The 56,672-nt window shown below is 39.3% G+C and overlaps 2 protein-coding genes and 1 long non-coding RNA gene across 11 annotated transcripts; all 3 read left to right on the forward strand.

The window, feature by feature from the left end:
• The first annotated feature begins 1,677 nt into the window (after nt 1-1,677).
• On the forward strand, nt 1,678-22,971 carry LOC130929108 (oocyte zinc finger protein XlCOF6.1-like). Its single transcript, XM_057856057.1, has 3 exons — nt 1,678-2,203; nt 6,314-6,421; nt 20,550-22,971. The coding sequence occupies exons 1-3, from the start codon at nt 2,158-2,160 to the stop codon at nt 21,695-21,697; spliced, it is 1,302 nt and encodes a 433-aa protein (XP_057712040.1). The 5' UTR covers nt 1,678-2,157; the 3' UTR covers nt 21,698-22,971.
• A 51-nt stretch (nt 22,972-23,022) lies between these two features.
• Nucleotides 23,023-50,734, forward strand: zmat5 (zinc finger, matrin-type 5). 3 transcript variants are annotated; one of them, XM_057856058.1, is made up of 6 exons: nt 23,023-23,334; nt 49,626-49,754; nt 49,828-49,890; nt 49,968-50,048; nt 50,117-50,225; nt 50,281-50,734. In XM_057856058.1, exons 1-6 carry the CDS (start codon nt 23,172-23,174, stop codon nt 50,417-50,419), a joined length of 684 nt encoding a protein of 227 aa, XP_057712041.1. In that variant the 5' UTR covers nt 23,023-23,171; the 3' UTR covers nt 50,420-50,734. The 3 variants fall into 3 exon arrangements, with proteins under 3 accessions (XP_057712041.1, XP_057712042.1, XP_057712043.1); XM_057856059.1 differs by lacking the exon at nt 23,023-23,334 and adding an exon at nt 45,191-45,495 and having other exon boundaries at nt 50,281-50,733; XM_057856060.1 differs by lacking the exon at nt 23,023-23,334 and adding an exon at nt 45,453-45,583.
• Nucleotides 32,493-43,969, forward strand: LOC130929113 (uncharacterized). Of its 7 annotated transcripts, none has more exons than XR_009066810.1 (10): nt 41,312-41,370; nt 41,446-41,544; nt 41,608-41,714; nt 42,061-42,108; nt 42,943-43,003; nt 43,076-43,126; nt 43,327-43,395; nt 43,505-43,618; nt 43,702-43,772; nt 43,907-43,969. It is a non-coding gene; the product is annotated as an uncharacterized LOC130929113 (long non-coding RNA). The 7 variants fall into 7 exon arrangements; XR_009066811.1 differs by having other exon boundaries at nt 41,319-41,370; nt 41,638-41,714; XR_009066808.1 differs by lacking the exon at nt 42,061-42,108 and having other exon boundaries at nt 41,313-41,370.
• Nucleotides 50,735-56,672: the final 5,938 nt, after the last annotated feature.

Genomic DNA, 56,672 nt, shown 5'->3' on the forward strand with positions numbered 1-56,672 from the left:
GTCCCACACTTTTTCCATATGGCGTGGCTCCTGGGGTGTGGCCTCCCTTCTGCCTGGGCTGCCGGCCGCGAGAGCGGGTTGGGGGGTCGGGGCTCCGATCTTTGCTGGACTGCGGGACGAGGGATGGGCTGCGCTTGGCCCCCCGCCCGCTGGCTGGGTGGGGGCCGTGGCCATGGGTTGGCGCCCGTGCGGCTTCTCCGCCCGTCTGCGTGGCTGTCGCGCGCCCGGTGGGGCTTGCGTGCTGCTGGATGTGGTAGGGCATGCTCGGGTTGGGGGTCCCGGTGCCGGGATTGGCGATGCGGCGGCGTAGGGTTGTCCCCAACGGGCTTACACTCATAAGAGATTCACACGATTACTGGGTTCTAGATCACAGAACTGATTTGTGTACACTCTACCCCTTTCAATCACTTGGCTTATAGGCTTATAGACACCCCACCCCCATCCCCCTCTTTCACTGGCCAATAGGCCCCCACATGGTGTAAACCGGAAATACATCTCGCTGACGATAGCACCAGCATATTAGTGACTAGTCTAGTTGTTCAATGTATTTCTTGTTTTGTTTGTGTATGTGTTTCTTTTCTTGCTTCTTCTGTATTTCTTTTCTTCTGTCCCCCCATAATCCCTTCCTGTTCGCTGTTTTGTCATAATAAAAAGGTATTTTGAATGATCACAATGGGAGTATGTCAGACTCTCAATGTGAAACATTAAAACTGTTCAGACTATCCGGGGCACTTAGGCTTCCATTCTCTGTGTCAAACAGCTGAACAGGACAGGTTTAAAAAAAATAATAAAATTAAAAAAAAAATAAAAAAAGTGCAGCATGCCATACGAATAACCAAGTTTTCTTTTTAAAAAATGCCACTAACATACAAACTCACCTTATACCATGCTCTGACATTCAACGGTGGATATTCTGTCACCTTATACCATGTAGGTCGGCTAAATCGCTAACTGTAAAGTCACGTCTTTGGTGGCAGGCATGGCTAGTAGATTTCAGAATGTCGATCAACCAATAAGCGAATAGTTCAACCCATTGCACCTGTAGGAACGCCTCCTCATTTGAATAGTATTTCCACTTGCACGGTCGTGCTGACAATTAAATAAGTAAATATAAGGCAAAGCGTTTTTATTTATTGATTGACATTTATTTCAGTAAATATATTTATTTTTGTATTTATTTCCACATTTATTTTTGTATTTATTCTTACATTTTTAATGTAATTTCTTATTTTTGTATATATATTCATTTTTATTTATACTTTTATTTAAGTTGCTATTTATTTCCATATATTTTTTTGTATTTATTTTTAATTTTTGTATCCTATTTTTTATTTTGTATTTATAGTTGTTTATATTTTGCCTTTTATTGATTTATTTTTAATTACTTTTATTTTTAATTTTGGCAGCTTTGGTCCTCCATAGATATCTACAACTATCTTGTCCACAGAAACTCAGCCTATTCTCACCAAACTTTGAAAAACTTAAAGATCAGCACTCTATACATGTCATTTTGATGTTTAATAATGCATAAATGGATCGTCATATGTTGATCATTGTATTTCTTGAAATTAAACCACAATACTGCAAAACAATCGTTCTACTTCATCCCTGCTGACCGCCAGAGGGCGTTGCTAAACGCACTGAATGATTCTTGAGAAGAACTACATCTCCCATGGTCCTTATAGAGGAAATAATAATGCTATGATACCACTGTTGATCCCCCCCCAACATGTCAAAATATAGATTGAGTTTGTATTAGAGAAACATTTTTATCTTGAAAAGGAAGTTGTAATTTGGGCTGTTTTTTTTTTTTTTTAATTTAAATTATTATTATTACTGAACTAAGCGGGTTTTAAGGTGTGATTGGGCTGGAGCACTGTATTTCCCATCATCCTGGCCGGAGAAGCAAAAGATAAAAGACAGGCCAAGGTGGAACATTTTTTTCTTGGTGCGCGTCTTGTTTTCCTCGATTTCAGTCACTTAACTAAACCGAAGCCTTGACGACGTGTCCGGCATTAGCCACATTACGGACTTAAACATCATTCATCAAGTCTCAGCACTCGTTGAAGTTTTGCGACCTACTTTAGCCTAGCCTAGACTAGCCTAGCTGGCCAACCACTAACAAAGCTGCAAAGCACGTCGTCAAGCGTTCAGGAAATGTCCGGGAGAACGGCAGCGGCTGCAGTAAAGTTCCAGGAGGAAGGTTGGTCGACTCCACGTTCGATGATACATTTACTGTGCATGATTCCTGTGATGAGAATTCATTTTTAATGTTAAAAGTAGTGCTGTCATGGGAGTCGAATTTTTAATCGCAGTTAATCGCATGTTTCATAGTTAACTGGTAGTGAACGCGTACCCATTTTGTAAAACAATATATATGGCGGAAAACACAGACAAGACTGAAAAAGCAGTTTCTGCTCTTGCACTCTTCTGTAAAAGAAACTGCTGTATTTTAAGTGAAAAGAACTGTTGTGTTTATCCAACAATATGCTGCCATAGCAGATTCATGGCGCATTAAGCCCCCAAATTATTTTTATTTTGTCCGTTTTACCCTGGAAACCCCTGTTTACAGACATCGAGCAACCGCTTTTGTTTTAACCTAGCCATAAAAAGAAGGTAAGTAATCGTATTTACCCTTACCCTTATCCTTAAAATTCCCCCAAACATCCGGCTGTGGCCATTCACAGCTGTGTCCTGACACTAGGTGATACATGCTACATGGAGTTTTTGGGTCGAAAAGAGGTAGGTGCACGATAATATCTCGTTAAAATCATGGCGTCTTTAATTATGTCTTTGCATGCTCCCACCTGGGTTGGTTAACCGTAAACCTGAACCGGGTTTTGCTGTTTAAAAAAAAAAAAAAAAAAAATTAAATGCCCTCCTGTTCAAATTTTTTTCTTCCCCCAGAAAAATGAGATTGTAAGCTTTCCAATGATGTAACACACATGCATATGGAACAATTTTGAAATTTGGCCAAACTGGGGGTGTCAGAGCAGAACTTCAAGTCATCTGAGTGTTTTCCGCCATATATATATTGCCGTATAGTATATATTACATACTATATATTTTTTTACTCAGCAGGTTACTCAACAGGCTTTATTCTTCGTAAAAAATAATCAAACAATAAAAATGGGAGAGAAAAAAAACGCAGCAGGTTACTCAACAGGCTTTATTCTTCGTAAAAAATAATCAACAATAAAAATGCAAAAAAAAAATTTAAAAAAACAGCAGGTGACTCAACAGGCTTTATTCTTCGTAAAAAATAATCAAACAATAAAAAAGCCAAAAAAAACAACAACAAAAAACCGAATCAAGTAATGATAAAAAATAATTATATCATGCAGACCCATGGAAATTTATATATGTATGTATACAGTTGACGTTAATGCGTCGACGGGTAAAACATACCGTCAACGGGTAATGACGGGTTGGGGAAAAAATTACATGCGGATGGCGGGCGCTCGCGATGCAAGTGGTTGTTACTGGCACCCCCAAGGGGGCCGCTGTTATTTCAATGTGACCGGCATTGTCAGATTGAGCAAAGAGGAAGAAAGTGGGCGAGCGAGAGAGAGGGAGCGAAATCGGTGAGTTGGGAAAGTGCGCGGGTACCGCGGAGTTCAGTGGCTGCACCCCCCACGTTTTTGTTTTGGTCAATAAAAGTAGCCAAAAAGAGCCATCCGACGACTCACGGTGTTTTTATGCACGCCGCCGCCTTCCTGAGGAAGAAATCGGACGAACCGACGACAACGAGCCAAGTGAATCGCCGGATCACTCTTCACCACGGCGAGGAGTTGAAAACACCGCCAATTACCAAAAAGGGCAGAATTGGTGACACGTGAAAGTAGCATAAAGCCAAAAAAAGCGGACCAGAATAGCCAGAGCCTGGAATTATTTCAAGGAAAATATGGAGGGTGCCACTGTGTGTACTCTTTGCTATGCTGAGCTCGCATACCACAGTAGCACATCGGCTATGAACGAACACTTGAAGCGCCGTCACCCAAGTATAATTTTCGAACACATCAAGCAACAACAAGCTAGCGGATTGTAAGTCCATACATCTTTCTAACGATTTTTTAAAAATGGAAGTTACCTTTATGTGCATCGTATCAACGTGCATTTTTAGTTAATAAAATAATCAATATAGATATTATATAATTATACAATATTTTTTTTATCATTATTAAATCTATTAGGATCATGGAAGCTCCCACATTGTATATATACACATAGTAGTATACTATATTTAAATAAATAAATTAATGCTATATATTTAATTTTTGTTACCGTGAGTATGTGTGCCTCTCATTCAGTGTGCCCTCTACTTTATCTATTTTCAGGTTAAAACAAACAAAAGTTGAACAGTTTTTCCCCTCCCCCAAAAATGCAGAATGCACACCAGAAAAAGCATCTGAACTCACACAAAGTACTCTAAAAATGGTTGTCTGGGACATTGCAATTCATTTTAACATTTAGAACAATATAGACATACCACAAAAAGAGTAAGAATTGTTTTGACTCCTGTTAAAGAGGTGAAGTCTTAGTGTTTCTGTTTACATTTTTTTCGCACTAGTTAATGCCGGCAGCATTTGACCTCGTTGTTTGTGATTTATTATTGATATTTATGTTATGTATTTGTACGTTAATAAAGAATTTAGGTGTTCCAAAATGTTTTTTGTGAATTAATAAGCTTCAACAAAAATTTCATTACTAAAGTAGTAAAATATATGTATGTATGTATTTATATATATATATTACGGCTGTCAAACGATTAAAATTTTTAATCGAGTTAATTACCGCTTAAAAATGAATTAATCGCAATTCAAACCATCTATAAAATATGCCATATTTTTCTGTAAATTATATATATATTCTGTAAAATAAATTGTTGGAATGGAAAGATAAGACACAAGATGGATATATACATTCAACATACAGTACATAAGGACTGTAGTGGGCATTTCACTCTACTGTCATTTAAATCTGTCTATGCTGTCCTCACTCCGAAGCGTCTACTTTTTCCAAAGCTAGACAGCTAGTGAACGACGCCTTAATAATCAGACTTCTTCCTTTTTCATCTGATTTATTAATAAAATGGCCTCAAACCATTGTCCTCTTTAGACCGCCGTAAAACTACAAAAAAAATACACAAACATTGCATTAGCAACAACGTTAGCTTAGCACGCTATACAGGTTCACTAAACATAAACAAAAAGCGTCTCATACAAAAAATATAACATTTCACTTACTAAAATAATATGTACATTCTTTACAACAGTCATACTTACAGACAAATCTTGTCCAAGTATCATATAAGCACAACATTACAACGTAGACGTCAGCCCGAGACGTCGTGCAGCCATATTGAACTGGCAAGAAAACAATTAACCATGTCGCAAAGCGACCACAAGAGTTCGCTGTTAGACCGCACAAAAAGCCTTGCTGTAAAACTTAGCAAAAGGCAGAATACTGTCTGAGCGGAACATGTGCGTTAATTGCGTCAAATATTTTAACGTGATTAATTTAAAAAATTAATTACCGCCCATTAACGCGATAATTTTGACAGCCCTAATATATATATATATATATATATATATATATATATATATATATATATATATATATATATATATATATATATATATATATATTAGATTAGTCGACTAATCGTAAAAATAGTCGGCTGACTAATCGGGAGGAAATTGGTCGTTTGGGACAGCCCCAATACAGTCTGTGGCTGCACACGCATGCACAAATTTGTATCCAAAGTACACGAAAGGTATTTTCGACTTACTCTTTTGGGTGCTTGAGCATTTGATTATATACGTATTGATAATAAAAAACTGGGCAGGCTCTCTGGGAACATGTCACAGGCAGCACAGTATCGTAATATTCTGTGCAAAGTGTCAATCAATTTCAACACGCTAATTGTGAAGAAATACCCCCCCGTGTCAATTTGGAATTTCCTTTTATTAACATAGATGACGGAACCCTGAGGCATAAGAAACGCAGCTACTTAGAATATAATACTAACATTCAACCTAATACACGAACGCAGAACAATTACTACAACGTTACAACATGAAACACATTAATTTTAAAAATTATTTTAACTTTCAATTAACTATGAATTTCTCTCAGGACTATTTTTAACTTGTATATGAATATCAGTCTACGGGAAGCTGTGGCGCAATGGCTGTTGGTGGTGTGTATGGTGAAGTCAATGTAAAGGCGTTTTGACTTTGCAGTTTGCCTGACAAGTTTGCAAATAAAGAAATAAGACTTGGCCCATGTGTTTGTGGTCTTGGTCTTGCAGATGTCAGCCAAGCTCATCTTCCTGTGCACCAGGAGTCTGCCTGTATCAAGGAGGAGGAAGAGTCGCCATGTATCAAGGTGGAAGAGGAGGAGTTCATACACCTTCAAGGTCATCCCAAGCGTTTTTTTTCCAGATGAGGCGGAAATAAATATGAAAGCTTCTCATAAGTACAGAAATGTCATTCGGTCTAATATAGCGTTTTTCATTTCTTTTCCATATAGTGGCTTTGCTTACATAGTAGCCGTGAAATGGACTCGTTAACCGACGCAAAGTTTGCGCCACAACATTGACGTATTTACATGATACATCTATATGCTATACGCAATTACCTCTGTACGACACACACACACACACTGAGTAAACAAGAGCGTAACGTAATACATAATACACCTTTGTATACTGACACAAATCTGTTGCTGGTTCGATTGCCAACTCCGCAAAGTTCATTAAAAAACTGCCACCAAGTATAATGAGCAGACCACAATTAGGGTTGCCACCTTTCAGGAATGGAAACGAGGGAGGCCCCCCCCCCCCCCCCCCCCCTCGCGCCCAAAGCCTAAAATGCATAGAAATGTATCTATTTGTAAATGAGAAAACTGTATTGTGCACGATATGGGCATGGCAGTTTCCTGGCAGCAGATTGTTTTGTTTTTTTCTGCAAGTTAGTGAAAACGAAGTTGTGAATATCGTAATTAACATTTGTGTTGTCGGCACTGAAATCGGTCAGGTGATCCATTGACAAGCCAAATTTCATAAGGGAATGTTTTAGGAGAGCTACAATTCCAGCAGCTGACTCGTCTGCATTCTCTATGAAGTCCAGCATTTTCTTGGTGAGCCCAGACTCTGGACTGAAGTACTGGACAGCAAGGGGAAACATCTTCCTGCTCAATTTATGCGAGGCATCGGTCTGTATGGAGAATGGGATGGGTGACGTTAAGATCTTGAGCACATCACCCACTGCCTTTGGACCCAGGACTTGTTTCAACAGTGCCTCTTACTTTGTTCTCCCCAAAGTCATTTTCTTCACCATTTTGGAATCGCATAAAAATCTTCTGATTGAGCCTGCGTTCACAGTCAGCACTGTTGTAGCTCTGGCCACGTTTTACTGTGTGGTATACCTGTGTCACCTCAGCTGCAGTAATTTAGAGGGTAGGGGTGGCATGATGTCAAATGCACTATTAATCAATCAATAGATAGTATATATTCGCAGTCGGACTATTTATTCAGTGTTTATTTGCTGTTAATCTGTTAGGAATAATTCCAAATGAGGAGCATTAGTTAGCGTAACAAAATAAGATGTTCTTTATGGGTACATGAATTCATTCCATATTGATTGATAATAAATGCATGTTACAAAAAAAAAAAAAATCAACATTCCTGAAAATGATCAACCATAGTAGCAACTGAAATAGCCAAGCTATGCCCCTATCAATGCAAGATGTATGAAGGTAAATATAAATATAGCCCATACGTTATCCATATACAAGGGAATAATAACATACCAAATCAAGCTCAGGGGATGTTTCAGGTACAAAGAATTGTGACGAAGGATCTTCTGGGATCTTATTTTCCATTTGTGGAGGTCCCCTGCATCATGCTGTTTTACACCTCAGTGAGACACTGCAAAAACTTTCCTGCCTGCCTTGCAGTTGGCTTTATAATCATCATCAGTGACCCTATCGAGCCACGGGTTATCATATTCCCACTCCAGTCTATTTTTTGGAGACATTTCCCCTTTTGAGGATGAGGTGGGGTGTCCTGAGCTTCTGCTGTTCAAGAAGACATCTTTGTTTTGAAAACGCGAGGGGCGGTGCACTGAGCAGAGCGAGTGAGGTAACTAGGCAACGAACCCGGAAGTGGAGCGCAGTGCAGGGCAGACAGCTGTGGGCAGGCTAATTGTGCAAGTTTTCCCACTTGAAAATATTACAGAGGCCTGTAATTGTCAACATGGTTAAACCTCAACCATGAGAGACAGAATGTTGAAAAAAAAAAAACCACAGAAAATCACATTGTTTGATTTTTAAAGAATTTATTTGCAAATCATGGTGGAAAATAAGTATTTGGTCAACACCAAAAGTTCATCTCAATACTTTGTTATGTACCCTTTGTTGGCAATAATGGAGGCCAAACGTTTTCTGTAACTCTTCACAAGCTTTTCACACACTGTTGCTGGTATTTTGGCCCATTCCTCCATGCAGATCTCCTCTAGAGCAGTGATGTTTTGGGGCTGTTGTTGGGCAACACAGACTTTCAACTCCCTCCGTACATTTTCTATGGGGTTGAGACCTGGAGACTGGCTAGGCCACTCCAGGACCTTAAAATGCTTCTTACGAAGCCACTCCTTTGTTGCCCTGGCTGTGTGTTTGGGATTATTGTCATGCTGAAAGACCCAGCCATGTCTCATCTTTAATGCCCTTGCTGATGGAAGGAGATTTTCACTCAAAATCTCTCGATACATGGCCCCATTCATTCTTTCCTTTACACAGATCAGTCATCCTGGTCCCTTTGCAGAAAAACAGCCTCAAAGCATGATGCTTCCATCCCCATGCTTCACAGTGGGTATGGTGCAATTCAGTATTCTTTTTTCTCCAAACAAAAGAACCTGTGCTTCTACCAAAAAGTTCTATTTTGGTTTCATCTGACCATAACACATTCTCCCAGTCCTCTTGTGGATCATCCAAATGCTCTCTAGTGAGCCGCAGACTGGCCTGGACGTGTACTGGCTTCAGCAGGGGGACACGTCTGGAGGTGCAGGATTTGAGTCCCTGGCAGCGCATTGTGTTACTGATTGTAGCCTTTGTTACTGTGCTCGCAGCTCTCTGTAGGTCATTCACTAGGTCCCCCGTGTGGTTCTGGGATTTTTGCTCACCGTTCTTGTTATCATTTTGACGCCACAGGGTGAGATCTTGCATGGCGCCCCAGATCGAGGGAGATTATCAGTGGTCTTGTATGTCTTCCATTTTCTAATAATTGCTCCCACAGTTGATTTCTTTACACCAAGTGTTTTACCTATTGCAGATTCAGTCTTCCCAGCCTGGTGCAGGTCGACAATTTTGTCTCTGGTGTCCTTCGACAGCTCTTAGTTCTTGGCCATAGTGGAGTTTGGAGTGTAACTGACTGACAGGTTGTGGACAGGTGTCTTTTATACCGATAATGAGTTAAAACAGGTGCCATTAATAAAGGTAACGAGTGGAGCCTCGTTAGACCTCGTTAGAAGAAGTTAGACCTCTTTGACAGCCAGAAATATTGCTGTTTGTAGGTGACCAAATAAATATTTTCCACTCTAATTTGGAAATAAATTCTTTAAAAATCAAACAATGTGATTTTCTGTGTCTGTTTTCCAGGCATGAAAATCTCTCACCTTTCGGCGAAATTCGCCGTTTTGAAGTCAAAAAGGATGACCTACGTGAATCGTGTAGATCCGAGGAGAAACATTTTTTAGGGGGGGGGGGGGGGTCGTTTGTAGGCATGTGCCAGTTACCTTCACGGATTACCATGCTATGAAAACGTCGCGGTTACAAAACAACTAAAATTTTCCGTCATACAGTAGTACGTATTCGTTATTTTTCATGTGTCGAAAATGCAGCCAGAAGTAGCTTGGCGCGGCAGCTCTTACCCCTTCCCCTGTTTGATGCTGCGTGTGTCAGTGACGCTATTCCAGCAAACCCAAAAACAAGCACTCCAATCGCAAGGCGTAAATTCTTCAATTTATTGATCTCTCAAATCGTGGTAACTGAAATATACCAAATGAATACATTTAAAACGTTGTACACTCGTATTTTTCCACATGTGAGTAGCTTCAACAGTTTAGCTTCATGAAAAAGTTCGTCAAAAACAAAACACACATTTTCCTTTCAAATTCAATACACAAAGTTACTAAAAACTTACAAAGACGAATGATAGGCAAGGCTTAGCTAGGACAGCAACTTCATTGAGGTTAATCACAGCCGCTGAGAGAGAAACAAGTTTGTATGCGGGGAGGAAAAAAAAAAAAAAAGAGCGTCAAAGATCGCTAATTGCGACAGATGATCTTGTACTAAGCACAAATTCACATTCGCTGGAGGAGGTAAAGTATCACTCCCAATTGTTTTTAGATGAATGCATTTGCCAGCATATTGAATTTAGTGAGTAATGGTTTTCATTTTCATATTTTGTGGTATGACAAAGTTACTGCCGTTCGTTGCAGCTTGCGTTGAACACTGCCGGAGCGTCCGGTGAAAAAATAGCTCCCGTTAAGGTAGCGTCAAGCTTGTGTATTTAACGGTAATATAAAAGCAGTGTTGTCAATAACGCGGTATCGTAATGCGTAACTAATCTGATTACTTTCTTTCAGTAAAGAACAATCTAACGCGTTCATTTTTCTAAATCAGTAATCTGAGTAAAATTACTTTCCTTGATGCCTGTGCGTTACTATTTTGTTATTGCCCCATAATGTGTGTAGAATGAAGAATACTGTAGTCATGGGAGTGACATCACATGTCACATTTTTTAATCGGGGATGGAACAAAAAGGGTCACGTGTATTACCATGATGCGTGAGCGCTGGGAGTTTGCGGCCAAAACAACATAGCCTTGCTACCTCACCGGGATGCAATGAAATAGGCAGGAGATATACTACAAACGGCTGCATTTGCACACTGGAAACACAGCCATTACTTCACATTTTTGTCCAGTAAAGATAACAAAAATATCTCCGTGCGCTGCAAACTTTGCGCTGGCTCAAAAAGACTGTCCACCGCTATAAGCATCCAATTCAAGCACCACTTGGAATTACAGCACAACAGGTAACACGACAGCCAGGACTTTTTGATACTGCTCGTGCTCAATCCTCGGTTCAAGCTCAGTTGTTGTTGAGGGTTTTGAAAGCTTAGGTTTAAAGAAATTCTAAATATCCATCTTGCCTCCTCAGCTGTAGTTTTGGCTAAGCAATGCAAACGGCTGTCTCTAAGGTTCTATAGTCACATGATCTGTTCGAAAAATAATTTGGACCCATTATGAAATACTTTGAAGGATTCCTGTTCATTTTATTCATTTGTGTTGTTTGTTTTATTGCTCTAAAACTTTTATAGACAACATTTTAAGGGCCATATTCAATGGTCTTTATTTTAAAGGGGAAGTTCAGAATTTTTTACATTAGGCTTAATCTTTGAGTTAGCCGGGGTTTAATTAGTCGTTGGAAATGATTTGAACAAATTCTGTGCAGTTTGACAGTTATTTGTTAGTTTCAGGGCTCCGGAGTGGCTAAGCTAGCGCGAGTCAATGGTGGTTGAAATCAACTCCTTCAACTAATTAAACCCCCGTTAACTCGAATATTAAGCCTTATGTGAAAAATTAAAATGGTCAAATTCGCCACATGTAGGACGTTTTGCCGACGGCGAACATTTTGGCAGAACGCCGGAACATATTTCCTCCACACCTTTCTCACCTTTTTAACCCCTGACCCATTTTCATGCCTGGTTTTCTGTTTGACAATTACAGGCCTCTAATCGTTTCAAGTAGGAGAACTTGCACAACTGGTGGTTGACTAAATACTTCTTTGCCCCACTGTAGATATTAATGGCTATATTTTGAGGGGAAAATAAATTAATTCTATTATATAAGCTGCACACAGACTACTTTTCATTGCGTCAAATTGTCATTTTGTCAGTGTTGTCCCATGAAAAGATTAAATATCTGCAGAAATGCGAGGGGTGTGCTCACTTTTACACTGTATATAGGTGCTTCCAGGAATTTACACAACCAAGCACGGCACAAAAGGTCCCCGAGTCCCTTCTATGTAGTGCTAAATCAATTCTTGGATATTCCGCGGGTTCCTCTGGTTTGAATTGGCAGTTTAAAACTTTGTCTACTTCAACCGCAATTCTGTCTAAACCCGAAGTCCGGAGCAGAAAATGTCAAAGATGTTACATCTACAAGGACAATGCCCACTTGGTGATGATAATGCATACTCAACAGGAAAAGTCCATTATTTTCAATTACTTATTATTATTAATTATTCAACGCCACGAACAGTATGTAAAAAAAAAAAAATAAAAATTTTAAAAATTAAATAAAAAAGAAAAGTTGCCCGGGAATTTAAGATGACACTCGCCACGCTAAATGCTAATGGTAGCGAGAAGGCGAATGCTATGTTAACGCTCCGAGGTCCGAGCCACCTAGCATCGCGTTTGCAACCCTTCCTGCCTCCTGCTCTGCTCTCTCCGTGTCGCTCCGACATTTCTCGCGTCATTCAACCAACAAAGTAATGCGTAGTTACGTACGCCTTTACATCCTCAGTAGTGCTGTCCCAAACGATTATTTTTTGTCCCGATTAGTCAGGGGACTATTTTTACGATTAGTCAACTAATCTGATAATTTTTTAATTTTATTTTTGACTAATTAAGCAATGAAAATTTTGCTGACGCTTATTCACAAAAACATTTTGGAACACTTACATTCTTTATTAAAGTACAAATAAACGCGTAAATAACAATAATAAATCACATATAAACGATGAAGTCAAATGCTGATGGCATTAACTAGTGCAAAAGAATGGAATGTAAACAGATTCAGAACACTGACTTCGCCTTTCCAATATGATTTAAAACAATTCTTTAAAAAAATATCTAGCATTATTATAGTATACCACTATATAGAATAGTTTTATAATAGTTATAATCATTAACCCAATTATTAATTGCCAATCAGATTTTTCATAAATGGTGTCATTTTAAAGCTATTCTTAGTGTAGAATCTGAATTTTGAAGTATGTGGGATTAACTCCAGAAATCATTATTTATATGACGAACATGACGTGCTTTGATTTTGAAATGTTCACAAGTATGTTCACTAAACTGCTAAACATAAGATTTACACTCCGCAACAACAACAACAACAAACACTTTTCGTCATTGCATGTGGTGTCAGTAATATATTTTTTTTTTCTTTCATTTTTTCGTTTGCAAATGCTGTTAACCAGCAATTTTTCATGTTTGAAGTGTCACCTTTTAACCGCAAGTTTGCGTTTTGGAGAAGACTGCCATTGTTTTATAGCAGGCTAAAGCGGGTTGTCTTTTTTCCCTATTAGCCTCAATGTATCAATGCTAACATTTACAGTGTTTAAAATATATGTGTTTCCTTATATGCTATGTCAGAACTTTAATTCTATGGCGTGTTGATGACCAATAAAATTTGTGAAAGGAACCGGAGTCTCCCCTTATGCTATCAACAAGCACGCACAAATCTAAGCACGCACGCACACGGCGATAAAACGCAGCCGTGAAAATCACTGCCCTCATTTTTATTTACAATACTTGCGATAAATGGACTCATTGCATATCGTGACAGGCTTAGCAACTTCAAAAAAACATGTCATTAGTTACTTAGATGGATTTACAATCTGCTAGTTTGTTGTCTCCTGTCGTCTTCCAAAATTACAACTGGGTGATGGCGCTTTAGGTGTTCATTCACAGCCGACATGCAGCCAAGCTTGGCATTGAAGAGACAGGACACAACAGTTTACCCACCTTTGTTTCTTTGAATTTAGTCAGTTTCGGCCACTCTGGTGCGCTTTTTTGGCTTTCTGCCGCTTTTCCATGCTTGCATACCGAGCGTCCGACATTCTCAGCTTTCCACGCATATATTTTTTTAACCCTTCATTAACTGTTGCTCACCGTGGTCTGCAGTGTGCTCAGGGAGGTTGTGTGTTGCTCAGACACATGAAAAATTAGAGGGAACGTTGGTTGGCAGCCATTTTTTTTCTTTTTTGGATTAATAGACAAAAGAAGAGACCATAGGCTCGAGCACTAACAACCATCAAGACTTTTCCTGCCAGCCACACGTTGAAGAAAAAAGAACAATTCAAGCAGACTAGCCGATTGCGGTTAGGCTTGCCACCCGTCCCTTGAAATACGGAATCGTTCCGTAATTGGGAATTAAAAGTTGCATTCCGTATTGAACCAATATGGAACGCAGTTTATTCCGTATTTCACAATTGTCCCGTGCGACCCTTGGCTTCGGGGCGGGGAGTGGCAGGCGGCGGTGCGCCCAGCCCATGCACGTCTGTCACACACGAACACACATCTGCGCTCATTAGTGACCACTGAGCCAACAATAATGAACAAAAAGGGCACGAGATATCAAAGACAGCAAGATAGTTACAGTGGGGCCAATAAGTATTTTGTCAACCACTAATTGTGTAAGTTCTCCCACTTGAAAATATTAGAGAGGCCTGTAATTGTCAACATGGGTAAACCTCAACCATGAGAGACAGAATGTGGGAAGAAAAAAAAAACAGAAAATCACATTGTTTGATTTTTAAAGAATTTGTTTGCAAATCATGGTGGAAAATAAGTATTTGGTCGATACCAAAAGTTCATCTCAATACTTTGTTATGTACACTTTGTTGGATACATAACCTGAAGCCTGTTCTGAGTGGACCCTGCTCTTTTAAAACGCTGGATAATCTTAGCCACTGTGCTGCAGGTCAGTTTCAGGGTGTTGGCAATCTTCTCGTAGCCTTGGCCATCTTCATGTGGCGCAACAATACGTCTTTTAAGATCCTTAGAGAGTTCTTTGCCATGTGGTGCCATGTTGGAACTTTCAGTGATCAGTATGAGAGAGTGTGAGAGCTGCACTACAAATTTGAACACACCTGCTCCCTGTGCACACCTGGACCTAGTACCACTAACGAGTCACATGACATTTTGGAGGGAAAATGACAAGCAGTGCTCAATTTGGACATTTAGGGATGTAGTTTCTAAGGGGTGTACTCACTTTTGTTGCCAGGGGTTTAGATACTAATGGCTATATTTTGAGCTATTTTGAGGGGGCAATAACTGTAATATATAAGCAGTGTTGTCCCATGAAAAGATAAACTTAAATATCTGCAGAAATGCAAGGGGTTTGCTCACTTTTGTGATACACTGTATATAGGCGCTTCCATGAGTTCACACAACCAAGCATGGCACAAAAGGTCCCCGAGTCCATCTATGTCTTGCTGAATCAATTTTTGGAGATTCCGCGGGTTCCTCTGGTTTGATTGGAAGTGGAATGTTTTTAACAGCGTCCAGCTTCAAAGCAGCAGTGTGGATCTACCTCGCCATACTGTAGGCCTTAAATCGAGCAGACAATAAGTTAAGGATGTGCTTTAAAGCTAAAGGATCCACCTAAAAAATTGCATGTTTGTTCTTATCACTTCGTTGATCATTCGTGGACAAAATTCTTATAATTTGTGCAGCCTGTGTTAACATGGGGTGTAGACTGATACGCCGACTTTTGGTCAAAATTACAAACAATTTTAGTTGCCGTATAGAGAACCGGTTCCGCGTGTATCAATTCCATGGAATCGTTTGGCAGATTATCTATTGATTCTCCTATAGATGCCTAAGAGTACAATCAATTTCACGGAATTGACGCATGATACTCACCGACAAGCAAGCAAGTATCACAACATGAGTGCTCACAGTAGAACCATATACCAAAGGTACCAGGAGGTGTCGCCGCCGAGTAATAAATCAGTGGTATTCACAGGCCAAGTCATTATTCATGAGACTTCTTAAAGAAATGGTGATTTTTCCCAAAAAGTCTATTAACGGGTCTATCATATTCTCTTCGAATACTCTATAAGAAAAATATAACATTAATGCATCTAAAATAATCCTTAACGATTTTATTAGCAATTTTAATACTCTTGTTGGAAACATTTCATGGGTATGCGTTCGTTCCAAGAGCAGCCAATTAGTTGCCTGTTTTTGTCCTACGTCATATACGTCGTATTCTGGGACCGAGAATAGGCGTAAGGTGCGCATTTCGAGCAGACGGCCACCTGTTGGTGGAATTATTACTTTTTGTGCGTCCATGAACGAATACGTATTTCCTCTTCATGCCATAAAGTTGTTATGATAAATTAGAGCTGTTATCAGCGTGACCGTTTCGTGTTTTTACTGTCGGCTGGTCGCTCTGCTCGTCCTTGCTGCGTCGAGGAGAGCGTTGTTTACATTACATTCGCGTTGCACATTCGTTCGCACGAGCCCCCCTCGTTTGTGTTCATTACACTGCGAGTCATGTACAGTGCCTTGCAAAAGTATTCGGCCCCCTTGAATCTTGCAACCTTTCGCCACATTTCAGGCTTCAAACGTAAAGATTTGAAATTTAATTTTTTTGTCAAGAATCAACAACAAGTGGGACACAATCGTGAAGTGGAACAACATTTATAGAGCCTACCCACGTACCACGTGCTCGCTGTATGGTTCCCCCCACTTGTCCGTCATTTTGACTCTGTATTAGCATTGTTTTCAATTGATGGCGGAATTTAAAATGCATTTCATGGAAGACCCGGTGCATTCTGATGCCGCAAACTCACTGGATCTGTTGCATAAAAGGCGTTATGAGGAAAAGCTTCGTTCTATACAGTCGCCAGATCCATATTTGATGCCCAAATCGATGTTTTTCGACCCACTGTCTTCGCCCTGTCTGCCTGACATCTGCTACGCAGATATTTACAATTATCTTGTCCACACTAAATCAGCCTGTTCTCACGAAAATATGAAAAACTTCAAGAGCTTGGAGGCTTATAAATACTTCGTTGCTGGTTGGGTGAAACAGGTCCTCGTCCACGAAAATTCGGCAGGAATCTATCTTGTGCTTGGAAAGGTGAGTTACGAAATTTTCAATTCAAAATCTTTTGTTATTGCTAACATCCACTGTCAAGTCTAATGTATTTCATGTCGTTTGTCAATGGAGTTAAGGCTTTTAATGTTTATGTGGTTTAGCGATAGCACTCTCACTACATACATACGTGTATGTTGTCGGCGATTAGTCTAGCAATGATCTTAATTGTGGTTATTTGTCAGCCCCGTAGACGAGGCCAGTTTCTTTCACTTGGTACCAGCTAAATATTATTCAAAAAATAACGATGGTGGAAGAAAGGGAAGTCACAAACATCTTGAATTTGAAACTATGTCGTACTACGTCGTATGTTGTCGGCGATTAGCCTCGCAATGATCTTAATTGTGGTTATTTGTCAGCCCCGTAGACGAGGCCAGTTTCTTTCACTTGGTACCAGCTAAATATTATTCAAAAAATAACGATGGTGGAAGAAAGGGAAGTCACAAACATCTTGAATTTGAAACGATGTCGTACTACGTCGTATGTTGTCGGCGATTAGCCTAGCAATGATCTTAATTGTGGTTGTCAGGCCAAAACCCTCTAAATATATATTAAATGCATCTTACCGGATATAAAATGACTACTACATAGTCTGTGGTGATTTTTTTGGTGTCCAGTTTTCACGTCGAATTGCAGCCGTCCATTTCGCTCTCCTCTTTGGATCCCTCGGAATACGGTAAAACTTCAAGTCTCTCCTTCCATCTTCTCTGTTAGTGCAACCAACAGCCACACACGCCTTCACCATTTTGATTATTAATGTTAAGGAGCAGAAAAACACGCCGTAAATAGGAGAAATGTACGTAGCCGTAACAGGTTAACACTATGTTTTGACGGACAAGTGGGCGGAACCATACAGCGAGCACGTGGTACGTGGGTAGGCTCTATTGGATAATTTAAACTTTTTTAACAAATAAAAAACTGAAAAGTGGGGCGCGCAATATTATTCGGCCCCTTTACTTTCAGTGCAGCAAACTCACTCCAGAAGTTCAGTGAGGATCTCTGAATGATCCAATGTTGTCCTAAATGACCGATGAGGATAAATAGAATCCACCTGTGTGTAATCAAGTCTCCGTATAAATGCACCTGCTCTGTGATAGTCTCAGGGTTCTGTTTAAAGTGAAGAGAGCATTATGAAAACCAAGGAACACACCAGGCAGGTCCGAGATACTGTTGTGGAGAAGTTTAAAGCCGGATTTGGATACAAAAAGATTTTCCAAGCTTTAAACATCTCAAAGAGCACTGTGCAAGCCATCATATTGAAATGGAAGGAGCATCAGACCACTGCAAATCTACCAAGAACCGGCCATCCTTCCAAACTTTCTTCTCAAACAAGGAGAAAACTGATCAGAGATGCAGCCAAGAGGCCCATGATCACTCTGGATGAACTGCAGAGATCTACAGCTGAGGTGGGAGAGTCTGTCCATAGGACAACAATCAGTCGTACACTGCACAAATCTGGCCTTTATGGAAGAGTGGCAAGAAAGCCATTTCTCAAAGATATCCATAAAAAGTCTCGTTTAAAGTTTGCCACAAGCCACCTGGGAGACACACCAAACATGTGGAAGAAGGTGCTCTGGTCAGATGAAACCAAAATTAAACTTTTTGGCCACAATGCAAAACGATATGTTTGGCGTAAAAGCAACACAGCTCATCACCCTGAACACACCATCCCCACTGTCAAACATGGTGGTGGCAGCATCATGGTTTGGGCCTGCTTTTCTTCAGCAGGGACAGGGAAGATGGTTAAAATTGACGGGAAGATGGATGCAGCCAAATACAGGAACATTCTGGAAGAAAACCTGTTGGTATCTGCACAAGACCTGATACTGGGAGGGAGATTTATCTTCCAACAGGACAATGATCCAAAACATAAAGCCAAATCTACAATGGAATGGTTCAAAAATAAACGTATCCAGGTGTTAGAATGGCCAAGTCAAAGTCCAGACCTGAATCCAATCAAGAATCTGTGGAAAGAGCTGAAGACTGCTGTTCAAAAACACTCTCCATCCAACCTCACTGAGCTCGAGCTGTTTTGCAAGGAAGAATGGGCAAGAATGTCAGTCTCTCGATGTGCAAAACTGATAGAAACATACCCCAAGCGACTTGCAGCTGTAATTGGAGCAAAAGGTGGCGCTACAAAGTATTCACGCAAGGGGGCCGAATAATATTGCACGCCCCACTTTTCAGTTTTTTATTTGTTAAAAAAGTTTAAATTATCCAATAAATTTTGTTCCACTTCACGATTGTGTCCCACTTGTTGTTGATTCTTGACAAAAAATTAAAAATTTTTATCTTTATGTTTGAAGCCTGAAATGTGGCGAAAGGTTGCTAGGTTCAAGGGGGCCGAATACTTTTGCAAGGCACTGTATGTGTGTTATTAAATGCTTTACAGTCAATTTGCATTGTTTATTGCATCAGCACTAATTTTCTTTCCTTTCAGAATCACACATACTAGTACAGTGATGAGTGAACCCTCGCTACTTCGTGCTTCAAACTTCGCGCCTTCAGTCTGTTGCGGATCCGTGTCACTGTCGCTCCCTCGCTCTCTCTTTGCGCTCTGATTCCCCAGGCAAGCACTGCGTGCATTGGAGTTGCTGATTGAAGTTAACAATGGTGACATATTTATTACAAGACAGTATATATAAATACAGTGCCCTCCATAATTATTGGCACCCCTGGTTAAGATGTGTTTTTTTAGCTTCTAATATTTTTTTATTCAAATAATATGGGACCTTAATGGAAAAAAAGAGAAAAATCCAACCTTCAATTATTAGCACCCTTGGTGTTAATACTTTGTACAACCCCCTTTTGCCAACAAAACAGCACCTAATCTTCTCCTATAATGTTTCACAAGCTTGATTTTGTGTCTGTGAACCATTTCTGTGTAGATTTGGCCATATGTTTAGGGTCATTGTCTTGCTGAAAGACCCAGTGACGACCCATCTTCAGCTTTCGGGCTGAGGACAACAGATTTTGATTTAAAATGTCCTGGTATTTCAAAGCATTCATGATGCCATGCACCCTAACAAGGTTCCCAGGGCCTTTGGAAGCGAAACAGCCCCACAGCATCACTGATCCACCCCCATACTTCACAGTGGGTATGAGGTGCTTTTCAGCATGCACATCTTTCGTGGCACGCCAGACCCACTTAGAGTTTTTGTTGCCAAAAAGCTCAATCTTGGTCTCATCTGACCAAGGAACGGCCACGGTCCCAGTTGAGGCCTGGGACCGTGTGCTTTGGTCAGATGAGTGAACCAGCCTGGGAGTTTTTAAAAACTCAGGAATCTTTCGCAGGGGTTTTGTGTTAATTCGTTGATTCAGATGATTAGGTTAGTAGCTTCTTTAGAGTACCCTTTCATGATATGCTAATTTTTTTAGATAGGGATTTTTGTTTTTTCTTGACTTTTTTGCCAGAATCATCAATATTAAAGCAAAAAAATGGCTTGAACTACTTCAGTTGTGTGTAATTAATCTGAAATATATGAAAGACTAATGTTTATCAGTACATTACAGAAAATAATGAACTTTATCACAATATGCTAATTTTTTGAGAAGGACTAGTATTTCAATGATTTTCTTGTGTCTTGCAGGTTTCCGAAAATATCTTGTTGCTGAGCGGCAGGACCCAGAATCTCCTGGCGTTGAAGAGGATGTCGAGCTCTTCCAAATCAAAGAGGAGGAGCCAGAGCCCTGTCAACAGACGGAGAGAGAAGAGCAACTTCCATTCAAGGAGGAGGAAGATCTGCTATACGTTAATGAGGAGGAAGGTATCACCTGGTCGATTGTTGAGCCCTTGAAGAGGAAAGATGGTCCGAGTGAGGCCAGCAGAGGGGCGGAGCCTTCAAGCGGCAGCAGCAGCTCTACAGAAGGATTGCAAGCAGACCTTTTCTTCGCTGCATCAGACACAAATGGTGCCACGTCACACTCGCCTTACAATGATGATGGTCATAAGAAATCTCACCCTGACGACAAACTCTGCAAATGCTCTCATTGTGGGAAAACCTTTGCTAAAAACTATACTTTTCGTATGCATATGAGGGGGCACACTGGCGAAAAACCTTTTGTCTGCTCAGTTTGTGGTAAAGAATTCGCTCTAAAAGAAACCTTAAAAAGACACACAAGAACTCACACTGGCGAAAAACCTTTTTCCTGCTCAGTATGTGGAAAAAGATTCACTCAGAAGAGTGCCTTAAACACACACACAAGAACCCACACTGGTGAAAAACCTTTTATCTGCTCAGTTTGTGGTCAAGGGTTCACTCAAAAGCCAACCTTAAAAACACACGAACGAAACCACACCGGAGAAAAACTTTTTTCCTGCTCAATTTGTGGTCAAAGATTCAGTCGCCAGAGCAACTTAAATATACACACAAGAACCCACACTGGCGAAAAACCCTTTCCCTGCTCAGTTTGTGGTCAAGGATTCAGTTGCAAGAGCTCCTTAAAAATACACGAAAGAACCCATACTGGTGAAAAACCTTTTTTCTGCTCAGTTTGTGGTCAAGGATTCAGTTGCAAGAACTTCTTAAAATTACATAGAAGAACCCATACTGGTGAAAAACCTTTTTCCTGCTCACTTTGTGGTAAAAGATTCACTCAGAAGAGCGCCTTAAACACACACACAAGAACCCACACAGGCGAAAAACCTTTTTCCTGCCCAGTTTGTGGTCAAGGATTCACTCGGAAGGATTTCATTAAGAGACACGTGTGTGTTGGTATGAGAAGCAGTGGCCAATGACTGATTTACCTCTCATCCATGCTAGCTTCATCAGATTTTGCCCACAGGAAGATTGTATTTTGTTGAGCAGTGTTGTTTTTGGCAATTTTGGTCTTAGTCTTTCGGACGAAAATACTGGTTAGCCCTAGTCATATTTTAGTCATTTCACTATGTTTTCGTTTTCGTCTAGTTGTAGTCGAGGAAATCTCATAAAAAAATTCATTTAGTTTTAGTCGACAGCTACTCAAAATGTTTTCATCTGAAAATTTTTCAACTTTTGATCCAGAATTAAAGTGCATATGACAGCAAAAAGCTTTTTTATTTCATATTTCATGTGGTATTTTATGCTCCTGAACAAAACGTACCGCTTGGATGTGTGTGGAAGCCATCGAAATATTTATTCGCCATGAAAATGAATGAATTCCGGCCAGAGGCTGGATTGAAGAAGAAGCCGAATGTGACATCAGCGGACTAATCATTTTATAATTATATGTAGAGCTGCAGCTATTGAATATTTTAGTAATCGACTGAAAATTCTATCGATTAATCGAGTAATCGGATAAAACTTTTTTTTTTTTTTTTTTAGGTAAAGACCAATTATAAATATATATGAGAAAACAAGACATTTTAACTTATTTTGAACCATTTTTATACAATGTCTTTATTTTAGATGTACATTAACAGCCAAAAATTGCAACTCAGATGACACTAGAAAGAAAAAAAAAAGATAAATATAAAATTACATGAGATTCAACTTCGTGTATTTCTGTAAGTACCAAAACATTTGGCCTGAATAAAAAGGGAAAAATAAAAATACTTTGGTTACGGGTAATAGAATTTACAGGCTTAACAGTCTTCTACTTTACAATTCCAAAAACATTTGAACCTAGAACAAGTCAGTGCAAGCAGTCTCTCATGGCATGTGTGTACAAACCTCTAGAGGATCTCTTTATTGCAGTGCAGGAATGTAAGCATATCAACATGCTCAGGGCTGAGGCTTGTCCTCTTCTTTGATACAATTTTACCTGCAGCCGAAAACAGACGCTCTGATGGTGTTGATGTAGCTGGAATAGAAAGCAGGGACCTTGCCAGCTCTGCCCCTGTTGGATAGCGTGCTGCATTCTTCTCCCATTAAGTCAGTGGATTCTCCTTCTTGGAAAGGGGATGTTCTCCAAAATACATGAGGACCTGTGTGTGACAACAATAATATTTAACATATGTTATTTATACAATATTTTGCACTAGTTCCAGGGCGGTTTCATTACAGTCATTATCTGTATCAAATTTTCTATTGTTTTTGTGAAAATTGTTTAAGAGACAAAATTTAAAAAAATATATATTCCTTTCACCTCCTTATGTACAGATTGGAGTAACTGCTGCTCCTCATCTTGTTCTTCGTCACTGGTGGTGGAGTCTGAGTCAAAGAATGATGTAGTCCGTCCATGTGCTGCTGGTGAGACTGGGGAGTCCTGTGCTGTGCTGTGCTGTCTGCTCCATGTTTACTTGCAGTGAGCTGTCTCACTTGCTGTTTGGCTGCAAGTGCCATGGTTTGTACTGCGCTTTGGACTTTGACTACTTCCTCAGCAGCCAAGAACTTCAGTTTTCGAAACCTGGGATCCAAAGCAGCAGCAAGGAGGGTGATGTTTGGAGATCCAGAAGTAATCTCGAGTACTCCTTGCCATTATTCTGTGATCTGTTCTGTTGCATGAGTCTGGAATGAACTCGCAGGTGCAGTCTCAAGTTCTGGACTCTGTATGTTCTTTTTAAGCTTGTGCACAAGATGTGGAAGTGCAGAGAGTGTGACATATTGTTGTCCACTCAGAAACACTGTGGCTGATTCAAAAGGCTCAAGAATCTGGTGCAGCTCCTCAATCAGATTCCACTGGTCAGGTTTGAGATCCAGATAGTGTTTCCCTCTCTGGGTCACTGCTGGGTCAGAGAGTGTGGCAGTCACTGGCCATCTCTGTTCTTGTAGCCTGGACAACATGGCATATGTGCTGTTCCAGCGTGTGGCGACATCTTGCACAAGCATGTTGCCCTTGAAACCCATTTGTTTTTGCTTGTCTTTCAACTTGGTGCATGACAGCTCACTCTTTTTAAAGTGTTCAACGAGGCTTCTCGCAGCAGCAATACACTTGGAGATAGCCTGGTGGAATTTCAGTGAGCTTTGCACAACCAAGTTGAGGGTGTGCCCTGCGCATCTCACTGATGCCCAACCATTCCTGTCTTCCAGAATCTTTGCTGCTGCTATAACGTTGGCAGCGTTGTCATGTACGACAGCCTTATATTTTTTTGCTGGAATGTCAAATTTGGCAATCACCTCCTCAATCCACTCTGCAATATTTTAAGCTGTGTGTCTCTCTTCAAGGGGCATCGTCGTCAGAGAGTGGGACACCATGTTCGAGTTCTTCCCAATGTAGTGGCATGTCACCCCGATATAAGCCTCTGTTGAGATGCTTGTCCAAATATCAGTAGTGAGTGCAAGGCTGTCTGTCTCTTTTATAGCCTGCGTAATCTTGGCTTTGATGAATTCATACTTTTTCTCCATCTGTTTTGTGATGAAAGTCCTTGTTGGAAGCTCGTACTTGGGATTGAAGGTTGAAACCATAGCTTTAAAACCCTCATCCTCCACTATGCTTAGTGGACGCATGTCCGCGATTATCATGTTTAAAATACTGTTTGTAAACTGAGCTGCTAGCTCAGGGCTACATAATGGCGCTTTGTAGATGAATTTGTCCATGCGAGACTGTGAGGATTTACTGAAAAAGATGAGAAATAATATTTTGTTAATTGATATTACTAAGAACAAGTGATATAATACAATAGGTTCATGGCTGTGCATTTTAAAACTCAAAAAAACTTTTCCCCCATATTTCTTACCGAAAAATGTCTTTACGCTTGACACACACATCAATTAAAAGGTAGGTGTTTTTCCCGCATGTTTCAATTTAATTGTCATTTGTGTCGAACAAAATTAATTTATAGGTATATTTTAAGTTAGTCTAAATTGTATGTACTGATAAGTTTTTGCAGTGTTCAAAATACATTGATACCTGTTGTATACCTGCACATTATGCACCAGTGCTACTTGTTTTATCAATCAATGACTGCTGAGCTAAAAATGACAACATATCAGTTATCTTTAATATTATTTTACATCCTCACCACTCTACAGTGCGGTGTTGCCCCACCCCCCCCACCCCCCCCAGATTAAATGAGGCTGGTATGAAAGGCACGTTAGCCACACATCGACAATTGTCATAATATTAGAAACCTGGGCTAGCCCTCCGCAGTACTAACTTTATATTAGCAAGGTTCAGTAACGTTAATCTTATACTGTATATTAGCGCTACGTTTGTTTAACTTGCGCTACGTTTTTTTTTTTGCCTTGTCTCGGGTATCGGTCCTCCGCTCTCGCAGTAAACAGGATGTCTCCGGTGGAGATGCTGTAGCATTGAAGACGTGCTGTAATGATAAGCAAGCACCGTCTTACAGTGAATACATACAACAGTATTCGCCTTGGTGTCCAACTTAAAATGCTCCCACACTTTTGACATTTTCTGCCTTTTCTTTGAGCGTTTCTCTTGGCTTTCGTCGGCTTCTTCATCGCTAGCTCTACATCCGTGCATGGCTGAAATCAAATAAATGCACGGCCACTGTTTTCTTCCGGAACGTACGCGACGTCAGTCCGTTGTCCCGCATTAAAAGTAGTCCGGGCAAAACGTGATACTTAGAGCCGGCAAAATTAAACGATTCCTCGAGGCCAATAAATACTCGGATCAAATTTTAAACTCGAGTTACCCGAGTATTCGTTTCAGCTCTAGTTATATGTTGTAAACAGATATTTTGTTTACGCTGTTTCCTTTGTCTTCAAGGCCACAGCAGGGAAACTACAAGAGCAGTAGTAGTCCGCTGAAATTCCAGTGGCATAAAATACCGTTTGGGAGGTGCAAGAAGTCGGCAGTTTTGGCCATTGTTTAGTAATTTAGCCCTGTCATACTGTATAAATGCATTTTTAATATTTCATGCTCCATTTGGTATAAGACTTATTTGTCATAACATTACAAGTTATATAGTAGTCGGGGAATCAATACTTATACAAAGAATATCCTGTAATAATATTGGAGTACAGAGATAAAAACAATGATGACATTTTGTGTTACCTATGCAGTCTGCTCTAGTAATCGGCCTTGTATTTATTGTTTCTGTCACCTTTTTTTCGTTCTGAATCTTCCTCCTCCAAATACGACTCAAACACATATGGTTGTGTGTTACATACTTCCTCTGGATCGACAATGCTGTTCGAAAAAACCACAATTGAAGCAGAATCGCTGAAAAGTGCTTCCAACTCCATTGTGCTCAATTGAACTGAGTCGACACAGCCAAGACGCAGCAAGCTGTATTTCAAAGGAAGCACGTCTGTCAATGCGATGGTTATTTCCTCGTTGTCTTCATGCTGTGGAAATGGACCAAACACAGGGAAAACACACTTGACATCTTCCATTCAAAATATAATTAATTTTAAGGTAGCTCTTTGTTTATTTGTGTAACGGGTACACGTGGGTCCGTTGTGTGCGGTGCGGGGAAACCTCCCTTTCACTCCCTTCAAGAGTGTCCGTAGGCATTTAAGCTGCTACTTCAGTGGTCAGAGCACTCATCTATCACACTGAACATGTTGTGCGTGCTGGTAGGAGTCCTGACCTGAACATGTGGAACGTTGCACGGCGTGGCTCTATGCAACACCGGTTACTTTATTCACATTATTTTTTTAGTCGCATTTGTACTTTCAACCTGTCATACAGAAACAGTAGTCACCTCCTCAATGCTGCGGCATTTTTGGGCCAAGCATGAGAATGAAGTTTCTGATACACCCAGGATAAACACAGGTATATAGCCATTCCTTTACTTTCCCACAGTAGCTTTAGGGCTGTCCCGATCCAGGTTTTTGCACTTCCGATCCGATAACAATACTGGCCGATACCGATACCGGCCTATCTGAGCATGTGTTAAAGTTTAAAGTTATTTAGCCTCCTTACTTAGTTGTCAGACTCATGTTGAAAAGAGTTTTAGTACTCTTGATAACAACTAGCCAGCTGAATTAGGTGAGTTTGAATAACACACAACGGTTGGTAACAAGAAACTGACCTGTTTATTCAGTGACAAACACAAAACATTATAAATAACGAACAGAAATGGCATAGTCAGTAAAACGTGCAAATAATATTGTAAACTGTCTTAAAAAAGCAAAACACACAAAGAACCTCAGTGGAAAATCCCACAACTCCCCCCAAGCTATTAGATGCTTTTAATGTTTCGTGCATTAGTTACGATAATTGTATAAAAAACCTCTCAGGTTTAAATAAACGACTATTTCAGTATCAAGTTAACATTTTAAAACAGTAAATAAAATACTCAAGTCCCCATTCTGTATCAGCAGTTTTAAACTACATTCAATTCATTTAGTTTTCCGAATCAACTGTTAAAGTTGTTAAAATTGCTCCCGTTATTCCATGATTTCCCTTCTGTCTACTTTCGACACGTGAAAGTTTTAAAACTGTTTTGAAGATAGATTCAAGTCAAGATTTTGCCGATTTAAGTGTATTTTAGATAAAAAGTTAATTAAGTTCGCTTGGAAGGTTCACAACAGCCTACTAGGGAAGTCTGCTTTAAGATGGCAGCCGTTACTAACGCATCTAGTTTTCCATACTTCGATGTTGCTAACGCCGTCAAGTCTGTCATTTTGCATCTAGTTCTATATACATATGATATCTACTATCTACAGTTAAACGATGTTGACGTAGTTTGTAGCGGCTGTCAGCAGCAGTCAGGTATTCTTGTGTTTTTTATCCAGTGGCATGAGTTGAGCTAAAGCCGTGAAATGAGCATTGGCATTAACCAGGTCTATGACAAGCATGATGTTTACTCCCGGGAAGCAATGCGGTCCGTTTCTCATTGCGTCCCGAAGACCGCGCTGTGTTTTAGTTCCGCTTTACTCGACATATTTCAATAATCGGAATTTGGACGTTTGTGAATCGTTCTCGAATCTTCCACGGCCGAATCGCTCAAGGATGTAATGACGGCTGGGCATGTTGTACCTTGGTTCTAAGTGTTGGATGGTGCGTCTTTACTCACGAGAGATAATGGCTCGTCATCCAGAATGAATTCTTCGGCAATGACTCTTGTTATTCCCTGGGCTTTGGGACTGTCGAGTGCCAGTTTGTCACGCATAGCAAAAGTTTCTGCCAGTGTTAGTTGCGTAGGACCTTTCTTTTTGTCTTCGGTTTTCTTAACAAACTCCTTATATTGTTTGTGGTGGTATTTCGCTAAATGCTTGATTATGTTGGTTGTATTAAACCTTCTTACAGCTTTACCACCACACTTGACTTTATTGTGGCATATGTTGCGCTCTGCCTCTTCGTCTTTGTCGTCCTTTAAGGTGAAATGATCCCACACAGCTGACATTTTTACCGATAAAGTCTCTCGGTAAATTGGGACATGGTAATGTAGTGTGTTGAAGGTGTGCCGTAAAATGCGGACCGGATTTTAGGGAAACCGAAGCAAAAACTGGAATGGCTTATGTAAATCGGATCGGAAGTCTGGAGCGGAATTTTTCCGTGTCGGCCGATCCGATACCGATGTGAATTTTTTTGCCCATATCGGTGTCCGATCCGATCCAAATATCGGATCGGGACATCTCTAAGTAGCTTTGTTGGTAATTTATTAGAAATTGGTAAGTCAGCCATAATTTATTTATTGTCCACTTCAATTTTTTTCTGATTGCCTACGGTAGTATTTAGATGCTGAGTGGGAAGTCAAGGAGGGAATGCAACTGTAGATGAAATTGCAAAAGTGCAGATCTTCAATACTGGAGGAGCCAATGAACAGCTTTTCCAAATCTCTTTCAACTGGCTAAGGAATTCTAGTGCATGCTGGCATCATTGGTTCCATGCGAGTGTGTGTTGTCCACAGCAGGTGAAATTGCTTGTAAAAAGTAAAAATAAAAGGAACCAACTACATTTTCAACATTGAAAAAACGTTTTTGAATAAAAATGTTATCAGATCAAAAAGACCACAAGCATCCTCATTCACTCATTCATTATTAGATTTTCACATTATAATATATGTTTAGATAATTTATAGATATGTAATAATGCAATATGAATGCAAAGACTTGATGAATGATTTTATTTTACATGCTAGGTCATCAATTCATTGTCAGTCTGTCAAGTGGGTTGCCTGTAGGGATTTTTTTATGTCCAGCAGGTGTCAGTATTCAATGACTGTGTCAGCACAGTGTGTCACTGTCGACACGCTTCATGAGGACTTATGGACCCATCACTACTAAATACTTCACCTAGTGACGTCATCACCAAGATGGAGGCGCCGGAGCGATGACAGGATGAGCTAGACCGCAGCTTTAGAGACTCATTTCTTGTCATCTGCACTTTGCCAGATTGTTGTACATACAACCCCTAGCAAAAAGTATGGAATCACCAGTCTCGGACGAGCACTCACTCAGACATTTTATCATGTAGAACAAACTCAGATTAAAAAGCTTGAATAAATAATGACTTAGTTCAAAAGTGCAACTGTTTAGCATTCAGAAACACTAAAGAAATGAAAAAAAAAAAAAAAAAAAAAAAAACATTGTGGTCAGTAAAAGTTGCTTTTATAGAGCAAGTGCAGGGAAATATATATGGAATCACTCCATTCTGAGGGAAAAAAATATGGAATCATGAGAAACAAACAAAAAAATAACAATCAAGACACATCTATAGTATTTAGTAGCACCACCTGTGGCTTTTATGATAGCTTGCAGTCTGAGGCATTTACTTGATGAGTATTCTTCGTCAATTTGGTGCCGACTCTCTTTGATTGCAGGTGCCAGATTATCATCCTTGCAGGTCTGAGCCTTGCTGTGGACCATTTTTTCCCCCAATTTTCACCACAGGTTTTCAATAGGGTTGAGATCTGGGCTATTTGCAGCCCATGACATTGCCTGGATGAGTCTTTCTCCAAGGAATGCTTTAACAGTTTTAGCTCTGTGGCATGATGCTTTGTCATCTTGGAAATGACATATTTTCAATTGAAGGGATTAGACAGCTTTTTAAAATTTCAATGTAAACTTGTGCATTTATTAAGGGTGTAACGGTACATGTAGTCGTATTGAACCGTTTCGGTACTTGCCGTTCGGTTCGGAACGAGGGCGTACCGAACGAGTTTCTGACGTAATGTAACCCTTACTTTTCGAGGCTGTGAGTCGGTCGGGTTGCAGTTTCTTTGTGTAGATTATATTTACTCCGTCTTCCCTACTATAATGAGGACCAACACAGTAGGACAGTAAGAAACGTCAACGGCGCAACAACATGGCCGCCGCGAGAACGCAGTGAAACGCGGCCATTAAAGTTAATAAGCGAATGCACACCAGTCGCAGTGCGGCCGCGTGTTGCGTCCCAGAAGCGGCTAAACGCGATGCACGCAAAAACAACGGCAGAGTTTATTATTTGACGCGAGACACGGCCCTCCTGCGTCAATACTACTAGCTAGCAGACCGGAAGTCACTCGTGTAAAAATACGGTGGATCCGGTTGATTTTCAAACTAATATGCAATCGTAACCCACTTTTTGAGTCCATCAGATCTCTTGAGTGGTAGATCGGGGCACAGTTGACTTGTCTTTGTTGATTTACAGTTGTCTTCGCTGCTATAATAATAACCAACACGGCCCCATATTCAATACAAAACCCTCCTACCGCAACAAAACAAGTAGGGACTAATATTCACATAGGAACATAAGTTATACAACATAAAATATACAATATAAATGAATACTACATCACATTTGTAAACTACAAGCACATAGTAAAATCAATGCCCATTTAAATTAAATTGAAATGAGCTAAAACACCTGTATTTAAATAATAAGAATAATATACAGATCCTACTTACACAATTAAATTTATTAATTTCTGTGTGGCGCTTTAACTTGAGAAAATCCACCAATAAAGCTTCTGAAAACCGTTCATAAGAAAAAAAAATTTTGATTATTAACGTTAAGGAGCAGAAAAACACGCCGTAAATAGGAGGAATGTACGTAGCCGTAACAGGTTAACACTATGTTTTGACGGACAATTGGGCGGTACCATTCAGGAGAGCGGAGTTGTGACGTCACGTGGGTAGGGTCTATAGGCTACTGTTCCTATTGTTGAAAGCACAAAAGTGTGTGATAAACAACTAGCACATTTATATTTTGCATTTTGTTTTCTTACTGTACCGAAAATGAACTGAACCGTGACCTCAAAACCGAGGTACGTACCGAACCGAGATTTTTGTGTACCGTTACACGCCTCACATTTATTGAATATTTAATCACAGCCATCTCCCCAGTGCCTTTGCCTGACATGCAGCCCCATATCATCAAGGACTGAGGGAATTTTGATATTTTCTTCAGGCAGTCATCTTTGTAAATCTCACTGGAACAACACCAAACAAAATTTCCAGCATCATCACCTTGTCCAATGCAGATTCTTGACTCTTGACAGTATATAATTTTAATTCCAATAATAATGCCATTTAAGATTTCATTTGTCACATCATTTACCCTTTCAGTATCAAACCCTAAACTCAACCAAGTTTTTATGCTATATTGCTTAAGAGAAGATTTTTAATGTGTCCTGTCCACAGTAAAACCTCCCTGTTTAAGGCGTACAGCACACCCTTTTACACTGCTCACCTGCGGACCAGGTACATAGCCAAATCCATGCAGAGGCCAAATGTACTGTATCTTATAATGATGCCTTGAGAATGTTCCTGTGTGTGTGCCTATATGGAACAGCGCCAGCCAATTATTTGTTAGTTCTGGGTTAGCCATCTTTAAGGCACTTTTGAGAAATTTGATGTACAGGTTCATGTGTCAATTAAATGAGTTGGAAAATAATATTCAATTGAAATAATCAGACCCAACAAAGAGCTGTTCAAGGGCGCAAAAGCCTGTTTACTGCGTACTGATAGCTTATGCCTTCTTGATGTTTTTCTTCCTTTCTTGTACCTTTGTTACTATGTCTCCTTATGTACAGTTTTTCTATTTCTTTTTTTCTTTTTTGTGTGTGCTATGGTCCCACTATAAGTTTCCTGAACAAAGATCATCTATTTGTATGTATTTAGTGACCAGAAATGACACAACAACATAAAAATCTAATACATGCAGGCTTGTTCCAATTAAACTGAACAGGAGGCAAGGACTGGATAAAAGCAAAGTATTTATTTTGAATAAAAGAAATAAAAGACAAGAACTGGAAAGCGCATGTGCAGGAAATCCTGATGAGTGAGGCTGGTATAATAAAAACAAACAATTTTAATAATCAGTGGCCAATTTAAGAGAACACTAAAAAACACAGCACGGCTAAAAGCCACCCTGGATAAACCACACAGCAAACACCAGCCCCACAAACCCTGTATATTGCACAATCCCGATGACTTAATAAATAACTAAATAAAAACTATAAACCCTTAAAATACTTGGGGGGGGGGCAGTGACACACGGCAAGGGAAATGTCCTCAGTGAACGGAAGGACTTAAGACACACGGTCTGTTGCTGATGCCGTACAGGTGCCTGGATGCATCCACTGTGTATAGCGATTATTTCAACCGACCGCCACACGCATCACCAGACTCTGACGTTCTCCACTGCGGCACCTGTCCTGAATTTCGAGAGGAGTCTGGCTGCAGCCCGCCTCTCTCAGTACCCTGCGCCGCTCTTCTCAGTACCCATCCCGCAGACAGGAAATGACGCAACACCGCAGCTCTCAGTCCCCTCAGACCGGAAATGTCGTCAACCCTTGCGACGAAAACAAGTTACGTTATTTCACCTCTCGCGAAAAAAACACGGTAAGTGGCCGCACTGAAAAAAAGTTTTTAAAAGCGTATTGAAGGGGAAACGATATCGTCATCGCACACACCATATAACTGTTTGCATTAGTCCAACACATATATAGTCTAACACATACATATGGTACAGGTTTTCGTAGGCACCGTCTAACTGTTTGCATTAGGCTAACACACGTAATATAATTAATCAGGAAATGTGTATCATTTTCATATTTACGGTAGGACTACACTACTAATATAAAATAAATAGCACACCATAGTTTAATGGGAAGAAATAGAGATACACAATGCCGTCTTATCACAAGAGTGACGCACATACTCGGGGAATCTGCTCTCAGCAAACTCCAAGGACAAAGCGCTTTGTCCTAAAACAAGCACCACCAGCCCGGACAGCAAAGTTGATAGCGGGCGTCCCAATCCGCGCACGAACCTAAACCGCCCAAAACCGGCCACAGCGGGGGCGGCCCCAAAGCAACGCCCAGAAACGCCTTCGACGAGACCCGCGTCAGCAAAGACTTCAAAAAGACTGGACACTGAGATAAGACAGATTTTCTTCTGCTCGGAAACATGTAGCCTTGTTTTGGATCCAGAATTGTCCCTCCGTCGTCTGTTTTTGCCTTGTCTTTGACCATTGTCGACGAATAAATTGTCAACCTGTTTTCGGCGAGTGTTCTTCAAGCTTTTGAAACATGGCATAGATAACATAGCACTAGAGGGGTAGATTCAGAAAGAGTGCAACATATACGCCATGCGTCGCGTAGTTTAGGCTGGGCGAAGGAAAAAAAAAAAAAAAAAAAAAAAAAAAAAAAAACAGGACAAGCTTAGGTTATTAGGAAGCGGTGTCCCCGGAGCCTCATTAAATTGCGAGAAACTTAACAACACAAAAGAGGTTGTGAGCCGCTGCCTGCGCCTGTCGCGCGCACTTGCGCGCGCACGTCTATGTGCGCTCGCAACCGCGCGACCCTCTCCATTCCTTTCCTACATACTAAAATACTATAATTATATCAAAAATACTAAATAAAATGCTAAAATAAATATGTAAGAGGATCCTGCTAAAATAAAAAATAAAAGAACAATAATTTAGAAAATACTAAAAAAAAAAAAAAAAAAAAAAAAAAACACTCTAAGACTAAAAACTAAAAAACCATTAGCCAGTTACTGGCTACTCATTCCTAAATATTAAATAAAAGAACAATAATTTAGAAAATACTTAAACACCAATCTTCCGTGAACACCAGACCCCCACCCCTTTATCAACTTCACCCTCCCCACTCGCGCTTCCCAACCACAGGTTGGGACACAGCGTTTCCCTCCTGCTCAGGCTGGTTGGCTCCTAGACAACAGGTTGTTGTTTCCCGATTTGATGTGGTGGGACATACGTAATATATACATGCGCATGTATGCATATACATACAAAGATATGTGTATGGGATAGATATGGGCATGTATATTTGAGTATAGAGTAGATGCGACGACCCACTTTTTAAGTTAGATGAGGGGTCTGTTACGCGCAATATGTGTATGCATTTATATGTATATTTAGAGGTATACATATAAATTTGGATAGACATATACTTGTCCTGAAGGTTGTGGTGGTTTGGCTGGCGGGCAGCGTCAGGCCGGGCCAAAGCCACCGGGACTGGAACGTAGCGGTTCCGCACCTCAGGGCTGACGAGTCGGAGGTTTGAGAGCTGGGTTGTGGAGGCCCTAGGAAGTGGTCCCCCCTTAAAAAAGAATAAAGGTATTAAGCCCGCTGTTGGAAGTGACGCCCAACAGCAAAGAGGGCCTCGCTGCTTGCGGTAAGCAGAACAATAAACATGGCCATGAACACATTCGCCCAGCGGAGATTTAGGTCAGGGACCCATGACAAATGGCTATATGAATGCGCTAAGGAGGGCTGTGAGGGTACAGGGAAGAAATTAGACGAGTTGTTGTGTCGTGTAGTCTCTTGTTAAAGTAAGTGGACGTTTTGTTTTGCTTAGTGTTGTTCGAAATGAAGCCGAAAAAATAGGAAGCGCCCCTGTTAACGTTCTGGGAGACAGCCGTTGGCATGGCGCCTGGAGTTGGGCTATCTGATTAGAAAAGAACACTGTGTTCAAAATAAGGAGGGCGGGCCGTCGGTGGCCCCTATTTGCAACATGGGGTCCTCGACGGCATCCGCTGGGTTGTTTGCCAAAATTGATTATAAGGGGAGGCTAGAATTGAAGCTGGGAATTTTCCAGTCCTTGTTTAACATTTTAAGATAAAATTGAGAGCCAAAAAAGGGACAATATGTAAAAAATTCTAAAAAATCAGTAGATCTGATTAGAAAAGGAACACAGTGTTCAAAATGAGGTGCGCGGGCCGATGGGCGGGAGGCCCCTCTTGCTCTTGTTCAGGCCAAGCAGAGCAAGGAGGGCTGAAGTCCCTGGATGTTTGGTAAAGTTATAGATTTAAAAAAAAAAAAAAAAAAAAAAAAAAAGCTTTTTCTAACAAGAAGATTTTTACTCACAAAAGAATGTAGAGAAACAAAAGAATATTAAAGTGATGCGTTCAACCACGAACTTACAATTATTAGAATAACAAACATGCAAACCGAACCAGCAAAGAACACCTTAAAATTAGTAACGGGGAATTGATATCATGGCTCGCTTCTAGTATGACGAATAGTTTGAAATGTAATTTTTAGGGGATTCAAGCATGATGAATATGGGGAAAGTGTCACTTTTGGATCACATGTTGATAGAATTGGCTGTCGTGAATTCAGCTGGGATCCAAAGAACAACAGGATAACTTTATTGATTTTAGTTTTGATATAAGAAGACAATTAAAATTGAACTAATTTTTGCTGTTATGAAAATAGAGTAGGAAATAAGTGGCCAACTTTGTCGAGACAGGCCATGACCAAAGTTAATTGACAAATTATCAAATAGGGGGCCACAATAAAACATGTAACAATGCAATATAAGAATTGTAAATATTTGAGCTAATTGACATTCATAACACCCCTTAAAGTAACTAGAACATCTTTGAAAAAAAAAAAAAAAAAAAGCAAATGGTTCTTTCATAACACTTATCACGATTCCAAATTTACATCGGAGATAACGTTCCCAGAATGAGATAAATAGTAAGTCTTATTAGTTTTTATTTTTATCTTAACTTGGATATTTTCTTTTCATTGTTGACACTTGAAGGAAATAATTTCATTTAGTATATTTTCTTTTCCTTTTGCACTTTCGTAAAACTGATTTTGGAGTTATTTTGTAGTTCCGTTTAATTTGGAGTCTATAGAAGCTAATTTAAGTTTGAGATGCCTTGCCTAAAGGGTTAAAGTTTAGGAAAGAGCAAAGTTTTAAAGTGGGTCATCTCAAGCTCAAGTCTCTGGTTGTTTTGGTAAAACAATAGATAAGACAGTCCTTCCCTAGCCACTATTGACTCCCGGAAGAATGCAGAGGGAGAATCTCCTATATGTGTTAATTTTGATATACGGGACAATGTAAAAGTGGATTTAGGTTTTTAAAAAGACTTGAAAATGCCAGATTTCACTAAAATATAATCTTTTGGGTCACCTGCGGATAGAATTGGGCTATCCTTGCAAAAAAGAAATCAAGAAATGAATAAAATAAAATAAAAAAGGGGAATAAGACATTTTCACCAATTTCATGATCTGGGATGAAAAGACAAGACCAATGTAGGTAAATTTTGTGCTTTGAAATTATAGGGGAAATTAGCAACCAATTTTTTAAGAGAAAGACCACAGTAGGAATCGAATTAACAAATTACATAAGAGGGGAGGAATTAAATTTGAGAACGTAAACAAACACGGGCATCGTGCCAAATGCAATTTATTATGCTGGGGAAGTTGCTTATGTTAAAAGTTAAGAATAATACTCGAACGATACAACGATAATGAGACAGAATCTAGAGATGAGTTAATTTAATTTCAGAATACCTTTCCAAGTCTACTGCCTATAAATACAATTTCCCCAGTATAAGACAATTTTTATGTTTTCATTTTGGATTTTTGTTCTTGATCTTTTGATGAATTACTCTCATGTGATATTTTTCCATTCCTTTGGACACCTTTATGGAACAGATTTTTATTTTTAAGGACTTGAATAATATTTAAAAAAAACAAACAAAAAAAGGAGGAGTGGAGAAAGTGTTGTTTAGTTCCATGTCTGTGCTAACTGTATTTTTCATATTTTTTTAGAATTTTTTCTAAAAATTCTATTCATCTATTTCTATTCTTTTCCATTTTTTATAAAAAGTCAAACTGGTTGACTTGCATTTATTCTACTGATCCTATTCACTGGTTTGTTATTTTGCAATTATTTTCGGGGGACCTAATTGTTTCACAAAAGGGGAGAAAGATACATATTTTGAATGACATAAGGAACAAAGGAAAAGGCATCACTTTCCAAGACATAAATATTTTAATTATTGCTGAGTGGCTTTGTTTGGGATCTGAATTGGACATGAGGGGTTTGTAAACTGGAAATAATAAGACATATAAATGTTTTTGTGTTGATTGTTGCAATGGTAACCATTGAACAGTTTAAACGTGTAGTAGACAACCACACACCGTAGAAATGAATGTACAACTCCCATCCTTTGACAAAATGATTCCTTGTGACTAGGGTTGTTGACGATCAATATTATTAAGCTTATTGGTAAAAAAAAAAAAAAAAAAAAAAAAAAAAAAAAAAGGAGTTAGAATCTCAAATGATGGCATTTAGACCACCATAGGGGATAGTTTTTGATTTGGTCTAGATAATTGGGGTATCACACAAGCTGATGTAACTTGGGAATGATAACATGTACTGGGTATTCATAATGCACTTTGAGTAGTAGCTATGAGTGATATAGCCATGCTTACAATTGCAATTGTGGGCATGGCTAGAGGGGGTTAAGTGGGCCAAGATAAAACCAACATTATTACTGAAAGTTAATATGGATGCGGACAACTGTAAATTTTTATTGACCTGTACAGTCTGTTCAACTCTAAACATAGAGTTCTTAGGCCCAACAAACAGTAAATTATTATAAACATAATACTATTCATAATCTCACTTAGCTTTAATAGCACGACATATTTTAGGAGCACGCAGAGGCCATTACAACGATCTAAAGTTTTCCCTGACCACATTGTTTCCCAAAAGATTTCAAGGTTTAAGGATAATAATCTGCCACATCACATGTTGGAGTTTTGAGACTGGTGCGGTTGGGACGTTTCAGGTGGTAAGGTTACAAATAGGCCCAGTTATGATAAGTAAGTATGACAAATTGTCTATTCTTAAGTTTATCCTTATTTCTGTTTATCGATCCCCTGAAACACCAGATGTGTATGTTGACAGGATGGGAGGACATTCGCCCTGAACGCTAGCAGGGCTGGAACTGGGTGTGACAAGCGGAGCCATCGCACCGGCACACGGACCACCGGTTGCGCGGGTGGGAGAAGGGATCGCCAATGGTTGGAGGATCAAAGGTTTGATTCCAGACCCCACCTATTCCCTCAGGGCTGTGACCGCGGTACCGCACGAGCCGTGAGCTGGTGGCTGTGTGAGAACAGGTGCTCACAAAATAATGGTTCATCGCCAAGGGACAGCCGTCACGACTGTCCCCACGGTTTTATACTCACCCCAGCTGACGATGCTGTGTTTCGTCGGGGTGAATGTTTTCCGGTCTTTTTGAATTTGAGAAAGTATTTAAATGTTAGAGAGATTACCGTGCCTCAGACGTCTCGACAAGCATTAGGAAAAAAACTAAAACATGTGAGTACGTGGCATATTTTAAGTACACCACATAGTCCCAGATGTATTTGATTAAGATTCTTTACTTTTATTATTTTATTTTCACTTTCTAATGATTAACTTTCCTGTAGGTACCGCATTATATTTTAGACACCTTAAGCTCATTGTTTGTGTTCTACACAAAGGCAAAGTCGTTCTATGCTTTAATTAGGGAGTGTTTTAAAATATGTTGGAGGCTCTGTATTCTTTTGAGTTGAACAGATTACAGCTACACTAGGATCCACTAGGGTGGGGGGCAACCATGACGGATCCGGACTGGGAGAAAATAAACAAATTCCCATACGACCCATGTCCTAGGAAGCGACAATTGATTATGGAAATAAATAGGTTTAGCGTCATGGTCCCTGTCGCTATAGTGCTCTCGTTTATTTGTTCTTTGTAATATTATTTTTCGCTAAAAGGTTTGGATTTTCTTTCCTTTTTCCCTTTTATTGATTTCACATGCGGATGTTGCTGTTAGAAATGTGGTGTGGAAAGGTGCCCCTGGCGTTGTTGGTAAGTGGTGGGAATACACATTGTTTATGTAGTGGGGTTTATTTTTTCCGTCACATTTTTTCGATCTTTTGCAGTCACATTTGGGTTTTGTAATTCCTCGACACATGTCATATCACTGGATTGTTTTACATCTCCACAATCACCATAGATTCATTTTCGTTCTTGGGATTTTTGTTCAAAGACTACTATTTTTTCGTTAGGTTCTAAATCATAGTACTCGGTAGATTTGTGCCATTTTTAAGTCCCAGTTTTATTCTTTAGCCTTTAGCCATATTTGTCATTTGGGGTGGAGAATATAACTTTTATTATTTTTATATACTTTTGATTAGGATATTTATTCATTTTTTGGTCAATGGGGCGGAATAAAGTTTTTCTTTAATTGGGGTGGAATAAAGTTTGCCTACAGGCGTCTGTGTCCATCATTTTCAACAACTGGTAAGGGGTGAAGACGTTTATTTCGAGTTTCGAGTTCATGGTGTCCAAGTTTTTCTGTATGGCAACATTCCGCTTTTGTACAGTACCGCTTTTTCACCATTCTCTAGTCAATGGGGGAATGTTTTTGCTGTGTTATGTTTTTAGATGTAGTAGTTTGTCAGTGCTGTTCTTTTTCTTCATTTAAAAGCTGTTCTGAGATGTTTGACACACTGTTGCATTCCTTTTTCTTCAGGGCTGCGCACAGTTCCCTCTTACTACAGGTGGTGGTTGACCCTAACGTTACGGAAGTGAAAAAAGGGGCACTTAAATTTTCATTTACTGGACCAAAATTTAACTCAGTACGGTTCTCACTTTTCCTGATTTAAAGGTTGTTATTCAATGGACCAAATTTAGCTTAGTGTGTCTCTCATTTTTCTTAACTAAAGATTAACTTTATTTTTATTTATTTTAATTTAATTTAATTTAATTTAACTGAATGTATATCTCATTTTTCCTAGCGACAGGAATAACTTGATGGGTAGCCCGTCTATTTGATCATGAAAAATCGGTCTCAATGCACCTGTACAAAGAGGGCACTGTGAGCTGATGCCTATAGCCACGGGACCGAAGACAACCAAGGATTAACCCTTTGAGGCGGTATCATATTGTTTTAAAGAGTACTTAACAGGAGTCCTGAGGGGGACAAATTTCGCACATCCCTGTTTAAACTGTTCATCAATTGCTACATTTCTTCCACCACTTGACAAAGCTAAGTTCTAAGGCCACATCCATGTTTTTTCGATCCCCTGTCGGGGCTCGAGAGGGGGAATGAAGGGGAAACGATATCGTCATCGCACACACCATATAACTGTTTGCATTAGTCCAACACATATATAGTCTAACACATACATATGGTACAGGTTTTCGTAGGCACCGTCTAACTGTTTGCATTAGGCTAACACACGTAATATAATTAATCAGGAAATGTGTATCATTTTCATATTTACGGTAGGACTACACTACTAATATAAAATAAATAGCACACCATAGTTTAATGGGAAGAAATAGAGATACACAATGCCGTCTTATCACAAGAGTGACGCACATACTCGGGGAATCTGCTCTCAGCAAACTCCAAGGACAAAGCGCTTTGTCCTAAAACAAGCACCACCAGCCCGGACAGCAAAGTTGATAGCGGGCGTCCCAATCCGCGCACGAACCTAAACCGCCCAAAACCGGCCACAGCGGGGGCGGCCCCAAAGCAACGCCCAGAAACGCCTTCGACGAGACCCGCGTCAGCAAAGACTTCAAAAAGACTGGACACTGAGATAAGACAGATTTTCTTCTGCTCGGAAACATGTAGCCTTGTTTTGGATCCAGAATTGTCCCTCCGTCGTCTGTTTTTGCCTTGTCTTTGACCATTGTCGACGAATAAATTGTCAACCTGTTTTCGGCGAGTGTTCTTCAAGCTTTTGAAACATGGAGTCAGTGTGCAAAGGGTTAACACAGGAACGCGCGGAGTTTAGCTTCCTCCTTAGCCTGGCTCCTCGGGGGAGTCAGCGACGGAGCACATTTCCGTTCTGTTGCCGGCCTCCCCGTGCAGTTTGGGCTGGGAGGACTAAATTCCTTCATTTAACACACGTAATATAATTAATCAGGAAATGTGTATCATTTTCATTCCTTCATTTTCATTTTCCTCCTTATGCATGTTTAAAAATGTTAAATAGTTAAACAACACTTGCGGTGAAAATATGAAGTGTTTATTCTGAGTTGAAAAGACCGTACTTATATCTAGTATTCTTAATGCAATTTAAATAATGTCTTCCTTTACTAACTGCATGCGACTTTGCTCTACTTATATAGTTTAATACGTACTGATGAATTCAGCAGCGAATTAGCTAATGCTGCTAATGCTTTTTACATTTTTTTTCACAATGAACAGTCTTCTTTGTGTAGTTTTCATTATATTGCACTCTTATTTTTCATTATGTACATGCCTGCAATTCGCAGCTCGCTGTTTTTGTTGTATGGTATTGTTGTTTTGCCTTCATTTGTTTTGTCTGGTCCTTTGTAGTTTGAATGTTGTCACATGATCCAAATAGGACAAGGTTGTCATTTTTTCTTGATATTGTTACTCTGCTTAGCTATATATTTTTCATTTTTTTTTTTTTTTTTTTTACTAGCTGCAAGATCACCACCCCATTGGGAAGAAACTAAATCACGACCCCCAAATGGTAGTCTTCCCATGCAGATACAGGGATGTCACACAGATCCAAATGGAAGTAAGTAGCATAAATAGTAATGTACTTTAGATTTTGGACTGTGCTGAACATTTTTTTCGATAGACATCGAACACTGTAAAACCCACTGTGCAGACAGGACCAATGGTGACAATATAAGACCATGTCGAGTTTCATGGACGGTTCAAACTCATCCTGCCCAGGAACGGCTGGTATGTTTTTATGTCTGAGACAAATGTTGTGCTCAGTGGAAATCTGGATAGGCTTATTATTCCTTATATTAGTTAACAATTGGACATAATTGATTATTTACTCTTTGTTTATTTAACCAATCAACATTCTCATTAGCTTATGCAAATCTTGAATATAAAGAGGCCAGAAATGGTGTTGATTGTCTAAAAAAAGAAAGTTTGATTGACACGTGCTGACTTTTGGAACGTTGGCCTGAACAATGAAATGGAATCAACTGTGAATTTTGAGGATTTAGTTTCTCTAAAGAACATAATGTCACTTGTACAATTAAGTAAAATGTAACTTTTTGTGTTTGTTTTTTTGCAGATATGAAATGCATATTTATAACTTGTCTAACAAGTAGCTCATTCAAAGGTATAAAAAAGTATTTTTTGGCGTGTGTAGGGTATTATTTTAACTATGTAGCCTACAGAATGCTTGTATGGGCTCATGTAGGTGTCTGCGTACGTTTGTATTTATGTAACATATGTCCGTGTGTATAGATTATGTATTTTTCAGGGAAGGACCATATTTGTGGCTGACCCCTATGTTGTTGCAACATAGTGAAAGCCTACAGGATGTGACCCACACATGCATTTGCCTGTAAGGCTGATTAGTAACAACTACAACTTGGAGCATTGGTTCATTTTCAAAGAACAGTCAAATCATAACAAATTAAATGATCCAAATTCCAATTATTTGTGGGAAGAAAAACAGATCCAATCTTGAGATCAGAGAACTATTGTTATCTCTAATGAAATTCAGTAACCATTCATATTGGAATGGCGTTTCCATGATGATCCAGAATAGCCTTGTTTGGTTTTGAAGGTATGTTCCAGTCGATCCTTTTATGTTGCCCCTTCAATTAAAGCAGAATTGCACTCCAGATGATTCATCCAATCATTTGAAGCAAAATTCTAAAATGTCACTCTAAAATTGCGAATGTTTTGTTTCAAGGGCGTTGGCCCGGTCTCAACATTGGTAGGGACGAATATAATGCAAATAAGGTTGCTCAAAAGTTGGTGGGGACAACTTTAGCATCCTGAAAAGTTGGTCGTGTTATGTCCCTACCGTCCCTATGCAAACCTACGCCCTTGTTTTGTTTGCATGAATCATTTAAACCTGACTGGTTGGTGTTCTTATGCATGGAAACACGTTTGTAATTGTTTAACTACTGTATTTAATATAAACCTATATTTTCAATTGCAGAAAACGTTGACAGTCAATCAACAGGGGGACATGGAAAGAGAGGATTGGAAGTGAAATAGAGGTATTTGTAAAAGTGTGTATATTCATTGATTCAAAACTTGAAGGAAGTGACTCGGTTAAATTCTTACGTTAGGGTTTTTCGGGACAGCCATAGGGGAAGGACTGTGGCATCTTCATGTTGATGGTAGGTGAGTTTAACTGTCCAATTTTGTCCTCTGTTATATTTGTATTCATTTATCCATTTGTAGTATGCTCTTTGCACTGTTCTGGATGCTCTCTTTGAGTTTAACCATTGTAAAATGAAGTTCACCGAATCATTCAAATTGGGCTACAAAATATCCTTGTCGTTATTCTTTATTTACACTTGTTTTTAATTTTTGTTAGACTGATATGCCAACTCTGAGGAAGTGGTGGTGTATATTGCTAGCGGACAATTTCAAACTTGGGTGCATGGTAAGTCTTTGAAACTGTTGATATGGCATTCATAGGAAAGTAGGTGCACAGTACCTTAATTCTTTGTTGGAAAATGTGGAATACTTATTTTTGTATTTTTTCAACTTAGGTGAGCCACAGGAAAGAGTTTGCCCATTGGACAGATAAGGCAAAAGCATTACTGCAGGGTGAAGTGCCACCAGTCTATCAGCTACAGAAGTGAAATTTGAATATAATTGCTGAGGTCAGCTTTTAAAGACTTTTTAGTGTCCATTACTCTGACGCACTTTTGAACATGTCCCCCTTTAGTCACTGATTTATTTTTAGGAAGAGGTGCAACCACAGCTCCTTCAAGTTAGTGGTGGCCCACTCCAAAAAGATATGACGGGAAAAAAATGGTAAGATTGTTTATATACCTAGTTTAATGCAATGCCTGAAAAGAAAAATCAAGTATAAAATTAACAAAGCATCATTTTTATTTTACTTATGTAATATTCAAATAGCTCTTTTCTTTCTCTTTTCCAATGAACAGTTTTGGTAAAAGGACTGTGCAAGACTGCACAAAAGCCTCAGACAGGGCGGGGGGGGGGGGGGGGGGGGGGGTTAATGCAGTAGGAGTTCCCAAGCATCCTGCAGATGGAAGAGGATGAGCACGAACTACAATGTCTTGGAGCCATTCAAGTTCTGTTTCAACCATCTGGAAGATGGATTTACCTTTTTTGAGGAGATTGTTGACCAAAGAAAATATCTGGTATTCTCTCAATAATAATAAAAAAATAATAAAACTAAAAAAATAAAGTTTACCACATTAGAACTGGTTGTATTGAGTTCATTTTTCTACACTTATAAATTAGTTGTTTTTTTTCTTTTATCCCAGATGTTAGTTGTAGGTAGTTTTAATTACCTGTGATGAAGGCGGGAGTGCTTGCCGAAAAATGTCAGGTAATTAAAACAACCTACAACTATTGTCTGGGATAAAAGAAAAAAACAACTAACACATGACAACTATTTTGTCATTTCTGTTTGAAATAAAGGTGCCTTTCCTGGAGCAGAAAGTTTAATATAGTTTCTGAATTAGTTAATTAGGATCTTCACTCACATGAATGAATTTAAGTAGCAAAATGAAAGACAAAATTGGTTTGGTTGCAACATGGAGAGAATATTACGTTTTTGATACATTAAATTGTAATGAAGCTATATTAATGTGTCCGTTCATAAAAATGTAAGGATGACAGCAATTTCTAATAATTCTCAATTGGAGTATATTTTACAATTGACAAACTAAAGTACACACTGTGATAGGTCACATGCGATCTTTCAGTCACCAATTAAACCTTTATTCCAGTAGTGTGTATTTTAATTTTGATGTACTGTAACCATGTTTTTCATTTTGGTAAAATCACCAGGCTTTAACAAACTGACCGCGCTTAAAGAGTTAATCTCCCGATTTCACCAAATCAATTTAAGGAGCATGGAAATAAATTATTATTTAAATAATAATGAGTGATGCTGAAACCGAAAATAAAAGACGTGCGAAAAGAAAAGTAAACTAGTATTTACGTTCGAATGGACGCTAACTATTACGATAAAACCGGAAGCTCGGAGCTCGAGCGCTGTTTCATGTTGTCATTTCCGGTCTGAGCTGCGATATTGCGTCACTTCCTGTCTGCGGGATGGGTACTGAGACGAGCGGCGCAGGGTACTGAGAGAGGCGGGCTGCAGCCAGACTCTCTCCCGAGAGAGAGAGAATTTCGCCTCCTCACTGAGTTGCCAAAGGAAAGTGTGAGCGCCCCTTACTGGTTACTCCTTTAACGTTTCGCCTGTGGCCCTTTCGCCCGCAAGGTTTTCCCCACGGTCCTAGCGCTCATCCAATTTACATGTATTTACTTTTTTTTTTTTTGTTTAACCTTATTTCTCATTTTTGCTGTTGTATTCATTTTATTTGTAATTCTTAAAAGGCAAGACAGGAAAACACGCTAAAATTATTTCGATGAAAAGGTCAAATATGACTTTAAAAAACAAAACATACTCGCCCCTTTAAATCGATGTGCGCATGCGCGCACTGGGCATTAGTAGGAAGTCGTCACTGCACATGTGCAAAGGGACTTTCTGCTTTCGAAGGTAATGTTTGTTTCCTTCACATTTTAACGCATTTATCTACTCAAACAGTGGTAAAAGTGCTGCCGGAAGAGGTATGCGATACTCAGAGGTGGGTAGTAACGCGTTAAATTTACTCCGTTGCATTTACTTGAGTAACTTGTTGAGAAAAATGTACTTCTAAGAGTAGTGTTGCTAAGCTATACTTTTTACTTGAGTAGATTTTTCAAAGAAAAAAAGCTACTCTTACTCGGCTACTTTGGGCTACACAAGAGTCGTTACATTTTTCCTCTTTATTCTACATTTTAGATTTTTTTTGCCATCGATGCCAAGAGTACCTGGTGTATTTCCGGGGTAGTGCTACCGATTTCACCAATGAGACGTCGCAACCATAATCACATGACTCCATTATACCAATCAGACGCAAGCTTGCCGTTATATCTTCACGCCAGCCTGTTCAATATGCTGTCTTTAAAGCACCGTAAAATATAGTATCTGTGTAATGTTTTGAACATTTAGTAGACACTTTGGGTTCTCAGGAACACGAGCTTTATTTCTCATGAACACGCCACAGTCACTTTAACCAAACTATCTCTCTTTAAAGTCTTTTTCTCACGTAGATCCTAACGAGATCTCCAGTGGGCACAGTAACCTGGGAATTTCCATACATTACAATTTGATATAGAGCGCTGTCCTCAACATGACTCGAAAGCGCGGATTTTAACCCTCTCCCAGTTTGTATTCGGCACCGATATACCACAGAAAACCGATCCTTGTAATTTCAAGATGGTAATTATTAGGGAACGCTTCACTATTCGAACTCGGAACTATTTTTTCCACCAGAGGGCAGTTATACGGTGGCTGAGAGGTGTCAGGCGAACTGCAAAGTCCACTTTGCAAATACAAAGAAGCACGAACCCCAATTGCAAACGTTTTGCAAAAGAAAAAAAAGCATGAATGCAAACTGCCACAACACGATCCCCAATTCCTAAAGCGCGATTGCAAATTTGCAAAAGCACGAACCCCAATTGCCACAACACGACAGCAAATGGCTCGCAGCACGGATGCAAAAGGCTGCAAGACAATTGCAAAGACGAAGACCCAGAAGTTAAAAAAAAAACAACAACAACAAAAGACGACACTTTGTATATTTCTATATGTGCTTTGTGACCATCTCTACGAACCTCCGTAAAGTTGCCCCACCCCTCCATCAGACGCAAATTTATATAAAAATGTAGAGCTGCAGCTATTGAATATTTTAGTAATCGAGTAATCGACTGAAAATTCTACCGAGTAATCGGATAAAACAAATATATTTTTAGGTGAAGAGCAATTATAAATATACATACATGAGAAAACAAGACATTTCATCTAGTCTTGAACCATTTCCGGGCAATCAGTGTCTTTATTTTCGATGTATATTGCATACAATTTCATCTCAGATGTAACTAGAATAAAAATAAAATAAAAACTAATCCACTGCTTTCACTTAAAAAACCTTTAGGTCTTATTAAAAAAAAAATATATGTGTATGTGTATATATATATATATATATATATATATATATATATACCTAAAAATGCCGTTACGCTTGATAACACACATCACTTAAAAGATTTTTTCCCACGTGTTTTAATTGAATTTCTATTTTTGTCAAGCCATTTTTAAGTGCTAGTTAAGTTTTAAGTAAGTCTAAACTGTAAGTCCTGATAGGATTTTGAGTTTTTGCAGTGTTCAAAATAAATGTATGATACAGGTTGTATTGGAACACATTAGGGACCAGTGCTACTTGGTGTTTTATCCAGCAAAGACTACTGAGCTAAAATTGATAGTTAGCATTATTGAGTTTTTATTTTACACCCTCATCACTCCACAACGCTATGTTAAAGCCTGTATGTAAGACACGTTAGCCACGCATCGACAGTGGTCATAATTAATAGAAACCTAGCCCTCCGCAGGGCTAACATTACGTGAGCTAGTGACAGTAACGTTAATCTTGTTTATTAGAGCTTAGCGCTCTTTATTAGCGCTTAGCGCTCTACTGCTTTAAGATGGCGGCTGTTTACTAACGCTGCCCAGACGCTACCTGCTATCAACGTAGCATTGTGCGGGCTAGTATTTAGCAACGTCGGCGTCGTTTGTAGCGGCTGTCGGCTGATGTAAGTTTTTTTTTTTTTTTTTTCTTCTTCCTCTACGCACGTGACATCAGCGCGTTGTCCCGCATTAAAAGTAGTCCGAGCAAAACGTGATGCTTAGAGCTGTCAAAATAAACGATTACTCTAGGTGAATAAAATAACTCGGATCAGTTTTTAAACTCGAGTTGCTCGAGTATTCGTTTCAGATCTATAAAAATGATGTCAATTGTTTGTGTTGTAACGGTTTTGTAGATATAGTATTATGCTTTTGAGATATTCATTTTGAGTGGTGAAGTCACTCGTAGCTTTTTTTCTAGCTTAGCTCCCGCGGCTAATGGAGCGTAACAACTCTCAATAACAGAGGGGTGTCCTAATAACTAGCACGAACGTAGCACAAACAAATTCAGGGCCATTTTAAATTGGGGGGCTTGAGATATTAATTTCAGGTGATGACGTCCCTCTGAGCCACAAATTTCATTCGGCCTCCAGCCTCTGTCATAAAATCAATAAAGTCTGGCCCACACACAGACTTAATTAATTTGTCAGCAGAACTGCTAACAGCATATGAAGTAGCTTACACACTAAATGCTGCTCCTCATTTACCCACCAAAAGGCAGCAGCACTCAAAGCAACATTACCCCGTGTGACCCTTTACTCCCAATTTTCTAAAATGGCGACAATCAACAAAAAGAAGAAAGTTGACTGCGACGGCCAATGCATCAAGGATAGGTGGAAATTGGACTATTTCTTCTCTAAAATACGCAACAACTGTATCTGCCTCATTTGCAAAGAGACAGTCTCTGCTTTTAAAGAGTTCAATGTGAGGTGATATTATCAAACAAGACACGCTAACATATAAGACACACAGAATGGCTTGCTAAAATTTGCTTAAATATATTGTTCTACGTAAAGGATGTAAGCCTAGGTCGGCCCCCCACATTTTTACCGCACCAAATCTGGCCCCCTTTGCAAAAAGTTTGGACACCCCTGCTCTAAGCCCTTCATTTACTGCAAAATGGTTCCGTAGTGGTGCCATTCGTTTGTGCTACGTTTATGCTAGTTGTTAGGACACCCCGCTGTTATTGAGAGAGTTGGTACGCTCCATTAACATAACAGAGGGAGAGAGTTGAGAGTTGGTACGCTCCACTAACATAACACAACAGAGGGGTGTCCTAACAACTAGCACAAACGAATGGCACCACTTCGGGACCATTTTGCAGTAAATAAAGGGCTTAGAGCATGGGTGTCCAAACTTTTTGCAAAGGGGGCTAGATTTGGTGTGGTAAAAATGTGGGGGGCCGACCTTGGTTGACGTCCTTTGCGTAGAACAATATATTTAAGCAAATTTTTGTCGTTTGTGGCACTTGGAGTTCGTGCTTAGGCCAATTTGCAATCGCGCTTTAGGAAATGGGGATCGTGTCGTGGCAGTTTGCATTCGTGCTTTTTTTCTTTTGCAAAGCGTTTGCAATTGGGGTTCGTGCTTTTTTGTATTTGCAAAGTGTTTGGACTTTGCATTTTGCCTGACACGTCTCGGCCACCGTACAGTTATGCTCTTTGGACGAATAATGCTTCATTTATTTATTTATTTTTCTCTCGTCGGAATTCAATTTTTGTTTGTTTGTCTGTTTTGTATTTCTTTGGCTTAATTTGGTTAGGTAATGGGGTTATTGTACAGTATCATAATAACAATAGTCCATTTAGATAACTTTGTGCTCGTAAAAAAAAAAAAATGCCATTGTTTAAAAAAAAATATCTTAAACAGTTACTCATTAGGTGAGTATTCTTTTCGCCAAATACTTTTTTACTTGTGCTTGAGTACATTTTTTTTTGACAACTACTTTTACTTGAGTAATATTATTTTGAAGTAGCGCTACTCTTACTTGAGTAACATTTTTGGCAACTCTACCACCTCTAGCAATACTGCATTGTAAGCAGTCCTTTGAAAAGGATGTAAAAAAGATTATTTTCTATATTTCGACCTGTGTTACATTCACTGAGTGTTTTGTGGTTTTTCCTCAGATATGGGTAAACGATACTTCTGCGACTATTGTGAGCGCTCCTTTCAAGACAACATGCATAACAGAAAAAAGCATGTTTACGGCGTGCAGCATCAGCGAGCCAAAAAAGCCTGGTTTGATCATTTCAGAGGTCAATTCTAATGACTTCGTTATCCTTTCCGATTTGACGCGATGTGTCATTTTACCCCAAATTTTCTTGGCAGGCTCTGAAGATATTTTAAAAGACGAGCAGGCAAAAAGACCCTGCCGGAAATTCCTTCAAACAGGTGACCACACAACGTCACGGTAGTGCTCATATGGACAGTATGGATCATAATATTGAATACGGTGTCATGTGTTTTAGGAATTTGTGATTTCGGCACCAGTTGCAGGTTTTCTCACATGTCGGAGGCAGATATGTACCATTTACGGAAAAAAGTGCAAGGTAGGGTTAGTCTTTAAGTATATTTGTAACAAATCAAATCATATAATTTGATATATCCTATCTTGTAGATGAAAAACAACGACTGGAGGGTTCCGAGGACCCGAACGCGCCGGAGCCCAACGTGGACGTCTGGCTGTCCAACAGGGCAAAGCGAAGAAGCGGCCAGACCGGCAAAAGGTACAAATTGCACGTACACATCTCATGTCAAAAAGCTGACCTTTCATCTACGTAGTGCGGAAGCCGAACGGGAAGAGGACCGAATGCCGTTTGACGTCCCTCCGCAGATATTCTCCATTCCTGACCTACCGCGCTCCCTGGTGCCGCCTCCTCCAGGCAGCTGGAAAGTCAATAGTGACACTGAATGGGGATGATCAATGGAAAAACTAAATAGAGTGTACTAGATTTAACATTGCAGGAAGGGTGTGATGGTGATACTGTATATCGCGACACTGTAGCCAAAAAGGTTATCGAAATGCTCCCGCCAAGAATCAATATATTGTTTTTAAAAGGTGTCACAGTAAAAAAAAAAAAGAATAAAATAAAGAATAAAAAATTTGCGACCAAAACCTCAAATTAAGATAATGAGAATCTTATTGGTATATTTTATATATGGCGAAAAACACTCAGGTGACTTGAAGTTCCGCTCTGAGACCCCCAATTTGGCCAAATTTGAAAATTGTCCAATATGCACGTGTGATACATCATTGGAAAGCTTAAAATCTCAATTTTCTGGGGAAGGAAATTTTTGAACAGGAGGGCATTTTAAAAAAAAAAAAAAATCAAACAGCGAAACCCTATCTGGAGGTGAGAGCATGAAAGAGCAGAATTAAAGACGCCACGACTTTAACCCAGATGTTATCGCGTACTTACAGTGGGGTAAATAAGTATTTAGTCAACCACTAATTGTGGAAGTTCTCCCGCTTGAAAATATTAGAAAGGCCTGTAATTGTCAACATGGGTAAACCTCAACCATGAGAGACGGAACGTGGGGAAAAAAAAAAACAAACAAAAAAACACGATGTTTGATTTTTAAAGAATTTATTTGCAAATCATGGTGGAAAATAAGTATTTGGTCAATACCAAAAGTTCATCTCAATATTTTGTTATGTACCTTTTGCTGGCAATAACAGAGGCCAGACGTTTTCTGTAACTGTTCACAAGCTTTTCACTCATTGTTGCTGGTATTTTGGCCCATTCCTCCATGCAGATCTCCTCTAGAGCAGTGATGTTTTGGGGCTGTCGTTGGGCAACACGGACTCCTTCCTCACCCCGTGGCGTCAAAATGGTTACAAGAACGGTGAGCAAAAATCCCAGAACCACATGGGGGGACCTAGTGAATGACCTACAGAGAGCTGGGACCACAGTAACAAAGGCTACTGTCAATAACACAATGCGCCGCCAGGGACTCAAATCCTGCACTGCCAGACGTGTCCCTCTGCTGAGGAAAGTACACGTCCAGGCCCGTCTGCGGTTCGCTAGAGAGCATTTCGTTGATCCAGAAGAGGACTGGGGAATGTGTTATGGTCAGATGAAACCAAAATAGAACTTTTTGGTGGAAACACAGGTTCTCGAATTTGGAGGAAAAAGAATACTGAATTGCACCAAGTCCACTGTGAACCATGGGGGTGGAAATATCATGCTTTGGGGCTCTTTTTCTGCAAAGGGACCAGGACGACTGATCTGTGTAAAGGAAAGAATGAATGGGACCATGTATCGAGAGATTTTGAGTGAAAATCTCCTTCCATCAGCAAGGGCATTGAAGATGAGATGTGGCTGGGTCTTTCAGCGTGACAATAATCCCAAATACACAGCCAGGGCAACAAAGGAGTGGCTTCGTGAGAAGCATTTCAAGGTCCTGGAGTGGCCTAGCCAGTCTCCATATCTCTACCCCATAGAAAATCTGTGGAGGGAGTTGGAAGTTCGTGTTGCCCAACGACAGCCCCAAAACATCACTGCTCTCGAGGAGATCTGCATGGACGAATGGGTCAAAATACCAGCAACAGTGTGTGAAAAGCTTGTGAAGAGTTGCAGAAAACGTTTGGCCTCCTTTATTGCCAACAAAGGGTACATAACAAAGTATTGAGATGACATTTTGGTATTGACCAAACACTTATTTTCCACCATGATTTGCAAATAAATTATTTAAAAATCAAACAATGTGATTTTTCTGTTTTTTTTTTTTTTTCACATTCTGTCTCTCATGGTTGAGGTTTACCCATGTTGACAATTATAGGCCTCTCTAATATTTTCAAGTGGGAGAACTTCCACAATTAGTGGTTGACTAAATACTTATTTACCCCACTGTACATTGTTTCTATCCAAAAACTCCATGTAGCATGTATCACTGAGTGTCAACACACAGCTGTGAATGGCCACAGCTGGATTTTTGGGGGATTTTATGGGTGAAATAGATTACGATAACAAGGGTCGCAATGCAGAATTTGGCAGACATCAAGGAGTGGTGGAGATGTTCTTTTTAATATATATTTGCCCTTTTAAACATTTTTTTTCTTTGTGTCAATTATTTATCATCTAACATATTGGAGAAAATGCAACAGTAACAAAAAAAATACAATTAAGTTATGAGGTAGATATCCTTGACCTTTTTACAGACACCACATAATTTGTTTAAAAGTTTAAAATATGCGAAAATATTACTATTATTATTATAACTAAATATTACACATCAAAGATATATAAAAATAGCAGATTCATGGCGCATTAAGCCCTCAAACTATTTTCAATTTGTCTGTTTTACCCTGAAAACCCCTGTTTATAGACGTCGCGCAACCGCTTGTTTCAACCCAGCCATAAAACGAAGGTAATTAAATATATTTATTATTCAAAATGTCTGTCGTTTTTAGCTTAGAATCTTTAGTTGATGTCTCATATTTTGTTTTTTAAAAAATGGCTTTAAAAAATTATTCACTCACATATTTTAAACTTTTAAACATATTATGTCACAAAGAAAAATAATGGTGTCTGTAAAAAAAGTCACAGATATCTACATCATAGCTATCGCTTAATTGTTTTTTTTGTTTTGTTTGTTTGTTACGGTCACATTTTCTCCGATATGTTGGTTGGTAAATAATCGATCCAAACAAAGAAAAATTGAAGAAGAAAAAAAGTTTAAAAGGGTAAATATATGAAAAAGAAAATCTCAACCACTCCTTGATGTCAGTAATTTCTGCATCACGACCCTTGTTATATTATCATGTTTCACCCATAAAATCCCCCCAAAAATCCAGCTGTGGCAAATTAACAGCTTTGTCTTGAGACTCGGTGATACATGCTACATGGAGTTTTTGGAGTATGTGTATGCGATAATATCTCGTAAAAGTCATGGTGTCTGTAATTCTGCTCTCGCGTGCTCTCACCTCCAGATATGGTTTTGCTGTCTTAATTTTTTTATTTTTTTTTATGCCCTCCTGTTTAAAATTTTTCTTCCCCCAGAAAATTGAGATTTTAAGCTTTCCAATGATCACACATGCATATCGGACAATTTTGAAAGTTGGCCAAATTGGGGGGTCTCAGAGCGTAACTTCAAGTCACCTTGGTGTTTTCCGCCATATATATATGGCAGAAAACACAGACAAGAATAAAAAAGCAGTTTCTGCTCTTGCACCCCTCTTTAAAATAAACTGCTGTATTTTAAGCCAAAAGAAATGTGTTTCATAGAACAATATGTCTATATACTGCAATAGCAGATTCATGGCAAATTAAGCCCCCAAACTATTTTTAATTTGTCAGTTTTACCCTGGAAACCCCTGTTTACAGATGTCGTGCAACCGCTTTTGTTTCAACCTAGCCATAAAAAAAGGTGAGTAATCGTATTTACCGTATTATTCAAAATGTCTGTCATTTTTAGCTTTGAATTATTAATCGATGTCTAATAGTTAAAAAAAAAAAAAAAACTTTATGCGAGTGAATAATTCTTTTTAAACTTTTAAATAACGTCACTATGAAAAAATTGGCGTCTGTAAAAAAAAAAGTCACGGATATCTACCTCATAACTATTGCTTAATTGTATTTTTTTCCATTACTGTCGCATTTTCCCCAATATTTTAGATGATATTCGATCCAAATAAAGAAAAATTGAAAAATAACTTTTCAAAGGGTAAATATATGAAAAAGAACATCTCGACCACTCTTTGTTGTCTGCGATTTCTGCATCGCGACCCTTGTTATATTACCATGTTTCACCCATAAAATCCCCCAAAAATCAGGCTGTGGCCATTCACAGCTGTGTCTTGACACTCGATGATACATGCTAGTATGCTACATGGAGTTTTTGGATCGAAACAAGTACGCGATAATGTCTCGTTAAAGTCGTGGAGTCTGTCATTCTGCTCTCGCCTCCAACTAGGTTTTTGCTGTTTAAAAAAAAAAATATATATATATATATTTTTTTTTTAAATGCCCTAATGTTCAAAATTTTTCTTCCTCCAGAAAATTGAAATTTTAAGCTTTCCAACGATGTATCACACAATCATATCGGACAATTTTGAAATTTGGTCAAATTGGGGATCTCAGAGCGGAACTTCAAGTCACCTGAGTGTTTTCCGCCCCATATCAAACCCTCATTCGTATTCTCAGGTCACTTCCTGTTCATTTTAGGGCATTTACAGGTCAATTCCTATTCATTTAGGGACATTCCCGGGTTACTTCCTGTTTATTTTAGGCATTTACCGTTTACTTTATGTTCAATTTGAGTCACTTCTTGTTCCTTTGGGGACAGTCTCTTCCTTCACAGAAACACAAAATCAACAGGAAGTGACCTATAAATGCCCCCCAAAAATAAGAGAAGGGTCCGACTGCAGCCACAATACGAACTACGCCCCTCCAAACCACGCTTGCTGTTGGGACGGTGGCGCAAAGAATTTGTTTACTGCACTACATCCCCTAGCAAAAAGTATGGAATCACCAGTCTCGGACAAGCACTCACTCAGACATTTTGTCATTTATCATGTTGTTGTCCAATGCAGATTCTTGACTCTTGACAAGGTGATGATGCTGGAACTTTTGTTTGTTGCTGTTCCAGTGAGATTTACAAAGTTGACTGCCTAAAGAAAACATCAAAATTCCCTCAGTCCTTGATGATATGGGGCTGCATGTCAGGCAAAGGCACTGGGAAGATGGCTGTGGTTAAATCTTCAATAAATGGACAAGTTTACATTGAAATTTTAGCTTTCTTATCCCTTCAATTGAAATTATGTTTGTCATTTTTCAAGATGACAATGCATCATGCCATAGAGCTAAAACTGTTAAAGCATTCCTTGGAGAAAGACTCATCTAGTCAATGTCATGGCCTGCAAATAGCCCACATCTCAACTCTATTGAAAACCTGTGGTGGAAATCGAAAAAAACGGTCCACAGCAAGGCTCCGACCTGCAAGTATGATCTGGCAACTGCAATCAAAGAGAGTTTGCACCAAATTGATGAAGAATACTCATCAAGTCCATGCCTCAGAGACTGCAAGCTGTCATAAAAGCCAGAGCCGGTGCTACTAAATACTAGATGTGTTTTGATGGTTATTTCTTTGTTTGTTTCTCATGATTCCATATCTTTTTTTCCTCAGAATGGACTGATTCACTATATATTTTCCTGCACTTGCTCTATAAAAGTAACATTTACTGACCACCACAATGTTTTTTATCCATTTCTTTTAGTGTTTCTGAATGCTAAAGAGGTGTACTTTTGAATCATTTCATTATTTTTTAAAGCTTATTATCTGAGTTTGTTCTACATGATAAAATGTCTGAGTGAGTGCTCGTCCGAGACTAGTGATTCCATACATTTTGCTAGGGGTTGTATGTGAAGTTCAAAGGGTTTTGGGGACACCAGGCCCTAGCCCAATTGTTTACCCTAAACTTAACTAGACAACAGGGATATTGTGATGACTAGATTGTAACCTTTGCTATGTTGGGAAGTCATTTAATGTTGTGAATCAACCGTAAAGTTGTTAAAATCGCTCCCGTTATTGCATTAGTTCCCTTCTTTCTACTTTCGACATGTCAGTTTTAAAACTGTTTCATCATTTAAAGTTGTATCCAAGTCAAGATTTTGCCGATTTTGGAGTATTTTAGATAAAAAGTTACTTAGGTTCTCTATGAAGGGTCTCTACAACAGAGCCTTCCTGATAAGTCTACTGCTTTAAGAGTCTGGCTGTTTACTAACTCCGCTGAGTCTGCCATTTCACATCTAGTTCTATATACATGTGATATCTACTGTAGCATCTTGTGGGTCTTGAACAAATTATGGTTTCACATCCCAAACTACGCTTTTAACAAGTTAGAGGTATTGAATTCCTTTTGAGATGTGATTTTGACCTTTAAAAATTCCCATAAAACTACGTACCACCAACAGGTTCTGCAGTATTGTAGAATGTTCTATTAACACAATTTCAGTCCCAACAATACCACATTATGGAACTGTCGATATATTCTATTAAAAAAATAAATGCTTTATCAGAATTTACTAGAGGGGTGAATTTGGTCAGTGATGCACCTCTTGGATGATTCTGGACCTATTGCATCTTTTGAAAGCCTATTTTCCAAACATAGTTGGATTGATAAAAAGCAGTATCAAAATCTTTTCAAAGCAATACCCCAGTCGATTATTAAG

The sequence above is a fragment of the Corythoichthys intestinalis genome, chromosome 13, assembly GCF_030265065.1.
Source record: "Corythoichthys intestinalis isolate RoL2023-P3 chromosome 13, ASM3026506v1, whole genome shotgun sequence".
NCBI classification, from domain to species: Eukaryota; Metazoa; Chordata; class Actinopteri; order Syngnathiformes; family Syngnathidae; genus Corythoichthys; species Corythoichthys intestinalis.

Coding starts and splice junctions, on each gene's coding strand:
- zmat5 (XM_057856058.1), top strand. CDS start 23,172: ATGTTTACTTGCAGTGAGCTGTCTCACTTGCTGTTTGGCTGCAAGTGC. Junction 49,891..49,967: donor CCGGAAATTCCTTCAAACAG/GTGACCACACAA, acceptor CATGTGTTTTAG/GAATTTGTGATTTCGGCACC. Junction 50,226..50,280: donor AGCGGCCAGACCGGCAAAAG/GTACAAATTGCA, acceptor TCATCTACGTAG/TGCGGAAGCCGAACGGGAAG.
- LOC130929108 (XM_057856057.1), top strand. CDS start 2,158: ATGTCCGGGAGAACGGCAGCGGCTGCAGTAAAGTTCCAGGAGGAAG. Junction 2,204..6,313: donor AGTAAAGTTCCAGGAGGAAG/GTTGGTCGACTC, acceptor TTGGTCTTGCAG/ATGTCAGCCAAGCTCATCTT. Junction 6,422..20,549: donor GGAGTTCATACACCTTCAAG/GTCATCCCAAGC, acceptor TGTGTCTTGCAG/GTTTCCGAAAATATCTTGTT.